At 44.2% G+C, this 72,089-nt stretch overlaps 1 protein-coding gene across 4 annotated transcripts; it reads left to right on the plus strand.

Annotated features, from left to right (window-relative positions):
• The first annotated feature begins 22,380 nt into the window (after nucleotides 1–22,380).
• Nucleotides 22,381–26,367, plus strand: LOC123097829 (uric acid degradation bifunctional protein TTL). 4 transcript variants are annotated; one of them, XM_044519664.1, is made up of 7 exons: nucleotides 22,381–22,707; nucleotides 23,661–23,826; nucleotides 23,932–24,005; nucleotides 24,083–24,140; nucleotides 24,219–24,320; nucleotides 24,748–24,868; nucleotides 25,733–26,367. In XM_044519664.1, exons 2-7 carry the CDS (start codon nucleotides 23,683–23,685, stop codon nucleotides 26,194–26,196), a joined length of 963 nt encoding a protein of 320 aa, XP_044375599.1. In that variant the 5' UTR covers nucleotides 22,381–22,707; nucleotides 23,661–23,682; the 3' UTR covers nucleotides 26,197–26,367. The 4 variants fall into 4 exon arrangements, with proteins under 4 accessions (XP_044375599.1, XP_044375601.1, XP_044375598.1 ...); XM_044519666.1 differs by having other exon boundaries at nucleotides 22,382–22,707; nucleotides 25,808–26,367; XM_044519663.1 differs by having other exon boundaries at nucleotides 22,385–22,707; nucleotides 24,748–24,904.
• The last annotated feature ends 45,722 nt before the right edge of the window (nucleotides 26,368–72,089 follow it).

The raw sequence follows: 72,089 nt of genomic DNA on the forward strand, positions 1-72,089 counted from the left end.
CGATCTCCACCTCCGCTGATTTCAGCATTGAATATATCTCAGGAATGGTCTTTTCCGTCCCCTGCATATTGAAGTTCATCACAAAGCTCTTGTAGCTTGGTGGAAGCGACTGGAGGATTCTGTCAATGACCGCGTCATCCGGGAGATTAACTCCCAGCTGAGTCAAGCGGTTGTGCAACCCAGACATTCTGAGTATGTTCTCACTAACAGAACTATTCTCCTCCATTTTACAGCTGAAGAACTTGTCGGAGACTTCATATCTCTCGACCCGGGCATGAGCTTTGGAAAACCAATTTCAGCTCCTCGAACATCTCATATGCTCCATGTTTCTCAAAACGCTTTTGGAGACCCGGTTCTAAGCTGTAAAGCATGCCGCACTGAACGAGGGAGTAATCATCAGCACGCTGCTGCCAAGCGTTCATAACGTCTTGGTTTTCTGGGATTGGTGCTTCACCTAGCGGTGCTTCTAAGACATAATCTTTCTTGGCTACTATGAGGATGATCCTCAGGTTCCGAACCCAGTTCGTATAGTTGCTGCCATCATCTTTCAGCTTGGTTTTCTCTAGGAACGCGTTGAAATTGAGGACAACGTTGGCCATTAGATCTACAAGACATAGTGTAAAGATTTTAGACTAAGTTCATGATAATTAAGTTCATCTAATCAAATTACAGAATGAACTCCCGCTCAGATAGACATCCCTCTAGTCATCTAAGTGAAACATGATCCGAGTTAACTAGGCCGTGTCCGATCATCACGTGAGATGGACTAGTCAAGATCGGTGAACATCTCCATGTTGATCGTATCTTCTATACGACTCATGCTCGACCTTTCGGTCCTCCGTGTTCCGAGGCCATGTCTGTACATGCTAGGCTCGTCAAGTCAACCTAAGTGTATTGCGTGTGTTCCGAGGCCATGTCTGTACATGCTAGGCTCGTCAACACCCGTTGTATTCGAACGTTAGAATCCATCACACCCAATCATCACGTGGTGCTTCGAAACAACGAACCTTCGCAACGGTGCACAGTTAGGGGGAACACTTTTCTTGAAATTATCATAAGGGGTCGTCTTACTTACTACCGTCGTTCTAAGCAAATAAGATGCAAAAACATGATAAACATCACATGCAATCAAATAGTGACATGATATGGCCAATATCATTATGCTCCTTTGATCTCCATCTTCGGGGCACCATGATCATCTTCGTCACCGGCATGACACCATGATCTCCATCATCATGATCTCCATCATTGTGTCTTCATGAAGTCGTCACGCCAACGACTACTTCTACTTCTACATGTAGCGACCCGACCCGAATGGATCAAGTCTCTGTGCTTAAGTGTCATCCCTGGATCGGTATGCTGACACACACAGTACTCGAGGATTTATTACAGAGGTAAATCACATGTATAAAGTAACGTAAATACTATTACCTCAATCCAAAAAGCGGAAGTAACAAGGTTGTGGATTCCCATCAACACCAACGGCAAAGTTGAGTGTAGAAATCGTAACCCTAACGTATCACTTACTCGTCGTAAGAATCCTGCAACATGAAACGTTGCAGCCCGAAAATGGGTCAGCACATGGAATATGCTGGCAAATTCACACCATAGGGAAATGATAAACAAAGGCTATCACTACATGCATATATGGCTGGTGGAAAAGCTCTATGGTTATAATGTTTTTGCGAAAAGCCAATTTTTCCCTACTGCAAAGGAATAAATTTTATTTAACTATCATGGTGGTTGTGAAACATTGAGATGGTTGACAGCATCTCAATCCCAATTAAGTATCATCATTAACCCAACAATATTAATTAAAGTAATATGATGAGATCAACGGGATAATCCAAGAACTAGATACTTAAGATGTCCATAACCGGGGACACGGCTAATCATGATTAGTTTGTACACTCTGCAGAGGTTTGCGCACTTTTCCCCACAAGACTCGATCTCCTCCGTTGGATTACTCGCACTACATGGTGTTTGAGTAACGAATGACCGAGACACAGTCTTTCAGAAGTGTTTGCACCTTACGTATGGGTAGACAGTTACACCTACTTTCCCCTACATCTCCTAGTCTACCACTGTAAGAGTTCACACAACCTAGTCAACTATGCTAGAGCCCATAATAGCTTGCGGCTGCACATGGAAGTTTCTAGCATGAATAATCTCATGATCCCTTTGAGCCTGGGTGGCGGTCCAAAAGAAAAACAGGCAATCCTGGAATACCCAGGTACCTCAATCCACCCAGATGTGAGTTTTAGTTGCCACCTTAAGTAAACCATTATTAACAATCTCACATCTGTCATGAATATCACTCAAATCCAATCCACGTCTACGAGCATAGCATGGCAATATAATAGCAACATAGAAGTAACTCCCAAGGTTTGAATGCAGGGCAATAGGTTCCTACCTCATCAACTACTTCCCAATACCCACATGTTATCAATCCTACTCATGCAATGTTTGAGGGTTGAAATCTAATGCATAAAAACTGGGTATAAAAGGGATATGATCAAAGTGTGAACTGCCTGCAATGTTGATGAAGATGATTCGCACTCAATACTCTGGATAGATCTACTCGCCACACTCCGGTCAATCTATCGTAAGCAAGCAATAGTAACCACACATAAGCAATCACTCAAAAGATCGAGAAGAACGAAGAAGACACTTCGGAAAACATCAAAACCAAGCAAATAACTCTTGCAACATAAAACAATTTCTAACAGTATCAAAATTATGTGAATTTGGCCTTATCAGAAAGTTTAGGTCAAGAGCTTCGCTTTGCAAAAAGAATCAACTCAAACGGAGTTACGGAACTTAAGTTATGAACAAAAGAAGTTTGAATATGAATTTGAACAAATTTCGAAATTTGAAAATTTAAAAAAGTTGACGTGACAGGTTAACTGGATAGGTGAAAACAAGACGAAACTATAGGCGCTGGTTTCATCTAATTTGGATGAACGAGTAAATAGTTATGGCTATTTGAAAAATCGGGGCCAAGCTGTTTTGCAGAAGAAAAAAATAGCTACAGATAAAAGAATTATAGATCTAACGTATAAATACAGAGAACGAATAAATATACCTTTATAAGGTATAGAAAAGAAGACTTCGGAGTGTGGAGACAACTTCCAAAAGTCCCGCCGGAGAGGAGAAATATATTTTTAGCTAGTCAAACCAAAATATTGATTTAACCCGCAATGGATAATTTTTGGAGGCTCTATGGGTCTATATTTATAGGTGGAAAAGAGGTTTAGGGGTTAAAGGCTAGGCAATGTGGGACTAAACGTAGACGAAAAGACAAAAAGGAGCGCGGCAGTTTTTTTTTAGCAATTGAAAAGAAAGAAAAGAAAGAAAAAAAAACTATAGAAAAGAAATATGGGGAGGAATATGGCCGGCTGGGCCTGGCCTATTTAACAGAAAAAAAAACAATGGGGCGCCAAAAGCTACTATACTGCGCATGGGGCGACATATAGTCACAGAGTACGCGCATGTAGTTTTTTTTTATAAATAGAGACAGGAAAGGAAAAACTGAATAAAGAAAATAAAAGTAAAACTTTATATAGGCATATTATATATCAAAATTTGCAGAAAAAGATTTCCTACAGCATGAACATTTTTGTAAAGTCCAATAAAATCCGCACAAAGTTTAGTAAATCAAACAGTGCTTCTGCCTTAATAAAATCCAATAAAAATCATTTTAAAAATACCAAAATGATTTCAAATTTATTTTCCTCCAATTTTCTGATGTAGGGAATCATGTTACCCTATTTTCTGTATATTTTTATTTTGGGGAAAAATAATTTGAATAAGACTCAAATAACTCCAAACTAAAATGATTTCCAAAAGGACTTTGAATTTGACCTTTGAAACTCCCAACTCATATTTCATATTTTTTTGAAGAAGTCATTTTATCTTCTCTCGTGAAAATCATTGAGTTTCATCAAGTTTCTGAAATGGGAAATATTTTCAAATGAAATTCAAATATTTTCAACACCCCTTGTCATTTAAATAAATGGAAGAAGTCATGTCATCTTCTCTCCAGGGTTTTGTGGTGAAAAGAATTTGAATTCATGGAGATCATAAAAGCAAAATGAAAGTTTGGGAAAGTCCTTTTATTCCCTCTCATTTAACTTTCAAAAGATTTCGAATTCCACTCACTTTCAGTCAATCAATCAAACAATCAATCCAATCTATCTGTTTATTATAACATTCCAAAATTTAGAATTTTGGGATGTTACAAACCTACCACCCTTAAAATGAATCTCGTCCTCGAGATTCAGAGAGGCTAGAAAGAAATAGGTTAGGTTTGGGGTCTCCTCAAAATCCATCGATCATCTCAGGGTCTGGGGTGCTACCACCCTTAGAATCATTGTTACGGTTTCATCAAAACTCGTATACTCCATCCTTGTTGTTGACAGTGTCAGTCTTCTCAGATTCTCGGAAAAATTCCTTCTCTGGCTCTTTGGGTAGCGGCATAACCTTTTCCTCAATTCTTCTGTCTTTCATCTCGGTAAGGTTATTCCGAGACTGGGTCTTCATAGCTGACGGGTCTGGCGCCAATACTAAACAACTATCGACATCTCCTGGTGGTCAACAATTTATGGTTTCTCTTGCAGGAAAATGGGTCTGGGTTGATCCTCACCGTATAACCTACGATTGGCATCAACTGCCGTGTACAAGGGAAACATTCTTATACCATTCTAAGGTTCAAGCAAGGTTTAATACCGTCGTCTCTCTACTATAGGTAGGTCACTCAGATTTACCATCCCGTATAGCAAAGCGAATAATAAGAGTAAGTCGGTATGGTGATCAATCCATCCCGCACCCAAATCATTACCTTGTATATGGTTTAGCGAATCTCGCATTCTAACACTCGGTCATCCTCACAAGCATTGCAGAATTTCTCTTGTCGACGAACCAAGTTCGGATAAATCCATGGATTCTGCAAGCCAAACAAACATCTATCGTTCCTTCACAACTCTCAGGTTTTTGCGTTACTCCTATAAAATCGTCTGTCGATAAAATCGTAACTTCTTCCAGGGTTTTCATTCAACAAGAGTGTACTTGCTTCTTGGCAGGTCCTGGGGCCTGTGGGTTATGGGCCCACCTCATCACTTGTAGTTCTTGAACTTATCATCGAGCAACTGATCATTAATCCAACATCCAACTTCCTGGTATTCTTAAATCCATCCAATTGTACTGTCTTCCTTCCTTCTATGGGCACCAAACTAGGACATGATTACTCAGACTCATCATGGAATTTCCATTGATACATATTTCCAACATCATACCTCTTTTATATCCAATAGTAATTTATCTCTTCATCCTCGGGGGATATCCCACATACCGAGATAAAACTTATACTTATGAAGTCCATACTCCACTTCGTGGAACATCATTATCCTTTCCAGGGTCAAGCGTCCTTACAGGGGAATATTGGCCATCTCTGCATGGCACTTCTTCAACTGGGAAAGGTGAAACACATCATGAACTCATGACAGTCCTTCGGGTGACTCCAGCTTGTTGGCTACTTCTCCCATACGCTCCAAAACTCGGTATGGTCCTACAAATCTCGGGGCTAACTTTCCCTTAACTCCAATAGTTTAACTCCTCGCAAAGGGAACACACGAAGACATGCTCCGTCTCCAATTTCATAGACTACCTCCTTTACATCCAATAATACTCCATACCCTCATATTCTTGGGGTATCCAACATATCAAGATAAAACTCATACTTATTTTGTTCGAAATCCACTTCGTGGAATATCATTACCTTTTTCCAAGGGTCAAGTTTCCTCACAGGGTACTACCACCTTTAAAATGCACAATCTTCCATAGACCATATTTCTCATATCCTCGAAAAATGGTCAGAATCTTTCTTCATAGAGTAACAACTCATAGAATCCAAATCAATACCAATGATGCTAACTTTATTGATTCCCAAATTATTACAATCTCCTGCATTCCATTACATGCCTCAATCCGACACCTCACTAATAAAAGAAATGTCCACACTACTACTACTATATTTCTCGTTGCACTCAACTATTTGTCACAAGTCTCCGTCTCCTTGGGGCATTCTCTGGCAAAGTGCCCTGCTTCATCACAACGGAAACATATTACTTCTGACATATCTCGGGGTTTCCTTGTGATTATATAGCCTCCTGGGGTCCTCATCTTCCCTTTTGGGCAATCATTGTGGTAGTGTCCTGAATTTTTGCACCTGTAACATGTGATATGACTCTGGTCTCTCTTTGTAGAAATTGGGTTGTTCCTGGGATCCAATCTACTTTTCTTCCTGGACTTTTCCGTTCCAATCAGGGCTTCTATTTCCTGTGGGTCATACTCTACTTCCTCTGTCGGAAATTCTACTAAATCCCCATTCAGACAATTTTGGGAGATGTGTCCTTCTTCTCCACATGAATAGCATGACTTAGTGCAGGGTTTATTTGGTTCTTCTTTGGGTGTGTCCTCCACCTCTTCCTTCATCACAGATTCCTCTAAACTTTCCATGAGGGCTCTTTTCGTTGCTTCTTTCTTCTGCTGGATAGTCCTTTGTACCATGGGGTAGATGTGACACTGAGCAGGGTAGTGGGTAGTCCCTTCACACAAGAAACAAGTGATCTGCCTAGTTGGGCATTCTTCAGCTGGGTGACTTCCCTCACAATTAGGGCATTCCTCCTTGTGTTCCTTATGGTTGTGGCCTATTTCTCCACAAGGCTTGTATGCACAAGGTTTCTTCATATCCTTTCCATAAGGCTTAAATTTCTGGGACACAAGACGAGATCTTTGTAGAGTCCACTTAAATTCCTTCCAAGTGGTTACTTCTTGCCATCCATTGATGGTTTGGTACATCCTCCACCAAGTAGCAGCACCTCTTTCAAAACATTGAAGAGCATGCCGGGTCATATCCTTTCCGACTATAGGGTTATTCTCCATGTGATCCTCCATGTTCTGAATCCATCGATCCGTCTCCAATTGACTTATCGGTCCAGAAAGTACAAGCTCATCTCCATTCATCCCCTAATGGGTCCAAGGGTTTGGGGTGAGATAAGAGAGATAGAGAGGGATACACACAATGCAAACAATAGTTTTTCAAGAGACAGGTTTTTATTGTGGCTGTCGGAAAACATCAAACAAATGACAGCTCACAAACGTCGCATCTAACGTAGGCATATAACAGGGGTTGGGTCTTCTAAAGGTCAAAAATCTTCAAAGTCGCCAAACTCTTGAAGTCTTGTTAATGTCTCCGATGGCTTCTTGCAATCATGCTTGTCCTTCTCAAGTTCTTTTGCCAAATCATCTCTGTTGACGCGAAGTCTCTCGTGACATCCTTTAATATTTCTGGAGTTGCGCTCCAACTTCTGGGTCTCAACATCCTTGACATGAACCATGATCCTACTGTCCTTCAGCTCCTGGTGAGTCTCCGTTATCTCGAGGTTTTGCTTTCCCTGCTTGGCTACTTTCAGTTTCTGGGTTCTGAGTTCTTCAAGAAACACTTCTTTGTCAAATACAGCTTCCTGCAGGTCCATCCTAAACTTCTTGATGTAATACTCCGGATCCTGGTGATACACCGGTCTAAAATTAAAACTTCATCTTGCTGATAGGTGCTCCATCAGCCTTCTACCATCCAATCCTTCCATGCATATGCATACTTAACTCAACACGGTGACAATATGATAAGTGGGCGATAACCTCATGGGTATCCGTGTTTCTGCTCTTGTCATTACCATGAGCTATCATTCCATAGTTGATATCTCCTGCCTTAGGGTTTCCTTGACAAAACTTTGAGTTTCTAACTCTCCATGTTTCGGTCTTTCTCCGATACACCTTGCTCTCGAGTATTGACAGCTTCCATAGTCTTCCAAGTTCCATAAGGGTAACCTTCCTAGGTCATACACATCTGGCAATTCTTCAGAGCCTTCAAATTCTCCCAGTCTTCGGAATCTTCAACCGTTGTAGTTTCCATTATCATAATGCATGGTAAAATCCTCTTCATTCCGAATGGTCTTAGTTGTTCGATATCCTGTACTTCTTGGAGTGGTCTCATCAGTCGAATCTTCGAGTGGTCAAAAGGGGAAAGGGGTATGGTCTCACTAAAAGGGAATATTTGAATAAGACTCAGAAAAGGAGAGAGGTAAAAGATCTTTTTGAAAAGGAAAGTTTTAGAAAAAATCCTTCCTATGGGATTGCCAGTTTCTAGGGTCACATCCTACAGTCAACATGTGCTCTGATACCATCTTGTAGCGACCCGACCCGAATGGATCAAGTCTCTGTGCTTAAATGTCATCCCTGGATCGGTATGCTGACACACACAGTACTCGAGGATTTATTACAGAGGTAAATCACATGTATAAAGTAACGTAAATACTATTACCTCAATCCAAAAAGCGGAAGTAACAAGGTTGTGGATTCCCATCAACACCAACGGCAAAGTTTAGTGTAGAAATCGTAACCCTAACGTATCACTTACTCGTCGTAAGAATCCTGCAACATGAAACGTTGCAGCCCGAAAATGGGTCAGCACATGGAATATGCTGGCAAATTCACACCATAGGGAAATGATAAACAAAGGCTATCACTACATGCATATATGGCTGGTGGAAAAGCTCTATGGTTATAATGTTTTTGCGAAAAGCCAATTTTTCCCTACTGCAAAGGAATAAATTTTATTTAACTGTCATGGTGGTTGTGAAACATTGAGATGGTTGACAGCATCTCAATCCCAATTAAGTATCATCATTAACCCAACAATATTAATTAAAGTAACATGATGAGATCAACGGGATAATCCAAGAACTAGATACTCAAGATGTCCATAACCGGGGACACGGCTAATCATGATTAGTTTGTACACTCTGAAGAGGTTTGCGCACTTTTCCCCACAAGACTCGATCTCCTCCGTTGGATTACTCGCACTACATGGTGTTTGAGTAACGGATGACCGAGACACAGTCTTTCAGAAGTGTTTGCACCTTACGTATGGGTAGACAGTTACACCTACTTTCCCCTACATCTGCTAGTCTACCACTGTAAGAGTTCACACAACCTAGTCAACTATGCTAGAGCCCATAATAGCTTGCGGCTGCACACGGAAGTTTCTAGCATGAATAATCTCATGATCCCTTTGAGCCTGGGTGGCGGTACAAAAGAAAAACAGGCAATCCTGGAATACCCAGGTACCTCAATCCACCCAGATGTGAGTTTTAGTTGCCACCTTAAGTAAACCATTATTAACAATCTCACATCTGTCATGAATATCACTCAAACCCAATCCACGTCTACGAGCATAGCATGGCAATATAATAGCAACGTAGAAGTAACTCCCAAGGTTTGAATGCAGGGCAATAGGTTCCTACCTCATCAACTACTTCCCAATACCCACATGTTATCAATCCTACTCATGCAATGTTTGAGGGTTGAAATCTAATGCATAAAAACTGGGTATAAAAGGGATATGATCAAAGTGTGAACTTGCCTGCAATGTTGATGAAGATGATTCGCACTCAATACTCTGGATAGATCTACTCGTCACACTCCGGTCAATCTATCGTAAGCAAGCAATAGTAACCACACATAAGCAATCACTCAAAAGATCGAGAAGAACGAAGAAGACACTTCGGAAAACATCAAAACCAAGCAAATAACTCTTGCAACATAAAACAATTTCTAACAGTATCAAAATTATGTGAATTTGGCCTTATCAGAAAGTTTAGGTCAAGAGCTTCGCTTTGCAAAAAGAATCAACTCAAACGGAGTTACGGAACTTAAGTTATGAACAAAAGAAGTTTGAATATGAATTTGAACAAATTTCGAAATTTGAAAATTTAAAAAAGTTGACGTGACAGGTTAACTGGATAGGTGAAAACAAGACGAAACTATAGGCGCTGGTTTCATCTAATTTGGATGAACGAGTATAAAGTTATGGCTATTTGAAAAATCGGGGCCAAGCTGTTTTGCAGAAGAAAAAAATAGCTACAGATAAAAGAATTATAGATCTAACGTATAAATACAGAGAACGAATAAATATACCTTTATAAGGTATAGAAAAGACGACTTCGGAGTGTGGAGACAACTTCCAAAACTCCCGCCGGAGAGGAGAAATATATTTTTAGCTAGTCAAACCAAAATATTGATTTAACCCGCAATGGATAATTTTTTGGAGGCTCTATGGGTCTATATTTATAGGTGGAAAACAGGTTTAGGGGTTAAAGGCTAGGCAATGTGGGACTAAACGTAGACAAAAAGACAAAAAGGGAGCGCCTCGCATGGGCCTAAAGGCCTTAGCGGTTCGGCCGGCCGCGTGGCAGTTTTTTTTTTAGCAATTGAAAAGAAAGAAAAGAAAGAAAAAACTATAGAAAAGAAATATGGGGAGGAATATGGCCGGCTGGGCCTGGCCTATTTAACAGAAAAAAAAACAATGGGGCGCCAAAAGCTACTATACTGCGCATGGGGGCGACATATAGTCACAGAGTACGCACATGTAGTTTTTTTTATAAATAGAGACAGGAAAGGAAAAACTGAATAAAGAAAATAAAAGTAAAACTTTATATAGGCATATTATATATCAAAATTTGCAGAAAAAGATTTTCTACAGCATAACATTTTTGTAAAGTCAAATAAAATCCACACAAAGTTTAATAAATCAAACAGTGCTTCTGCCTTAATAAAATCCAATAAAAATCATTTTAAAAATACCAAAATGATTTCAAATTTATTTTTCTCCAATTTTCTGATGTAGGGAATCATGTTACCCTATTTTCTGTATATTTTTATTTTGGAGAAAAATAATTTGAATAAGACTCAAATAACTCCAAACTAAAAGGATTTCCAAAAGGACTTTGAATTTGACCTTTGAAACTCCCAACTCATATTTCATATTTTTTTGAAGAAGTCATTTTATCTTCTCTCGTGAAAATCATTGAGTTTCATAAAGTTTCTTAAATGGGAAATATTTTCAACACCCCTTGTCATTTAAATAAATGGAAGAAGTCATGTCATCTTCTCTCCAGGGTTTTGTGGTGAAAAGAATTTGAATTCATGGAGATCATAAAAGCAAAATGAAAGTTTGGGAAAGTCCTTTTATTCCCTCTCATTTAACTTTCAAAAGATTTCGAATTCCACTCACTTTCAGTCAATCAATCAAACAATCAATCCAATATATCTGTTTATTATAACATTCCAAAATTTAGAATTTTGGGATGTTACAAACCTACCACCCTTAAAATGAATCTCGTCCTCGAGATTCAGAGAGGCTAGAAAGAAATAGGTTAGGTTTGGGGTCTCCTCAAAATCCATCGATCATCTCAGGGTCTGGGGTGCTACCACCCTTAGAATCATTGTTACGGTTTCATCAAAACTCGTATACTCCATCCTTGTTGTTGACAGTGTCAGTCTTCTCAGATTCTCGGAAAAATTCCTTCTCTGGCTCTTTGGGTAGCGGCATAACCTTTTCCTCAATTCTTCTGTCTTTCATCTCGGTAAGGTTATTCCGAGACTGGGTCTTCATAGCTGACGGGTCTGGCGCCAATACTAAACAACTATCGACATCTCCTGGTGGTCAACAATTTATGGTTTCTCTTGCAGGAAAATGGGTCTGGGTTGATCCAGGGTCAAGCGTCCTTACAGGGGAATATTGGCCATCTCTGCATGGCACTTCTTCAACTGGGAAAGGTGAAACACATCATGAACTCATGACAGTCCTTCGGGTGACTCCAGCTTGTTGGCTACTTCTCCCATACGCTCCAAAACTCGGTATGGTCCTACAAATCTCGGGGCTAACTTTCCCTTAACTCCAATAGTTTAACTCCTCGCAGAGGGAACACACGAAGACATGCTCCGTCTCCAATTTCATAGACTACCTCCTTTACATCCAATAATACTCCATACCCTCATATTCTTGGGGTATCCAACATATCAAGATAAAACTCATACTTATTTTGTTCGAAATCCACTTCGTGGAATATCATTACCTTTTTCCAAGGGTCAAGTTTCCTCACAGGGTACTACCACCTTTAAAATGCACAATCTTCCATAGACCATATTTCTCATATCCTCGAAGATGGTCAGAATCTTTCTTCATAGAGTAACAACTCATAGAATCCAAATCAATACCAATGATGCTAACTTTATTGATTCTCAAATTATTACAATCTCCTGCATTCCATTACATGCCTCAATCCGACACCTCACTAATAAAAGAAATGTCCACACTACTACTACTATATTTCTCGTTGCACTCAACTATTTGTCACAAGTCTCCGTCTCCTTGGGGCATTCTCTGGCAAAGTGCCCTGCTTCATCACAACGGAAACATATTACTTCTGACATATCTCGGGGTTTCCTTGTGATTATATAGCCTCCTGGGGTCCTCATCTTCCCTTTTGGGCAATCATTGTGGTAGTGTCCTGAATTTTTGCACCTGTAACATGTGATATGACTTAGGTCTCTCTTTGTAGAAATTGGGTTGTTCCTGGGATCCAATCTACTTTTCTTCCTGGACTTTTCCGTTCCAATCAGGGCTTCTATTTCCTGTGGGTCATACTCTACTTCCTCTGTCGGAAATTCTACTAAATCCCCATTCAGACAATTTTGGGAGATGTGTCCTTCTTCTCCACATGAATAGCATGACTTGGTGCAGGGTTTATTTGGTTCTTCTTTGGGTGTGTCCTCCACCTCTTCCTTCATCACATCATTCTCCTAATGATGTGATCCCGTTAATCAAATGACAACTCATGTCAATGGCTAGGAAACATAACCATCTTTGATCAACGAGCTAGTCAAGTAGAGGCATACTAGTGACACTCTGTTTGTCTTTGTATTCACACAAGTATTATGTTTCCGATTAATACAATTCTAGCATGAATAATAAACATTTATCAGGAAATAAGGAAATAAATAATAACTTTATGTTGGAAATATGCCCTAGAGGCAATAATAAATGGTTATTATTATATTTCTTTGTTCATGATAATTGTCTATTGTTCATGCTATAATTGTGTTATCCGGAAATCGTAATACATGTGTGAATACATAGGCCACAACATGTCCCTAGTGAGCCTCTAGTTGACTAGCTTGTTGATCAACAGATAGTCATGGTTTCCTGACTATGGACATTGGATGTCGTTGATAACGGGATCACATCATTAGGAGAATGATGTGATGGACAAGACCCAATCCTAAGCATAGCACAAAAGATCGTGTAGTTCGTTTGCTAGAGCTTTTCCAATATCAAGTATCATTTCCTTAGACCATGAGATCGTGCAACTCCCGGATACCGTAGGAGTGCTTTGGGTGCACCAAACGTCACAACGTAACTGGGTGACTATAAAGGTACACTACGGGTATCTCCGAAAGTGTCTGTTGGGTTGGCACGGATCGAGACTGGGATTTGTCACTCCGTGTGACGGAGAGGTATCTCTGGGCCCACTCGGTAGTGCATCATCATAATGAGCTCAATGTGACTAAGGAGTTAATCACGGGATCATGCATTACGGTACGAGTAAAGAGACTTGCCGGTAACGAGATTGAACAAGGTATTGGATACCGACGATCGAATCTCGGGCAAGTAACATACCGATTGACAAAGGGAATTGTATACGGGATTGATTGAATCCTCGACATCGTGGTTCATCCGATGAGATCATCCTGGAACATGTGGGAGCCAACATGGGTATCCATATCCCGCTGTTGGTTATTGACCGGAGAGGCGTCTCGGTCATGTCTGCATGTCTCCCGAACCCGTAGGGTCTACACACTTAAGGTTCGGTGACGCTAGGGTTGTAGAGATATTAGTATGCGGAAACCCTAAAGTTGTTCGGAGTCCCGGATGAGATCCCGGACGTCACGAGGAGTTCCGGAATGGTCCGAAGGTGAAGAATTATATATAGGAAGTCAAGTTTCGGCCACTGGGAAAGTTTCGGGGGTCACCGGTATTGTACCGGGACCACCGAAAGGGTCCCGGGGGTCCACCGGGTGGGGCCACCTATCCCGGAGGGCCCCATGGGCTGAAGTGGGAAGGGAACCAGCCCTTAGTGGGCTGGGGCGCCCCCCATGGGCCTACCCCCTGCGCCTAGGGTTGGAAACCCTGGGGTGGGGGGCGCCCCACTTGCCTTGGGGGGCAAGTTTCCCCTCTGGCCACCGCCCCCCCTTGTAGATGGGATCCAGGGCCGGCGCCCCCCTCCCAGGGGGCCTATATATAGTGGGGGGAGGGAGGGCAGCAATACCACAGCCCCTGGCGCCTTCCTCTCCCCCTGCAACACCTCTCCCTCTCGCAGAAGCTTGGCGAAGCCCTGCCGAGATCCCCGCTACATCCACCACCACACCGTCGTGCTGCTGGATCTCCATCAACCTCTCCTTTCCCCTTGCTGGATCAAGAAGGAGGAGACGTCGCTGCTCCGTACGTGTGGTGAACGCGGAGGTGCCGTCCGTTCGGCACTCGGTCATCGGTGATTTGGATCACGACGAGTACGACTCCATCAATCCCGTTCATTAGAACGCTTCCGCTCGCGATCTACAAGGGTATGTAGATGCACTCCTTTCCCCTCGTTGCTAGTATACTCCATAGATGGATCTTGGTGATGCGTTGGAAATTTTAAAATTCTGCTACGATCCCGAACAGTGGCATCATGAGCCAGGCCTATGCGTAGTTACTATGCACGAGTAGAACACAAAGCAGTTGTGGGCGTAGATGTTGTCAATTTTTCTTGCCACTACTAGTCCTATGTTGTTTTGGCGGTATTGTGGGATGAAGCGGCCCGGACCGACCTTACACGTACGCTTACGTGAGACAGGTTCCACCGACTGACATGCACTAGTTGCATAAGGTGGCTAGCGGGTGTCTGTCTCTCCCACTTTAGTCGGAACGGATTCGATGAAAAGGGTCCTTATGAAGGGTAAATAGAAATTGGCATATCACGTTGTGGTTTTACGTAGGTAAGAAACGTTCTTGCTAGAAACCTATAGAAGCCACGTAAAAACTTGCAACAACAATTAGAGGACGTCTAACTTGTTTTTGCAGCATGTGCCTTGTGATGTGATATGGCCAGAAGATGTGATGAATGATATATGTGATGTATGAGATTGATCATATTCTTGTAATTGGAATCACGACTTGCATGTCGATGAGTATGACAACCGGCAGGAGCCATAGGAGTTTTCTTTATTATTTTGCATGACCTGCGTGTCATTGAATAACGCCATGTAAATTACTTTACTTTATTGCTAAACGTGTTAGCCATAGAAGTAGAAGTAATCATTGGCGTGACAACTTCATGAAGACACGACGATGGAGATCATGGTGTCATGCCGGTGACGAAGATGATCATGGCGCCCCGAAGATGGAGATCAAAGGAGCGAAATGATATTGGCCATATCATGTCACTATTTGATTGCATGTGATGTTTATCATGTTTTGCATCTTATTTGCTTAGAACGACGGTAGTAAGTAAGATGATCCCTTATAATAATTTCAAGAAAGTGTTCCCCCTAACTGTGCACCGTTGCGAAGGTTCGTTGTTTCGAAGCACCACGTGATGATCGGGTGTGATAGATTCTAACGTTCGCATACAACGGGTGTTGACGAGCCTAGCATGTACAGACATGGCCTCGGAACACACGCAATACACTTAGGTTGACTTGACGAGCCTAGCATGTACAGACATGGCCTCGGAACACGGAAGACCGAAAGGTCGAGCATGAGTCGTATAGAAGATACGATCAACATGGAGATGTTCACCGATCTTGACTAGTCCATCTCACGTGATGATCGGACACGGCCTAGTTAACTCGGATCATGTTTCACTTAGATGACTAGAGGGATGTCTATCTGAGTGGGAGTTCATTGAATAATTTGATTAGATGAACTTAATTATCATGAACTTAGTCTAGAATCTTTACAATATGTCTTGTAGATCAAATGGCCCACGTTGTCCTCAACTTCAACGCGTTCCTAGAGAAAACCAAGCTGAAAGATGATGGCAGCAACTATACGGACTGGGTCCGGAACCTGAGGATCATCCTCATAGCTGCCAAGAAAGATTATGTCCTAGAAGCACCGCTAGGTGAAGCACCCATCCCAGAGAACCAAGACGTTATGAACGCTTGGCAATCACGTGCTGATGATTACTCCCTCGTTCAATGCGGCATGCTTTACAGCTTAGAACCGGGGCTCCAAAAGCGTTTTGAGAAGCATGGAGCATATGAGATGTTCGAAGAGCTGAAAATGGTTTTCCAAGCTCATGCCCGGGTCGAGAGATATGAAGTCTCCGACAAGTTCTTCAGCTGTAAAATGGAGGAAAATAGTTCTGTTAGTGAGCACATACTCAGAATGTCTGGTTTACACAACCGCTTGTCTCAGCTGGGAGTTAATCTCCCGGATGACGCGGTCATTGACAGAATCCTTCAGTCGCTTCCACCGAGCTACAAGAGCTTTGTGATGAAATTCAATATGCAAGGGATGGAAAAGACCATTCCTGAGGTATATTCAATGCTGAAATCAGCGGAGGTGGAGATCAGAAAGGAACATCAAGTGTTGATGGTGAATAAAACCACTAAGTTCAAGAAGGGCAAGGGTAAGAAGAACTTCAAGAAGGACGGCAAGGGAGTTGCCGCGCCCGGTAAGCCAGTTGCCGGGAAGAAGCCAAGGAATGGACCCAAGCCTGAGACTGAGTGCTTTTATTGCAAGGGAAGTGGTCACTGGAAGCGGAACTGCCCCAAATACTTAGCGGACAAGAAGGCCGGCAACACCAAAGGTATATGTGATATACATGTAATTGATGTGTACCTTACCAATACTCGTAGTAGCTCCTGGGTATTTGATACCGGTGCGGTTGCTCATATTTGTAACTCAAAACAAGAGCTGCGGAATAAGCGGAGACTAGCAAAGGACGAGGTGACGATGCGCGTCGGGAATGGTTCCAAGGTCGATGTGATCGCCGTCGGCACGCTACCTCTACATGTACCTACGGGATTAGTTTTAAACCTCAATAATTGTTATTTAGTGCCAGCTTTGAGCATGAACATTGTATCTGGATCTCGTTTAATTCGAGATGGCTACTCATTTAAATCCAAGAATAATGGTTGTTCTATTTATGAGAGATATGTTTTATGGTCATGCCCCGCTGGTCAATGGTTTATTCTTGATGAATCTCGAACGTGATGTTACACATATTCATAGTGTGAATACCAAAAGATGTAAAGTTGATAACGATAGTCCCACATACTTGTGGCACTGCCGCCTTGGTCACATTGGTGTCAAGCGCATGAAGAAGCTCCATGCAGATGGACTTTTGGAGTCTCTTGATTACGAATCATTTGACACGTGCGAACCATGCCTCATGGGCGAGATGACCAAGACTCCGTTCTCCGGAACAATGGAGCGAGCAACCAATTTATTGGAAATCATACATACCGATGTGTGCGGTCCAATGAGTGTTGAGGCTCGCGGAGGATATCGTTATGTTCTCACTCTCACTGATGACTTAAGTAGATATGGGTATGTCTACCTAATGAAACAGAAGTCTGAAACCTTTGAAAAGTTCAAGGAATTTCAGAGTGAGGTTGAGAATCAACGTGATGGGAAAATAAAGTTCTTACGATCAGATCGTGGTGGAGAATATTTAAGTCACGAATTTGGTACGCACTTAAGGAAATGTGGAATCGTTTCACAACTCACGCCGCCTGGAACAACTCAACGAAACGGTGTGTCCGAACGTCGTAATCGCACTCTATTGGATATGGTGCGATCTATGATGTCTCTTACCAATCTACCGCTCTCATTTGGGGCTATGCTTTAGAGATTGCCGCATTCACTTTAAATAGGGCTCCGTCGAAATCCGTTGAGACGACACCGTATGAATTATGGTTTGGGAAGAAACCTAAGCTGTCGTTTCTAAAAGTTTGGGGATGCGATGCTTATGTCAAGAAACTTCAACCTGAAAAGCTCGAACCCAAATCGGAAAAATGCGTCTTCATAGGATACCCTAAGGAAACTATCGGGTATACCTTCTACCTCAGATCCGAAGGCAAGATCTTCGTTGCCAAGAACGGGTCCTTTCTGGAGAAAGAGTTTCTCTCGAAAGAAATAAGTGGGAGGAAAGTGGAACTTGATGAGGTGATAGTCACCCCTTCCGAACCGGAAAGTAGCGCAGCGCGGGAAGATGTTCCTGTGGTGCCTACACCGACTGGGGAGGAAGTTAATGATGATGATCATGAAGCTTCGGATCAAGTTACTGCTGAACTTCGTAGGTCCACAAGGACACGTTCCGCACCAGAGTGGTACGGCAACCCTGTCCTGGAAATCATGTTGTTAGACAACGGTGAACCTTCGAACTATGAAGAAGCGATGGCGGGCCCGGATTCCGACAAATGGCTAGAAGCCATGAAATCCGAGATAGGATCCATGTATGAAAACGAAGTATGGACTTTGACTGACTTGCCCGATGATCGGCGAGCCATAGAAAATAAATGGATCTTTAAGAAGAAGACAGACGGGATGGTAATGTGACCATCTATAAGGCTCGACTTGTCGCTAAGGGTTATCGACAAGTTCAAGGGGTTGACTACGATGAGACTTTCTCACCCGTAGCGAAGTTGAAGTCCGTCCGAATCATGTTAGCAATTGCCGCATTCTATGATTATGAGATATGGCAAATGGACGTCAAAACGGCATTCCTTAACGGCTTCCTTAAGGAAGAATTGTATATGATGCAGCCGGAAGGTTTTGTCGATCCTAAGAATGCTAACAAAGTATGCAAGCTCCAGCGCTCAATCTATGGGCTGGTGCAAGCATCTCGGAGTTGGAACATTCGCTTTGATGAGATGATCAAAGCGTTTGGGTTTACACAGACTTATGGAGAAGCCTGTGTTTACAAGAAAGTGAGTGGGAGCTCTGTAGCATTTCTCATATTATATGTGGATGACATACTATTGATGGGAAATGATATAGAATTCTTGGAAAGTATAAAGGCCTATTTGAATAAGTGTTTTTCAATGAAGGACCTTGGAGAAGCTGCTTATATATTAGGCATCAAGATCTATAGAGATAGATCAAGACGCCTCATTGGTCTTTCACAGAGTACGTACCTTGACAAGATATTGAAGAAGTTCAATATGGATCAGTCCAAGAAGGGGTTCTTGCCTGTATTGCAAGGTGTGCAATTGAGCACGGCTCAATGCCCGACCACGGCAGAAGATAGAGAAAAGATGAGTGTCATCCCCTATGCCTCGGCCATAGGGTCTATTATGTATGCCATGCTGTGTACCAGACCTGATGTAAACCTTGCCGTAAGTTTGGTAGGAAGGTACCAAAGTAATCCCGGCATGGAACACTGGACAGCAGCCAAGAATATCCTGAAGTACCTGAAAAGGACTAAGGATATGTTTCTCGTATATGGAGGTGACGAAGAGCTCGTCGTAAATGGTTACGTCGACGCTAGCTTCGACACAGATCTGGATGACTCGAAGTCACAAACCGGATACGTGTATATTTTGAATGGAGGGGCAGTAAGCTGGTGCAGTTGCAAGCAAAGCGTCGTGGCGGGATCTACATGTGAAGCGGAGTACATGGCAGCCTCAGAGGCAGCACAGGAAGCAGTCTGGATAAAGGAGTTCATCACCGACCTAGGGGTGATTCCCAATGCGTCGGGCCCGATGACTCTCTTTTGTGACAACACTGGAGCTATTGCCCTTGCCAAGGAGCCCAGGTTTCACAGGAAGACCAGGCATATCAAGCGTCACTTCAACTCCATTCGTGAAAGTGTTCAGAATGGAGACATAGATATTTGTAAAGTACATACGGACCTGAATGTAGCAGATCCGTTGACTAAACCTCTCCCTAGAGCAAAACATGATCAACACCAGAACGCTATGGGTGTTCGATTCATCACAATGTAACTAGATTATTGACTCTAGTGCAAGTGGGAGACTGTTGGAAATATGCCCTAGAGGCAATAATAAATGGTTATTATTATATTTCTTTGTTCATGATAATTGTCTATTGTTCATGCTATAATTGTGTTATCCGGAAATCGTAATACATGTGTGAATACATAGGCCACAACATGTCCCTAGTGAGCCTCTAGTTGACTAGCTTGTTGATCAACAGATAGTCATGGTTTCCTAACTATGGACATTGGATGTCGTTGATAACGGGATCACATCATTAGGAGAATGATGTGATGGACAAGACCCAATCCTAAGCATAGCACAAAAGATCGTGTAGTTCGTTTGCTAGAGCTTTTCCAATGTCAAGTATCATTTCCTTAGACCATGAGATCGTGCAACTCCCGGATACCGTAGGAGTGCTTTGGGTGCACCAAACGTCACAACGTAACTGGGTGACTATAAAGGTACACTACGGGTATCTTCGAAAGTGTCTGTTGGGTTGGCACGGATCGAGACTGAGATTTGTCACTCCGTGTGACGGAGAGGTATCTCTGGGCCCACTCGGTAGTGCATCATCATAATGAGCTCAATGTGACTAAGGAGTTAGTCACGGGATCATGCATTACGGTACGAGTAAAGAGACTTGCCGGTAACGAGATTGAACAAGGTATTGGGATACCGACGATCGAATCTCGGGCAAGTAACATACCGATTGACAAAGGGAATTGTATACGGGATTGATTGAATCCTCGACATCGTGGTTCATCCGATGAGATCATCGTGGAACATGTGGGAGCCAACATGGGTATCCATATCCCGCTGTTGGTTATTGACCGGAGAGGCGTCTCGGTCATGTCTGCATGTCTCCCGAACCCGTAGGGTCTACACACTTAAGGTTCGGTGACGCTAGGGTTGTAGAGATATTAGTATGCGGAAACCCGAAAGTTGTTCGGAGTCCCGGATGAGATCCCGGACGTCACGAGGAGTTCCGAAATGGTCCGAAGGTGAAGAATTATATATAGGAAGTCAAGTTTCGGCCACCGAGAAAGTTTCAGGGGTCACCGGTATTGTACCGGGACCACCGAAAGGGTCCCGGGGGTCCACCGGGTGGGGCCACCTATCCCGGAGGGCCCCATGGGCTGAAGTGGGAAGGGAACCAGCCCTTAGTGGGCTGGGGCGCCCCCCATGGGCCTCCCCCCTGCGCCTAGGGTTGGAAACCCTGGGGTGGGGGGCGCCCCACTTGCCTTGGGGGGCAAGTTTCCCCCCTGGCCGCCGCCCCCCCTTGTAGATGGGATCCAGGGCCGGCGCCCCCCTCCCAGGGGGCCTATATATAGTGGGGGGGGGGAGGGAGGGCAGCAATACCACAGCCCCTGGCGCCTCCCTCTCCGCCTGCAACACCTCTCCCTCTCGCAGAAGCTTGGCGAAGCCCTGCCGAGATCCCCGCTACATCCACCACCACGCCGTCGTGCTGCTGGATCTCTATCAACCTCTCCGTTCCCCTTGCTGGATCAAGAAGGAGGAGACGTCGCTGCTCCGTACGTGTGTTGAACGCGGAGGTGCCGTCCGTTCGGCACTCGGTCATCGGTGATTTGGATCACGACGAGTACGACTCCATCAATCCCGTTCATTAGAACGCTTCCGCTCGCGATCTACAAGGGTATGTAGATGCACTCCTTTCCCCTCGTTGCTAGTATACTCTATAGATGGATCTTGGTGATGCGTAGGAAATTTTAAAATTCTGTCACGATCCCCAACACTTTATTATTGCCTCTAGGGCATATTTCCTTCAGTCGGAGTAGAGCAAGCAATAGCCTTCCAGTCGATGCCAGTTCTTCGCTTTCAACCGCCCCGGCGCCGGGCCACCTCGCCGCGGCTTTGCATTGCTCGCGAGCAGGCCGGCCAGGACGGCGAGGACCATGAGATGCTCTTCGTCCTGGACGTCGGCATCGGCTTCCTCCTCCAGCAACGCCGGGAGCGCCTCCTCGTCGTCCGAGTCCATCGCCGAGCAGACAAATCGCCGAACACCTGGCGGACGTGGTGGGTGCACAGCAGTCGGTATCCCGCCCTATGCGGCAGGAGTGCCGGAAAACTCATCCAGGAAGATGGTGGAGAGGGTGCCGCAGCGAAACCCTCTCTTTTTTCCGTCGGAGAATGGCCTATCTAGCTGTGGTGGGGGTGTGGGCGGCACCGGGTCGGCAAGGCGGTGGGAAGGCGTGCACGCGAGGGAGGGCGAATCTGGACGTGCAAGATGACTTTTCACCTGACAGTGTGGCCCAGACGTGGTTTTCCCTTCCGACGGAGCCCCCAAACGCCCCCCAATGCGCTGGGTTTGGCCTGGAATCGCCAGGCCCAAAAACGGATCGAGCCGGCGGATTTCCGCGTCTTGGAGACGCAACTGAGGTTTTTTTTTGTACCGGCATGAAAAAAGTCGGTCTGGGGCTGTCGGGGGCGCTTTTGGAGATGCTCTTACAGCACATCTGCTAGAGATGCTCTTATACGGCATGTGCTAGGCTCCTCGCCCTGTCGCCCGATCCCGACAGAACTCACTGGGGCTTGGTATCCTCTCGTCCCGCAGTTGCCTCCACCCGAGAGATCTCCGGCGGCCGGACTCCCTACGCTCCTCCGGCCGGTGGATCGGATCCAACCGCCCCCAAACCCCCCACCCCGAGCTTCCCTTTCTCCTCCACGCCCAACGCCCGAGGTCACCGACACCGCCGCCCCGTTCCTCTTAGACTCTGACGCCGCCCGCCGCCCTGCTCCGCCGTTCCTCGTCAACTCCTCTCCCGCCTCCGCGTTCGCCACCACGCACCGAGGCCCAAGGTAGCGCCCCTAAACTCCTTTCCCTCTCATCTCTGTGCGTGTGCTGTGCGTGTATACAGAGCAATGATCACAGCAACTGTAGGCTATTAAGAATAGGCTTTCTCTCCGTTTTTTCAGAGCTGTGCTAGTTAACTTATTTAGTCATCACAACATACATTTTCTAGAGTTTACTAATCGTGGGTGACACAACCCATTACAGGAAAATGCTTCTGAACCTAAATTCCAGTGTGCCTGACCTCATAAATTACCAGTAAAATACAGGTTGAGGATGCTCCTTGGCTTAGTCTTGCTTCTCACCTTTACTAGTCTTTCGAGTAACCAGGACAAGTGATTTTTTTCAAATCAAACGAAGCAGCAAATAAGATTCATGTGCTTGGCGTGTGCTCTGTGCGTGTGCTGTGCAGCTTGGGTGTGCTCTGCTAATAATGTGGATTGGTACTGCTGTTATCATATGTTTATAGAAATTTCCAAATTGATAATTGGCTATATAGATGGGATTGAGCGGCCACCATAACTTTTTGTGAGTGTGCCTCTGCACAAGAAAGCTTGGAAATAGGCCAACGAGGTCCTTAACTCCGCTGGCTATAAGGGCTTAATGGGTGAGTTTAAAGCAAAGACCTGGAGAAACTATGTAAAGAGGCAGTTTAAGAAATTGTTGGGATGATACGAAGGCTTTATATTCAGCATGAAAGCTCAGTGATATGAAGGCTATATATTCAAAAATCGTTCAGAAGGTTACATCATCCTCCAGCAGACATTTCTTTAAAATAATCACACAAGTCAACTTGACAATGTATCGTGTGTCCTGTTTGACATGAACATTCATTGTTAGGAAAACACTATCTTGTTGATTCTGGGTACCCCAAACAAACACAACCTTAAACTCCCATTTCCTCTAATCAATGAGTACACTTTTAAACATCTCTAATTCAATCAAACACTGTCTTGCGCAGTGGAGCAAATCAACCAGTTGAGATGGCGACATTGAGGCCGCTGACTGTGGAGGATGTGCTGCGTGTGAACGGCAGCCGCCGCTTTGCCGCCGCACTGGCCGCTACCTCCCCCTTCGATTCTCTCACCAACGCACTTATTGCCGCCCGCCGCATCTGGCTCAACGAGGTAGGTAGCTCTTGATCTCGGAATATCTCTTCTCCGCACCCATCCTCCAGTCTGAATCCCCCTCATTTCCCGTACTGATACATGCTTGGCGTGGAACAAATCAAGGTGGACGTGACTGGATGGCTGGAGGCCTTCGCCGCCCACCCGCCCATCGGAACGACCTCCTCCTCCGTCTCCAAGTCGGTTTCCTTGCTTCTACTTCTGCTGAGCTCAGTAATGTTCGCTTCTTCCTGTCATTGATCGTCAGTCACTGCAGGTGGAGCAAGGAAGAGCAATCAGCTGCGCTTTCCACAGCCACTGATTCGACCGCTCAGGTGCTACACTGTTCACTGTGTTTGTTGCATCTGTGATCTGATTTGTGGACTCAATTCGGTTTCTTGAAACTGTTGCAGGAGTTGTCCGAGTGGAATGCCAAATACAGGGAGAAGTTTGGGTTTGTGTTCATGATATGCGCGTCTGGGAGGACTGCCCCTGAGGTTTTAGCTGAGCTTAAGGTCGGCATATGCCTATCCTAAATTCTGTAATTGGCATGTATGCTTGTTCAGGTCATCTCAACAATTTGTGCAGCAGTAACGTGGTTTGTGTTTAAAAGTCTGCTATTAGCCCTCTCTCTTAGATGTTGTGGTATTGTGATCTGTGAAATACCAGTAAAATCAGAATCATGGAAGAACTACTGTTTTCTGAATGACAATAGTGGCCTTCCTCAATGGGCCAGATTTTTTAAATTGAAACTAAATTATGTTCCTTTGGCTTTTCACATCACCTTGGGTATTTAATTTTAAGTTTAGCCCTGATACAGTGTACTGCGCACGCTATGACTTGATCACAAAATCATATTACTATAAAGCCTTGATACAATGTTTTTCTTTCTATCTCTGTAATGATTTTGAAGTTATCTTATCATCCTGCTTCTCTTTCCAGAGGCGTTATGCAAATAGGCCAATTGTTGAGCTTGAGGCTGCGGCAGAGGAAGAACTGAAGATAACTGAGCTGCGTCTTGCAAAGCTTTTCTCGGCAGAAACTGCTGCTCCCCCTACTTCAGGTGAAAATCATATTAGCCAACCGGATAAAGCAGCAGGTATTGAATTATCCGTTGACACATTCTGTGGTAAAATAGACATCTGCTCTTTTTTATCCACTTGTTTGAGCCTTTTTTCTTATATATCCTATAGTTAAACTTGAATATTGACCTCGCATGCTCATGCTTTCCTAAGATTGGTGTCTTATTGGTCTATTTGCTCAATGCTACCAAGCCTGGAATTTCTGTCCTTTCATTTTCATAAGCCAGTTCAGTTGAGTGAGCAATTTCACTATGTGTTTTTGGTCTTTCCGTACATTCGTGCTACACTGCTACTTGCAAGGCACCAGTTGAATTGTTTTGATGTTATGTAATTTTTCACTTTGAGCTGAAGATATGGTTGCGCCCCATAGGTTGGTATATCTAATCTGCAAACAATAGAATACTGACTAGTGTTTGCAAATGGCTGATGCTAAATAAAGATCTACTGTTGCAATTATTACACACAATAACTTTGTTTGCCTGAAGCCAACTGAATTATCTCTTGACAAATAGAAAATATAGTCTACATGGAAGAGATAAAGTGCAAGATTCATTCTTCACACTGTATTGACATTGACTGTGTTTGCACCATGAAAATATTGTCATTGCTGATTGAACTCTGGAAAGACAACTCCTGGGCATGGATCTTTGTTTTTTTCTTCTATCTGGGGCTTGGATTGTTATCAATTTCTTGCACCAGAATTGTTCGTAGTCTGTACCTCCATGATTATCTGGACTGTTTCGTGTACTTTGCTTGTGCAGTTGATTATCTGCGGTAGTAGTTTTTATATCTGTGCAACTTTTGGTAATTTTGCTTTCTTAAGCTTCATTAAAAATTTCAAATAGATCGGATGCGGATTATTGGTGCACACCTTGGAGCTCTTTCCCAGCATTCTGCCAATAAAGCTCCTGAAATTACAGGTAGCTCCAACCGGACACGCCCTCCTATCACAACCCATGTGCTGGACACGGCTCTTGGATCGCCAGCAGCTGGAATTGAAGTTCACCTGGAGATGTGGAAGGACGCTACAAGTCCCCCGTCATTTGACAACAAAGAATTCAAGGGATGGACAACCCTAGGCACTTCGATAACAAACAATGATGGACGCAGCGGTCAGCTGATGGACAACGTTGACAATGTCGCTCCTGGTTTCTACCGCATAAGTTTCAATACCTCCAAGTATGCACCGTCAGGGTTCTTCCCTTACGTAAGCATCATATTTGAGATAAAAAGAAGCCAGACGACCGAGCATTTCCATGTCCCTCTCTTGCATTCTCCTTTTTCTTTTACCACTTACCGTGGCAGCTAAGCTGTCAATTTGTGTGTAAACCACATTGAGTGATGGTGGTGTTCTGGAACAAGCATAAATGGTCGTAAATCATGGTGTTTAGTTGGCACTGACATTGTTATACTTGAATAATGTTGTTCCGTGTAATGGGAAGCTTGAGTATGCAGTTGGCATTGGAGCAGTTTGTTTAAATACTTCTATCACTTGCTATTTATGATTGGTGACCTCGAGTGTGGTATTACATCTCCACTGCTAGATTTGACATGTCGCATACTTTACCATCGAGGTGGAGGCAGTACTACGAGTGACAGATAGCTCGCCACGTGCCGAGCCCCGAGTGCTCCATCTATGGTAACTAGATGATGACCCGCATGTTATTGCTGGATTTTCAGAAATTTTAGAGACATTGTAACAGATGGAACATGTAATACGATTTTATGTTACATATAGTTATAATAATTAAAGCAATGTTTTAATTTCTCAGAAGAAATTTGTTGGAGAACATAAAAAACAGATACTAACACGTAGATGTACTAATTTTGAGTGGTGTTCGTGTATTCCTTTACGAGCTGCATTCAGGTGATTTGCCCAAGTAAGTGTTGACAACTACGTAATCATATGTTTTGTTTAGACATAATATCATATGGTAATTGCTGCTTGGCGAGGTTCTAACATGAATTAGTTGTGCTAGACATACCTTTGGTTTTGCCAAAAGTTGTTTTAAAAATGTGTCTCAGAGATTCATCGAAGAATTATGCAGGATCCGAATTTAGCTTTGCACAAATCTGTTCGCAGATAACGAACAATCAAACTTCGACCATACACTGTGATACAAGTTACGTGCAATAAAATCTGTAGCCTGCATGTTCAGCAACCTAACGGAAGATCAAATTAGGTATTTTCTTTTTACGAGGATACGTCACAAACATAACGGAAGATCAAATTAGGTATTTTCTTTTCACCAAGACGACCACAACGACGTTCTAGGGCATCTCCAACTCCAATGCTGCCCCCCAAAACGGATATCCGCCCGCAATACAAACAAATTCAGACATAATTCATGCAAGCACGATAGAATTCATGCAAACAGACACAAGTTCGGACATAATTTACATAAACCGGACGATATTTCACCGTTCAACCAAAACTTAAAAAAAAACTCATTTGTAGCGGATGGTGACCTTGTATGCCTGGCCAGGCTGGCGGACGGCACCTTCGTCGTCGTCAGTGCTGCCATTGTCATTGTCCGACTGGTCCTTCCAGCGGCGGAAGGACGGGGGGGGGGGGGGGGGGGGGGGGGCAGCCGCCGCCTGGCACTTGCGGAGGAGCCGCTCGGCTTCCTCTTGTGTCGTGTGGAGGGCTGCCTCGGCCAACGCCAACCCTGGTCGGGGACCCTTGTCGGCGACGACGGATGTGTCGATGAGCGACCACTCCTCCATGATCTTGGCGAGCTTCCCATCAAGGAAGCATTCGTCATGCAGACCTCTCCGCGGTGGTCACTGGCCGGCGGACCCAGGCCTCCAGGAGGTCGGGGCTCATGAGGAACTAGGCCGGTGCCTCGTCAAACTTCACAAACGCCACCCGGGGCGCCGCGTTGCGCCGCTCCCTCCTTGGTCGCCCTCTCCTCCGCCGACATGATGCTTCACGGCGAGGAACCACGACCGTCGCCTCTGTAAGGATCGATATGGTTGACTAGAGGGGGGTGAATAGGCAACTACCAATTTTTAGCTTTTCTTAGCAAATTAGGTTTAGCAACAAATAGGTTGTCTAGATGTGCAACTAGGTGAGCAACCTATATGATGCAAACAACGACAACAACAAGTGCAAGCAAAGGATACAACACAACAATAGCTTACACAAAGTAAAGGGAAGAGATAACCACAAGTGGAGCCGGTGGAGACTGATGTGGCTTGAAGCTACGTCGGTATTTCCCCAAAGAGGAAGGGATGATGCAACACAGCGGCGGTAGGTATTTCCCTCAGATATGAAACCAAGGTTATCGAACCAGTAGGAGAACCAAGCAACACAACGTAAACAACCCCTGCACACAAATAACAACACCTCGCAACCCGACGTGTTAAAGGGGTTGTCAATCCCTTTCGGGGTACGGCGCCAGAAATTGCGTGGAGAAAGTTGCAATAGATTGAATAAATAGATCGCAAATAGAGTAAAGTACAGCAAAGTATTTTTGTATTTTTGGTTTAATAGATTTGAATAATAAGTGCAAATAAAATAGATCGCAAAGCAAATATATGAGAAAGAAGACCCGAGGGCCGTAGGTTTCACTAGTGGCTTCTCTCGAGAAAGATAGCAAACGGTGGGTAAATAAATTACTGTTGGGAAATTGATAGAACCTCAAATAATTATGACGATATCCAGACAAGGATCATTACATAGGCATCACGTCCAAGATTAGTAGACCGACTCCTGTCTGCATCTACTACTATTACTCCACACATCGACCGCTATCCAGCATGCATCTAGTGTATTAAGTTCATGGAAAAACGGAGTAATGCAATAAGAACGATGACATGATGTAGACAAGATCTATCTATGTAGAGATAGACCCCATCATTTTATCCTTAGTAGCAACGATACATACGTGTTGTTTCCCTTTCTGTCACTGGGATCAAGTACCATAAGATCGGACCCACTACCGGGCACCTCTTCCCATTGCAAGATAAATAGATCAAGTTGGCCAAACAAAACCCAAATATTGAAGAAGAAATACAAGGCTATAAGAGATCATGCATATAAGAGATCAAAGAAACTCAAATAACTTTCATGGATATAAAAAGATATAACTGATCATAAACTCAAAGTTCATCAGATTCGAACAAACACACCGCAAAAAGAGTTACATCATATGGATCTCCAAGAGACCATTGTATTGAGAATTCAGCGAGAGAGAGAAAGCCATCTAGCTACTAACTACGGACCTGAATGTCTACAAAGAACTACTCACGCATCATCGGAGAGGCACCAATGAAGGTGGTGAACCCCATCCGAGATGGTGTCTAGATTGGATCTGGTGGTTCTGGACTCTGCGGCGGCTGGATGAATATTTCGTCGATCGTGCTAGGGTTTCTGGAATATTGGGGTATTTATAGAGCAAAAAGGCGGTCTGGGGGGCATCCGAGGTGGGCACAACCCACCAGGGCGCGCCTGGGCCTCCTGGCGCACCCTCGTGGGTTATCCCCTCCTCGGGACGCCCCCCAGGTGCAACCAGGGCCCAATATCTTCCGTCTGGTCCATAAAAAATCTCCGCGAAGTTTCGTGGCATTTGGACTCCGTTTGATATTCATTTCTTGCGATGTAAAAAACATGAAAAAAACAGTGCTACCTCTTGAGCATGCGTTGGTTTTCCCTTAAAGAGGAAAGGGTGATGCGGCAAAGTAGCGTAGGTATTTCCCTCAGTTTTGAGAACCAAGGTATCAATCCAGTAGGAGACAACGCGCAAGTCACCTAGTACCTGCACAAACAATCAAGAACCTTGCAACCAACGCGATAAAGGGGTTTTCAATCCCTTCACGGTCACTCGCAAAAGTGAGATCTAATAAAGATAGTAAAGTAAGTATTTTTGGTATTTTTGTTGTATAGATTCGAAAGTAAAGATTTGCAAAATAGTAAACGAGATGCGATGTAAATAAAAGAGATGCAATATAATAAGAAAGAGACCCGGGGGACATAGGTTTCACTAGTGGCTTCTCTCAAGATAACATGAATTACGGTGGGTGAACAAATTACTGCCGAGCAATTGATAGAAAAGCACATAGTTATGAGAATATCTAAGGCAATGATCATGAATATAGGCATCACGTCCGTGTCAAGTAGATCGAAACGATTTTGCATCTACTACTATTACTCCACACATCAACCGCTATCCAGCATGTATCTAGAGTATTAAGTTCATAAGAACAGAGTAACGCATTAAGCAAGATGACATGATGTAGAGGGATAAACTCAAGCAATATGATATAAACCCCATCTTTTTATCCTCGATGGCAACAATACAATATGTGCCTTGCTGCCTCTACTGTCACTAGGAAAGGACACCGCAAGATTGAACCCAAAGCTAAGCACTTCTCCCATTGCAAGAAAGATCAATCTAGTAGGCCAAACTAAACCGCTCAAATCATGCATATAAGAATTCGGAGAAGAACCAAATAATATTCATAGATAATCAGGTTCATAAATCCACAATTCATCGGATCTCGGCAAACACACCGCAAAAGAGTATTACATCGAATAGATCTCCAAGAACATCGAGGAGAACTTTGTGTTGAGAATCAAAGAGAGAGAAGAAGTCATCTAGCTAATAACTATGGACCCGAAGGTTTGTGGTAAACTACTCACGCTTCATCAGAGAGGCAATTGTGTTGATGTAGAAGCCCTCCACGATCGATTCCCCCTCCGGCAGATCGCCGGAAAAGGCCCCAAGATGGGATCTCACGGGTACAGAAGGTTGCGGCGGTGGAAAAGTGGTTTCGTGGCTCTCTCTGATCGATCTAGGGTATAAGAGTATATATAGGCGAAAGAAGTACGTCGGTGGAGCTACGAGGGGCCCACGAGGGTGGGGGGCGCGCCTACCCCCTGGGCGCGCCCTCCTGCCTCGTGGCCTCCTCGAGGAGTTCCAGACTTCAACTCCAAGTCTTCTGGATTGCTTTCAGTCCAAGAAAGATCATCGCGAAGGTTTCATTCCGTTTGGACTCCGTTTGGTATTCCTTTTTTGCGAAACTCTGAAATAGGCAAAAAAAAACAGAAACTGGCACTGGGCCTCTAGTTAATAGGTTAGTCCCAAAAATAATATAAAAGAGCATATTAAAGCCCATTAAACATCCAAAACAGATAATATAATAGCATGGAATAATAAAAAATTATAGATACGTTGGAGACGTATCAAGCATCCCCAAGCTTAATTCCTGCTCGTCCTCGAGTAGGTAAATGATAAAAACAGAATTTTTGATGTGGAATGCTACCTATCATAATTATCAATGTAATTTTCTTTATTGTGGCATGAACGTTCAGATCCGAAAGATTCAAAACAAAAGTTTAATATTGAAATAAAAATAATACTTCAAGCATACTAATAAAGCAATCATGGCTTCTCAAAATAACATGGCAAAAGAAAGTTATCCCTACAAAATCATATAGTCTGGCTATGCTCTATCTTCATCACACAATATATTTAAATCATGCACAACCCCGATAACAAGCCAAGCAATTGTTTCATACTTTTAATGTTCTCAAACTTTTTCAATCTTCACGCAATACATGAGCGTGAGCCATGGACATAGCACTATAGGTGGAATAGAATGGTGGTTGTGGAGAAGACAAAAAGGAGAAGATAGTCTCACATCAACTAGGCGTATCGATAGCTATGGAGATGCTCATCAATAGATATCAATGTGAGTGAGTAGGGATTGCCATGCAACGGATGCACTAGAGCTATAAGTGTATGAAAGCTCAAAAAGAAACTAAGTGGGTGTGCATCCAACTCGCTTGCTCACGAAGACCTAGGGCATTTTGAGGAAGCCCATCATTGGAATATACAAGCCAAGTTCTATAATGAAAAATTCCCACTAGTATATGAAAGTGACAACATAGGAGACTCTCTATCATGAAGATCATGGTGCTACTTTGAAGCGCAAGTATGGTAAAAAGAATAGTAGCATTGCCCCTTCTCTCTTTTTCTCTCTTTTTTATTTTTATTTTGGGCCTTTCTCCTTTTTTTATGGCCTCCCTTTTTTTATTTCTCATCCGGAGTCTCATCCCGACTTGTGGGGGAATCATAGTCTCCATCCTCCTTTCCTCACATGGGACAATGCTCTAATAATGAAGATCATCACACTTTTATTTACTTACAACTCAAGAATTACAACTCAATACTTAGAACAAAATATGACTCTATGTGAATGCCTCCGGCGGTGTACCGAGATGTGCAATGAATCAAGAGTGACATGTATGACAAATTATGAACGGTGGCTTTGCCACAAATACGATGTCAACTACATGATCATGCAAGGCAATATGACAATGATGAAGCGTGTCATAATAAACGGAACGGTGGAAAGTTGCATGGCAATATATCTCGGAATGGCTATGGAAATGCCATAATAGGTAGGTATGGTGGCTGTTTTGAGGAAGGTAAATGGTGGGTTTATGGTACCGGCAAAAGTTGCGCGGTACTAGAGAGGCTAGCAACGGTGGAAGGGTGAGAGTGTGTATAGTCCATGGACTCAACATTAGTCATAAAGAACTCACATACTTATTGCAAAAATCTATTAGTTATCGATACAAAGTACTACGTGCATGCTCCTAGGGGGATATATTGGTAGGAAAAGATCATCGCTCGTCCCAGACCACCACTCATAAGGAAGACAATCAAAAAATAAATCATGCTCCGACTTCATCACATAACGGTTCACCATACGTGCATGCTACGGGAATCACAAACTTTAACACAAGTATCTCTCAAATTCACAAGTACTCAACTAGCATGAATCTAATATCACCATCTTCATATCTCAAAACAATCATAAGGAATCAAACTTCTCATAGTATTCAATGCACTTTATATAAAAGTTTTTAATATACCCATCTTGGATGCCCATCATATTAGGACTAATTTTATAGCCAAAGCAAATTACCATGCTGTTCTAAAAGACTCTCAAAATAATATAAGTGAATCATGAGATATCAATACTTTCTATAAAATAAAACCACCACCGTGCTCTAAAAAGAAAGTGAAGCACTAGAGCAAAATTATCTAGCTCAAAAGATATAAGTGAAGCACATAGAGCATTCTAATAAATTCCGATTCATGCGTGTCTCTCCCAAAAGGTGTGTACAGAAAGGATGATTGTGGTAAACTAAAAAGCAAAGACTCAAATCATACAATACGCTCCAAGCAAAACACATATCATGTGGTGAATAAAAATATAGCCTCAAGTAAAGTTACCGATAGACAAAGACGAAAGAGGGGATGCCTTCCGGGGCATCCCCAAGCTTAGGCTTTTGGTTGTCCTTGAATTTTACCTTGGGGTGCCTTGGGAATCCCCAAGCTTAGGCTCTTGCCACTCCTTATTCCAAAATCCATCAAATCTTTACCCAAAAACTTGAAAACTTCACAACACAAAACTTCAACAAAAAATCTCATGAGCTCCGTTAGTATAAGAAAATAAACCACCACTTTAAGGTACTGTAATGAACTCATTATTTATTTGTATTGGTGTTAAACCTACTGTATTCCAACTTCTCTATGGTTCATACCCCCCAATACTACTCATAGATTCATCAAAATAAGCAAACAACACACGAAAAACAGAATCTGTCAAAAACAGAACAGTCTGTAGCAATCTGATTTGTTCGAATACTTCTGTAAATCCAAAAATTCTGAAATAAATTGATGGACGTGAGGAATTTGTCTATTAATCATATTCAAAAAGAATCAAGCTAAAAGCACTCTCCAGTAAAAAATGGCAGCTAATCTCGTGAGCGCAAAAGTATCTGTTTTTTACAGCAAGATCGCAAAGACTTCACCCATGTCTTCCCAAAGGTTCTACTTGGCACAAACACTAATTAAAACATAAAACCACATCTAAGTAGAATATACATTAATTATTTATTACTAAACAGCAAGGAAAAATATTGGGTTGTCTCCCAACAAGCGCTTTTCTTTAAAGCCTTTTTAGCTAGGCATTGAGATTTCAATGATGCTCACAAGAAAGGCAAGATTGAAGCACAAAGAGAGCATCATAAAACATGTGACAAACACATCTAAGTCTGACATACTTCCTATGCATAGGCATTTTATAAGCAAACAAATTGTCAAGGCAAGCAAAAACTATCATATGCAAGGAAAAAGAAAGAAACAATAGCAATCTCAACATAACGAGAGGTAATTTAGTAATATGAAAATTTCTACAACCATATTTTCCTCTCTCATAATAATTACATGTGGGATCATAAGAAAATTCAACAACATAGCTTTCACATAACATATTTTCAACATGATCCACATGCATGTGAAGTTGACACTCTTCCAAAATAGTGGGATTAACATTAACTAAAGTCATGACCTCTCCAAACCCGCTTTTAGCAAAAAATTCATAAGATTGAACATTCTCCAAATATGTGGGATCTAAATTTGACACCCTTCCAAACCCACTTTTAATATTGTTGCAAACATTATTATCAATCTCATATTCATCATGGAGCTTAAATTAATTTTCAAGATCATAAGAAGTATCACCCCAATCATGACCATTGCAACAAGTAGTGGACATAGCAAAACTAGCATCCCCAAGCTTAGGGTTCTGCATATTATTAGCACAATTCACATTAATAGAATTTATAATAACATCATTGCAATCATGCTTTTTATTCAAAGATATATCGTGAATCACTTCATAAAGTACTTCATCACAATTTCCAAATTCACGTATTTCAAGCAAAACTTCACAAAGATAATCTAGTGCACAAAACTCACTAGCAATTGGTTCATCATAATTGGATCTCTTAAAAATATTAGCAAGCGGATGAGGATCCATAAACCTTAGGTTCTCTGATTTGCAATAAATACACAATTATTCCAACCAAACGAGCAAATGAGCCAAATAAGACATCAAGGCAAACGAAAAGACGAACGGAAGAAGGGCGAAGAAAAGGCAAAGGTTTTCAAAAATCGTTTTAGAAGTGGGGGAGAGGAAAACGAGAGGCGAATGGCAAATAATGTAATGCGAGGGAGAAGAGTTTATGATGGGTACTTGGTATGTCTTGACTTGGCATAGATCTCCCCGGCAACGGCGCCAAAAATCCTTCTTGCTACCTCTTGAGCATGCGTTGGTTTTCCCTTGAAGAGGAAAGGGTGATGCAGCAAAGTAGCGTAAGTATTTCCCTCAGTTTTGAGAACCAAGGTATCAATCCAGTAGGAGACAACGCGCAAGTCACCTAGTGCCTGCACAAACAATCAAGAACCTTGCAACCAACGCGATAAAGGGGTTGTCAATCCCTTCACGGTCACTCACAAATGTGAGATCTAATAAAGATAGTAAAGTAAATATTTTTGGTATTTTTGTTGTATAGATTGGAAAGTAAAGATTTGCAAAATAGTAAACGAGATGCGATGTAAATAAAAGAGATGCTATATAATAAGAAAGAGACCCAGGGGCCATAGGTTTCACTAGTGGCTTCTCTCAAGATAGCATGAATTACGGTGGGTGAACAAATTATTGCCGAGCAATTGATAGAAAAGCGCATAGTTATGAGAATATCTAAGGCAATGATCATGAATATAGGTGTAGGATTGAAAGTATGTCTAGAGGGGGGGGGGTGATTAGACTACTTGACCAAATAAAAATCTAGCCTTTTCCCAATTTTAGTTCTTGGCAGATTTTAGCAACATATCACAAGTCAAGCAATCAACCTACACATGCAATTCTAAGAGTATAGCAGCGGAATGTAAAACAATTGCACATGAAGGTAAAGGGATGAGATTGAGGGAGCAAACGCAATGTTGACACGGAGATTTTTTATCCGTGGTTCCGATAGGTGGTGCTATCGTACATCCACGTTGATGGAGACTTCAACCCACGAAGGGTAACGGTTGCGCGAGTCCACGGAGGGCTCCACCCACGAAGGGTCCACGAAGAAGCAACCTTGTCTATCCCACCATGGCCGTCGCCCACGAAGGACTTGCCTCACCAGGGTAGATCTTCACGAAGTAGGCGATCTCCTTGCCCTTACAAACTCCTTGGTTCAAGTCCACAATCTTTTCGGAGGCTCCCAAGTGACACCTAGCCAATCTAGGAGACACCACTCTCCAAGAAGTAACAAATGGTGTGTTGATGATGAACTCCTTGCTCTTGTGCTTCAAATGATAGTCTCCCCAACACTCAACTCTCTCTCATAGGATTGGATTTGGTAGAAAGAAGATTTGAGTGGAAAGCAACTTGGGGAAGGCTAGAGATCAAGATTTATGTGGTTGGAATGGAATATCTTGACCTCAACACAAGTGTAGGTGGTTCTCTCTCAGAAAATATGTATTGGAAGTGTAGGCATGTTCTGATGGCTCTCTCCACGAATGAAGAGTGGGTGGAGGGGTATATATAGCCTCCACACAAAATCTAACCGTTACACACAAATCACCAAACTCGGTGGGACCGATTCAGAGAACTCGGTCGGACCGATTTAGTTCAAAATGTGAACGTTAGGATTCTCGGTGGGACCGACATGTCAACTCGGTGGGACCGATGTCATTAGGGTTAGGGCATAACGTAATCTCGGTGAGACCGATTACACAAACTCGGTGAGACCGATTTTGGTAATAGCCAAACAGAGAGTTGGTCAGGCAAACTCGGTGGGACCGATTCGCTCATCTCGGTTGGACCGAAACGTTACGAAGGGGAAACAGAGAGTTTGCATTGCAATCTCGGTGGGACCGATCGCTCATCTCGGTTTGACCGAAACGTTACGAAGGGAAACAGAGAGTTTGCAATCCCATCTCGGTGAGACCGAGATCCCTATCGGTGAGACCGAATTGATTAGGGTTTCTGGCAGTGGCTATGTCAACTGAACTCGGTGGCTCCGGATGGAAAGAATCGGTGGGGCCGAGTTGGACTTTTTGGTTTAGGACATATGTGGATATGAGAAAGTAGTGGAGGGTTTTGGAGCATATCACTAAGCATTTTGAGCAAGATCCTCATTAAGCAACACCTCATCCCTTCTTAATAGTATTGGCTTTTCCTATAGACTCAATGTGATCTTGGATCACTAAAATAGAAAATGTAGAGTCTTGTGCTTTGAGCTTGAGCCAATCCTTTGTCCTTAGCATTTTGAAGGGTCCACTTTCTAATCCATGCCATGCCAAACATTGAGCTTTCCTGAAATATTTATCTTGGAATAGCATTAGCTCAATGAGCTATATGTTGTTAGGAATTACCAAAACCACCCAGGGATAGTTGCACTTTCAATCTCCCCTTTTTGGTAATTGATGATAACATATAGATCAAAGCTTCGACAAATGATAAATAAGATTGAAAAACATCGTTGCTTTGAGAAGTATGTGATAAGCAAGAGCTCCCCCTAAATTTGTGCATTATTTAAGATTTGCTTTTGAATGCAAATGCACAATCGATTAGGATCATGGGTTACTCTTCCATGTCACATACATCTTGGTGGAGCGCTCAAAATGATAGAGATTAAAAGCATGCACTCATCACCAAGCAAAGTGAATGATCATAATAGGATATGAAAGATAGCATTAACCAACAAGCATTAAGGGTAGCATATGATCAAACACTTGACCAAATAAGTATCTCACAAGGACATAAAGTAGTATCACACAAGCACACAATAAAGTTTCAAACCAACCAAAAAGAGTGCAAAGAGAGATAAAAACCAACAGTCTCTCTCTCGAAGCCTATGATCTATACATTTTTCTCCCCCTTTGGCAACAAGTTACCAAAAAGTTTGAAAATGCATAGTGCTAAACGACTCTCAGGCTTGATCTTCGGGAGGTGGTGTTGAGAGAACGCCAAGGACGAAAGCCTCTGATGAAGTGGCTGGAGCTGGTGGAGTAGCTGCTAGAGTTGGGACTGGAGCTGTAGCTGCTGGTGCTGATGCTGTAGCTCTAGTGTCTGTCACTGGCACTGCAGCAGATCTCTGTCCTCTGGGCACTCTAGCAAATGCATCTGATGTAGACTTGCCCTTCTTCTCCTCTGCTTCCTCCTGAAGTTGCTCAACTGTAGTTTGGATCTCTGTGATCTTGACATCAAGGTCATAGAATTTTGTCTCAATAATCCTTTCCAAGCTCTCCTGGTTCTTGGTCAGGGTGGCCAGGCCCTGCTCAATCCTCAGAGTGCATTGGATCAGATATCCAAGCTGGTCTTGCTTGCTCTTCAAGAAGACCTGAGATGCCTCTTCCACAGTTGGCATCTTTGCAGCCTTCTCAGCTTTAGCTTTGGCTTTCTTCTCTTGTGCTTGCACAGATGATGGTTCATTCTCAGTCATGACTACTGTGTTGTCCTCAAATTCAGGATAGATGGGAAGATGCTCTTTGTCCAAGATATACTTGCCCTTGCCCATCTTTGAGTTAATGAGCTCCTGGATGTGTGGGGCATATCCACAACTTCTCTTCTGATCAGCTGCAGTCCTCTTGATTGTTTCCACAATCAGGCTCATAACCTTGAACTTCTGTGGGACATCAAATATGTGCAGCAAGTTGATAGCATGTCCTCTGATCATCTTGTGATCACCTAACTTGGGAAGAAGTGTGTGCCTCAGAATCCAATTGATTGTAGGCAGACCAGACAACAAATAGTGTACAGATCCAAACTTATGTGTGTCCAAAGCATCATCAGGGATCTCTTTGTACATATTTTCCATAGAGTTGTGGTCTTTCTTCTTCTTGGCATAGACATCCAAGTCATCCTCATGTTCCTCAGGAGCATTTATGAGTTTTGCCCATTCTTCAACAGTAGACTGGTAGATAGTACCCTCAGACATCCACACAATCCTTCCATCTGGATAGAAGTGTGCAGTGGAGTAGAATTGCATAATGAGCTCATCATTCCACTTGGTGAACTTCTGAGCCACAAACTCATCAACTCCACATGCCTTGAGGCTGTCATATACACCAGGGAAGTGATCCTCATTCTCCTTGATGAATTTCCAATCAACCCATCTCATGTCACACACTATGGGCTTCTTGTCAAGTAAAACAATCTCATAGAAGTCCTGCTGTTCCTTAGTGTGGAATCTGTAGTCCACAGCAGTCCTTCTCCTAGTGGCATATGGATCAGATTCTCTCCATAACCTTAATCCCGAATCCTTCCTGATTTTCATGTTCTCTGCAACTGGGTGTGCATCATTGTGATCAGGGATCTTGGGCTTCAGCTTCCTCAAAATAACAGAATCATCATCTTCTTCTTCTTCAGCAGCCCGAGGCACTGGGGCCTTGTTTTTCTCCTCAGCGGGGATGTTCCAGGTGCTCCTCTTGGGTTTTGGCTTTGGAGCTGGAGCAGCAGTCTTAGGAGCAGTTTTGGGCTTAGATGGAGTAGCCCCTACCTTAATTTCATCTCCCATGAGCTTTTGAGCTTTGGGTGCTGGTGCTGCATCCTCTTCCTCTTCCTCTTCTTCAGAATCTCTCATCATTGAAGGTTTACCAATAACTCTGGCAATGGTCTTCTTGACCCTTTCTTTCCTCTTCTTACCATCTCCAGTTTCCTTGGGTTCAAGAGTGAACTCCATTGTTTCTCCTGTGGCAACTTTCCTTGGCTTAGACATGGGATGTCTTCTTGCTGGCATCTTAGTCTTCAGACCTGGCTTAGTTGTAGTAGCTAAGCCATATTCTTTCTTCAGCACTTTCTTCTTGGAAGTGGCTTCATCTTCAACAGCCACATAGTCTTCATCCTCTGAATTAGAAGTTCTCTTATTCCTTGTTCTGGTAGCAGCCTTTGGCAAGTTGCTTGGAGTGCTCCTGCTGCCTTCATCATAGCCGCTAGAGGGACTAGTGCCCTCACTCAACTGAACCTGTTCCTCTGACTTGTTCTGGCTGTCACTTTGGTCAGACATCTTGCAAGCAAACTGTCAGCAGACCCTGTGAATAGGTTATAGATGAATAGAGTAGATGAGCATCACAAAGTACAGGAGTTTTTGCAAAACAGATGACTTAAAAACTTAGTTTTAGTTCTTCACAGAAAGCATTTCGGATCTACCGATTTGTAACTCGGTGATACCGAAGCAGCTTCTGGAACCTGACCTAGTGAACTCGGTCAGACCGAGTCACAGTTTGGTGGTACCGAGACTGCTAGGGTTTCACAGAGAATCGAACTCGGTCACACCGATTTGCAATTTTCGGTAGGACCGAAAATGCGTGTGCTCTGGCCTAAGCAAAAATCGGTGAGACCGATTTCTACAACTCGGTCGGTCCGAGATGAATTCGGCGGAGACCTAACCCTAAATTTTCAAATCAAAGCTAATCTACGGGACTTTTTCGCTGGACAGGGTGATTTCAATTATGGCAAGAAACATGGCAAAGCAATGTGCTAGGAATCGGAGTTAAAGATTAGCACAATGATCAAGTCCGTACCCTAGAGCGGCGACGAACTTGCTACGGCGGCAACGGTGGAGAAGATTTCCGTTGACGGCGGCGGAGACCAGCGGCGGGAGGTCGCTGGCGACGAGAGGACGATCCGGAGACCAGAGGAGGCAGAGCAGGTTATGCGCGGGCGAAGGGGTTCGGAGAAATTTCCAAATTTTGACCCTGCGGTATATATAACCTGACCCTGTCGGTGTGACCGAGTGGAACGACTCGGTGGCACCGAGATGCAAAACTGCAAGCAGTTACTGCAACTCGGTGTGACCGAAAAGTTCTAACCGGTTGCACCGAGATTGAAAACCCTAGATCAACTTGGTGACTCGGTAGGACCGAAAAGGATGAAGCGATCAGACCGAGATGCACAAAGAGGTTTTGGAGGTTTAAGTCTATGACGAATCGGGATCTCCGAGTGCTCCTCACACAGAGTGGTTCGAATCTGACTTGATCAAACTTTGTGATGTAGCATGAATAGAGTTTGAGGTGAGAAAAGCATAGATAGCTAGAGGGTGTTCTTAGGCATTCTTGTCCATCCATTTGGCAAAAGAGAAAGAGCCAAACAATCATAGCAACAAATGGATGTCCTCGAATGAGTAAAATATGCATCCAACATGCTCACACAATAAAATGGCAAGTGAAATATGTGTCAAAGCATGCACAAACATCCTAGCATCTATCAAGCAATTGGCGATGACTAGGTCATCTATATATGAGTATATTGACTTAGGAGTCAAATGAGAACATTTGATCATAGGTCATACTCATCGTTTAAGAACAAGTGGGGTTAGCACTTTTACATAAAGCATTGTTGTGTTCACACCATTAGAGTTGCTTTAGCTCATTGACTTGAGTAAAGCTCCCCCTAGATGTGATATTCCCCCTAAAGGGAATGAACTAACCTTGGGTTTTGTCGTTGATGACTTCATGTAGGTGTTGAAGATGTAGATGCTCAATGTTGATGTAGATCATTTGGAGCAATCCTTTGGAGTGAGTTGCACTTTCAATACCTACACGGGTTAGTCCCACAAGGAACAAACAATGATATCCATAGACATAGAGTGATGCATGCACAAGATGATGTCCATGAAAGCATTAGGTTACCTTGTCCCTTGTCTTACCAACAAGAGGGTTTGTGACTCCTTGAACTAGTGCAAGATATGGAAGTTGTTTGCACTTGTCCTTGCCAAAATGATAGGAGTGAAGTATGTTGGCGGAGTCACCCTCAAGAACTCTCTAGTTCTTCTTCTTCTGGATCCACACCATCTTGATGGGAATCCTTGGAGTCGTAGTTGTACTTGATGAAGTGGAACTTGATGTAGTCTTGGGAACACACTTGACCAAGGCCTTAGGTGCTTCTTCAAATGCATCAATTCCCTCTTGAAGCTTATCCTTGCCTTTTTGCTTGTGGTCTTGTGGTGGAAGATCATCTTGAGCTTGTGTCCCTTTGAAATAAGTAGGATCATACTTCTCTTGTTGAGGAACAAACTTCGTCTTGGGGTATTGATCTTCTTCCCACTCAACTCCATTGGCATTGAACTTTCGTTCAAAACCAACACCTTGATTCTTCCGGTGTCTTCCTTGCTTGCGCACAATTTCCTCAAATTGCTTACTTCCGGCAAGACTCCTGTAAACACCTTTCTCTATGATTCCCTTTGGACCTTTGGCCATGAAGCATCTTCCAATTCCTTCATTTGGTGATTCAAATATGTCATAGGAATTGGTTGACACAAGTGCTAGACCGGCAACACCTTCATCTTGAGTATATTCGGAGTCGGAGTGATAACTTCTTTCAGAGTGATTGTCGGAGTCGGAGCCGGATACCCACTCACCAATATGAGCTTGATGTCTTCTTTTTGTGTAGCTCCTTGATGACTTTTCCTTTCTTGCCGAATCCTTGCTTCTCCGAGAGGGTCTTCGTTCATAACGATCATCTGTACTCCTTCTTTCTCTTGGTGGCGATTCTTCTCTTCTACTTCTTCTTTTGGGAGAATCTTCTCGTCTTTTGTAGGGGGCCGTACACTCATTGGAGTAGTGTCCGGGTCTTCCACAATTGTAGCAATTTTGCTCACGACTAGAAGATCTTTTGTCATTGTAGGACCTTGACTTGGAACTTCTTTCTTTGCTTCTATTCTTGTAAAACTTGTTGAAGTTCTTTACCATTAGGCTCAATTCTTCATTGAAGTTTTGTTTCTCACTTGAAGATGTGGGAGTATCACATGAGGCTTTGTAAGCACCACTTGACTTGTTGTGAAGCTCTTCCTTATCCTTGAGAGACATCTCATGAGCAACAATTCTTCCAATGACTTCCGTTGGCTTGAGATCTTTGTAATTGGGCATCATTTGGATCAATGTGCACACGGTATCATATTTTCCATCCAAGGCTCTTAGGATCTTCATGATGATGAATTTGTCGGTCATCTCTTCACTTCCTAAGCCGGCAATCTCATTTGTGATGAGAGCAAGCCTAGAGTACATTTCAGCGACACCTTCACCATCCTTCATTTTGAACTTGTCAAGTTGACTTTGAAGCACATCCAATTTGGATTCCTTGACGGAGTCGGTACCTTCATGCATATCAATCAAAGTATCCCAAATTTCCTTTGCATTCTCAAGACGGCTGATTTTGTTGAATTCTTCGGGGCACAATCCGTTGAAGAGAATATCACAAGCTTGAGCATTGTATTGTAGCATCTTCAACTCTTCCGCGGTAGCTTCACGGTTCGGTTCTCTCCCATCAAAGAATTCACCTTGCAAGCCAATACACACAATAGCCCAAACGGCGGGGTTATGTCCAAGAATATGCATTTTCATCTTATGCTTCCAACTAGCAAAATTAGTGCCATCAAAGTAAGAACCTCTACGGTGGTAATTTCCCTCGCTAGACGCCATACTCTCCTAGGTTGTGAAACCAAGGCTATGACCACCAAAAGCTATGGAAATCAAAGCAAATGGAGACCAAAGCTCTGATACCACTTGTAGGATCGAAAGTATGTCTAGAGGGGGGTGATTAGACTACTTGACCAAATAAAAATCTAGCCTTTTCCCAATTTTAGTTCTTGGCAGATTTTAGCAACATATCACAAGTCAAGCAATCAACCTACACATGCAATTCTAAGAGTATAGCAGCGGAATGTAAAACAATTGCACATGAAGGTAAAGGGATGAGATTGAGTGAGCAAACGCAATGTTGACACGGAGATTGTTTATCCGTGGTTTCGATAGGTGGTGCTATCGTCACTACAAAAAATACACTTCCGTGATGATACGTGTTTGTCACAGTAGGTCGCGTTTTTTGTCATGCATGTACATCCATGACGATTTTATGATAGAATCAAGATAGTCATACCTGTGCTGTCGTAGAAGTGTTCCATGACATTACCAAAATTATCATCACGGAAGTGTCCACTTCCATGACGATAAATCGCGCGTCACAGAAGTGCTTTCGTCAAGGGTGACCGACACGTGGCATCCACCGTAACGGAACGCCGTTAAGCTATCGGGTCGGGTTTTGGATCCGATAACCCGTTAACAACCCCGACCAATGGGGATTTTCCACGTGTAAAATCATCATTGGCTGGAGGAAACACGTGTCGGCTCACTGTTGGGACAGATGTCATCCGCTCATTGGACCGAAGGCGCCTATGATACGGCGACACGTGGCACGGCCCAATAGAGGCCCATTCCTGTGAAAAGGCCGGCCCATTTGACTTGGTCAAAAGGTGGCGGGCCGCCCATGGAAAGCCTGTTAACGGCCTGTTCGCATATAGCCCATTTACAGCCCGCTAACCCAGGGCCCGTTACGCCCTATCCGAATTAGGCCCAGTAGCGTCATCTGGGCCGTCCAATATGATTCAACCCGTTTTAACTTCCGGCCCATGTGTGGCCCATGAATTGTTTCGGCCCATATGAGGACCTTTGTAACTCTTGGCCCATTAACGGCCCGTGGTGAAACTGGCCTGTAATGAACAGTGTATCACTTTATACCCATTAACGGCCCGTTATTCCATTGGGCCGTTTCTATCCCAAGTTATCTTTCGGCCTTCTCAGGGCCCATTGATTCTTGGGCTCATTTGCAGCATTCGGTTACATACGGCCCGTTACTGTCATTTTCTGCTTGTGGGCCAAATTCATCCCGTCGTTACAGTCGGCATGTTTGCGGACCGTTAATACATTGGGCCGTTTTCATGTCAAAAAAACCCGTTGGGCTGTTTTCATAGAGTTATCAAATACGGCCTATTAACGGCCCGTTATGGTCCATGAATAGTACATCCCATGATTGGCGAAATGATGATACGCCCCATAGAAGGCCCATGGATCCTACGGCCCGTATGAAGCCCATGGATAGTACGGCCCGTAGAAGGCCCATCGATCGTATGGCCCGTAGAAGGCCCATCGACCCTACGGCCCGTAGAAGGCCCATGGACCCTAAGGCCCGTATAGAAGGCCGATGGATCCTACGGCCGGACGAAGGCCCATGGATCATACGGCCTGCAGGAGGCCCATGGTTACAACAGTCTGTGTGTTGCCATGATTATTTTGGCCTAGTTACCAAAAATAGGCTATTGTGGCCACTAGAAAAAAAAACAAAAAAAGAACTGCAGTGACTACAAGCAAACAAATAAACAAGACAATAAGGAAATAAATAAGCAAGCAATTAACGCTAGCCTATTACCGCTATTACACATATTACATCCACTGGGCATCAAAGATCGCCAGCAGTGCAAATATAGGGAACAAAGCAGCACATTACATACACTGGCCGTCAAAATTGGCCACCAGTGCAAATAAACGCGGCAGCAAAACAAGAGCATAACTGAAAAAACTTCAGAAGAGCTCAAGAAACGTTATCCTGGGTATCCACCATGCTAGCAATAAGCTTAGCAAGCTGATTAGCTTTGTCCTGTTTGGCGCTAAAATCCTCCAACGCTTGCTGTTGCACCAGAAAGTATGCATCTGAATGCTCCAGGGACTTCCGCAGTCCTTCCGCTTCTTGTCGCAGCACAGCTGATCGATGTCTTTCAGCTTGTAGTTGAGACTCAAGAAACCGAACTGATTCAGACAGTGAGTTTGAATAGCTTGTGCAAGCGGTAGTGGCCAGTAACTCGAACACTAAACCAAGACAGGACTTTGGGGTTGTCTCGCTGTCTTCAAGATAGTCTTCCTTAGCTGTTTTATCAGCTTTGTTGGAGACCAACAAGGATGTGTCACTATCCTGAACCTTATCTGCATTACTTCCTTTACCATTGCTTAATAAGGCACTCTTCCCCAATATTCTGTCAGCATTCTAAAAGAAGAAACAAGCAGACACATAACAAGTTTAGCATGTACTAGTATATGAAACTCATTTCGGTGAACCAGTTCATTAGTAAGGTGGACAGGATTAAACTACCAAGTCTTCTATTGCCAAGTACTAGTACATAATAAAAGCATCAAACAAACATATATCTATGTCCTATGGTCACTGCATTGTCTTGCCAAATCAAAATAGAGACACGGTTCAAATCATATCAGTTCAAGACAAAGCAGCAGTGAAAGAATACAAAGTGTGGGAAACTACACGGCACAACAAGATTTCAGATGGGTACCATGGGTCTACATGTACAACAACACTATTGGCTCTGTTGTGATGCTAGTAATGTGCATGATATGAAAGTCAACTGTATACACAATTGAAATTGAAATCAACAGAGCTATTGATAAGAGCAAACCTGTTAAAGAAACATGCGTGAACATACCTGCTGTGCCATTGGAGTTTCGATTGGATCCTTCAATTTAAAAATAAGTTTGTATGATTAAATACAGTGATACAAGAGCAAAGCAATCATAGTTAAAAAAGGGGCGCCTAAGCGAGCGCTTAAGCGCGCCTAGGCTCTAGGCGTTGGCAAAACGCATTGCGCATAACTACGCATAATCTGTGCATAACTGCGCATAAGCATGCGCTTTGGTCAGTAAAGCGCAAGGCGGTGGCAAAACGCACAATTAACGCCTAGCGCTTTTTTGAACTATGATAGCAATGGAATCTTAAATTAGAACAGTTATTCTTCAGGTTTAGGCACTTGTTCTACATGAACTGAGTACAGTAAGACGCAAGAATATAATACTTAAAAATAGAAAATGAGCTCATAGACCTTACCACATTCTTGGTTTGGGACCAGTACAGAACAAGGCGTTCCCAGTCATCCTCCAGTAAATGTGTCTCAGGAGAACGTAAGGGAATTTGATGAGTTTCTTTGCCGGTGAAGTACGTTTTCTTCAGGTAATTCCGATACTGCCACCAAGCATTCTTGAAGATAGCAGAGGTATTAGCACAGGTTACCTCATCCTGAGTTTCCAAATCGGTCCTTCTCTATAGAGAAAAATGGGAAAATTTGCTGTATTATAACCATCATGGAGGTAGGATGTATGGGACGAATCAAAGTAATTGCCATGAATAACATTACTTACACATAACTCCTGGACAAACACCTACAACTGGCATTTTCCTTCATCTTCAGTATAATATTTCCAAGATGGGAAGATACGCACATACGATTTAACAACATCAAATGCGATAGATGCTAAACTACGACTAGCTGGTTGTGCTTCCTCCACAGGAATAGGTGTACTAACTGGTGGAGTTGGGGTTCGCCGTGATAGTACTGGCCCTTTGGGCACTGGAGCTGCCTTACTAACTGCTCTTGTTTGGGAGCGCTGTGGTGGAGATGGTGCTGTGTCAACAGGAACTGGGTTACTATCGGCTGGGGTTTGGGTTAGATTGGGTGAAGCTGGTTCTCTGTCCATCGCAGTAGGGGTACAATCTGTGAGAGTTTGGGTTATGTGTGGCAGGGCTGGTTCTTGTGCATGTACAACCGGGGTGCTATCTCCACCAAGAGGTAGCACTGTTTTATTTGAAGACCGTGTTTTTAGTCTGCTAGATACTGGCATCGCCCGCTCCAATTCAAATGGCTGATAAACAGGAAACATAGTTGAATGTACAGACATTGTATGAGAGACAGATGCAATAGATAGTGTGGAAAAAAGAGGGCATGAAATAGTTGGCATGTATATTGTTTAACTAAAATGGATAGCATGACATAATTTCACATATATGATGTCTATCTAAGCTGGATAGCACAGCATAACATAATTCAAAGATATGATGAATAACTAAACAGGATCGCATGACATAATTCACCTACATGTTATCTAAGTAATCAGGATCGCATCATTTAATTCACATATGTGATTTATATGCTAAACAGAGGGCATTCGATATGATGTCTGAACTAAGAACATGGTGTTGAATATTGTGTATATGATGTCTGAACAATGCAATGCAAGACACCGTATGCATGATATGAGCAGTATAACCGTGCCAAGTTAGAGCATACACCTCAGTGGGGGAATAGGACTGGTCATCTGTCTCTGAATCCATCTCTGAGGAGCTATCGGGACCCAACAAGAGATCTGCTTCGACAGGTAGCACTGTCTGCTCTGAAGGCCTTGTTTTCACTCCAGATTTTTCCATCTCCCACCCAAATGGCTGATTCACAGGAAGAGTAGTTTAATGTACAAACATTGTCGACAAATGGAAATGTAATGAAGAAAAGGATGGGCAAGATATCATTCAAATATATGATGCCTGGTTAAACAGGATGGCATTGCACATTTCACATATATTATGGCTGGCTAAAAGACATGAGACTGCATAATTCCCATATATGATATAGAAACTAAACAGGTGGCATTACAGAACATGTCTAAACTAAGCAGATGACATATATGATGTCAAAAGTAGGCACTGCAAGGCAACATATGCATGATATGACTAACATCATCATGCCAAGGTAGAGCAAACACCTTGGGGGGTAAATAGGAGTGGTCAGCGGCGTCTGAATCCGCCTTAGAACAGATATCTTCCTCTGGATTACAATCTGGAGAGGGGTGGGAGGGTTTGCCATTGAACCCACCATGGAGCGATGTCTGCATGACATTGTATTGCCGCGCAAAACTCTTCTCTTTTTCTCTACATGTTCAGCATGACCGTGTACAATATCTGACATGCATACGAAAAAAATATGGTGAGATTATGTAAGGAGAGCATGCAGAAATTTAGAGTGATGGTAACAACCAGTGGATCGACGTTTTTCCGTTGAACCAAAATAGCCCTAATGGATCGATGTGAATGTATAGTAATAAGTGATGCAACAAGTGTACAACCTCTTTGCCGTAGCCGTGTCGACCTCAGCATCATTGGGTTGGTCGCTGAAGCAGTTGAGGCAGAGGTGGCTGTCAGAGGTGTGGAGGAAGATCTGAGGAATCTGTAGACGGCGTCCAGGGCACTGCTCTGTTGTGATGGATCGTTCTGTCGTTGGAGCAGCTCCGGTGAGCCGTAAGACGTCAAGGTTGAAGCAGCACAAGACAGACATCGTCAATCTCAAGTGGGATTCTAATAGCATCTCCAATAGATGATGTAAAATGGATGTAAAATTAACATCACCAAAAACCACCTGACTGCAACAGATGAGGTAAAAACTGTTGACTCTGAACTTAACTGTCGAAACTGAAATTTACTGTGGAATCTGAATGCTACTGTCGAAACTGAATGCAATGGTAGCAGAGAGGCACTTGACATGTAGTTTAGGGAGGGCCTGCAGTTCATCTTCAACCTGCACCCCCCTGAGCCGCCAGCCACCACCGGCCCCAGCGCCGCCTCGCCGCCCCGAAACAACTCGCCACCGCCGCCCCGGCCAGCCCTCTAGGCCCCCCGCCCCCACCCTGAATCCTAAGATAGATAGTGGGGTACCTCTCCGGCGAGCCCCCGTCCCCGCTGCGGGTGGTTCTTCCTTAACTCCGGCGAGCCCCCCAACCCCTGAAAATCGACTGACCCAAAAGTCGATTCAGTCGACTGAAGTGTGGCTTAATTGGAGCAGAGCAGCAACACGAGCGGGGGGGAGAGCAGCAGCAGCTGGGCGAGCGAGCGATCGAGCGAGAGCCGGAGCAGCAGCAGCAGCGCGAGCGAGAGCCGGAGCAGCAGCAGCAGATCCGGCTGGTATGGACACCGTTGCCGAAGGGGCCTCGCACGGGGGGAGAGCCGCCGTGGAGATGTCGCCCGCGGCGCCGGCTTCAAGGTAGCCGCTCCATGGGGGTGCGGGATGGAGCACCGTCGGCGCCAGGAGGTCGAGTTAAGGAGAAGGTGCGATGCGATGAGTGTACTGAAGGAAATATGCCCTAGAGGCAATAATAAAGTATTATTTATTTCCTTATATCATGATAAATGTTTATTATTCATGCTAGAATTGTATTAACCGGAAACATAATACATGTGTGAATATATAAACAAACAGAGTGTCACTAGTATGCCTCTACTTGACTAGCTCGTTAATCAAAGATGGTTATGTTTCCTAGCCAGAGACATGAGTTGTCATTTGGTTAACGGGATCACCTCATTAGGAGAATGACGTGATTGACTTGACCCATTCCGTTAGCTTAGCACTCGATCGTTTAGTATGTTGCTATTGCTTTCTTCATGACTTATACATGTTCCTATGACTATGAGATTATGCAACTCCCGTTTACCGGAGGAACACTTTGTGTGCTACCAAACGTCACAACGTAACTGGGTGATTATAAAGGTGCTCTACAGGTGTCTCCAAAGGTACTTGTTGGGTTGGCGTATTTCGAGATTAGGATTTGTCACTCCGATTGTCGGAGAGGTATCTCTGGGCCCACTCGGTAATGCACATCACTATAAGCCTTGCAAGCATTGTGACTAATGAGTTAGTTGCGGGATGATGTATTACGGAACGAGTAAAGAGACTTTCCGATAACGAGATTGAACTAGGTATCGAGATACCGATGATCGAATCTCGGGCAAGTAGCATACCGATGACAAAGGGAACAACGTATGTTGTTATGCGGTCTGACCGATAAAGATCTTCGTAGAATATGGAGGAACCAATATGAGCATCCAGGTTCCGCTATTGGTTATTGACCGGAGAGGTGTCTCGGTCATGTCTACATAGTTCTCAAACCCGTAGGGTCCGCACGCTTAAAGTTACGATGACAGTTATATTATGAGTTTATATGTTTTGATGTACCGAAGGTTGTTCGGAGTCCCGGATGTGATCACGGACATGACGAGGAGTCTCGAAATGGTCGAGACATAAAGATTGATATATTGGACGACTATATTCGGACACCGGAAGTGTTCCGGAGAACTTTCGGATAAAACCGGAGTGCCGGAGGGGTTACCGGAACCCCCCAGGGAAGTATTGGGCCTTAGTGGGCTTGAGGGGAGAGAGAGGGCAGCAGCCCAGGAGGTGGCGCGCCCCCTCCCATGAGGAGTCTGAATTGGACTAGGGGAGGGGGCGCATCCCCTCTTTCCCTCTCCCTCTCCCTCTCTTTCCTTCCCCCTTCTCTCTTCCTAGTTGGACTAGGAAAGGGGAGTCCTACTCCTACTAGGAGGAGGACTCCCCCCTCTTTGGCGCGCCCCAAGGGCCAGCCGGCCTCCCCCTTGCTCCTTTATATACGGGGGCAGGGGGGCACCTCTGGACACACAATTGATCTACGATCTTTTAGCCGTGTGCGGTGCCCCCCTCACCATATTACACCTCGATAATATCGTTGCGGAGCTTAGGAGAAGCCCTGCGTCGGTAGAACATCATCATCGTCACCACGCCGTCGTGCTGACGAAACTTGCCCTCAACACTCGGCTGGATCGGAGTTCGAGGGACGTCATCGAGCTGAACGTGTGCTGAACTCGGAGGTGCCGTGCGTTCGGTACTTGATCGGTCGGATCGTGAAGACGTACGACTACATCAACTGCGTTGTGATAACGCTTCCGCTTTTGGTCTACGAGGGTACGTGGACAACACTCTCCCCTCTCGTTGCTATGCATCACCATGATCTTGCGTGTGCGTAGGAAATTTTTTGAAATTACTACGTTTCCTAACAGTGGTATCAGAGCCAGGTTTTATGCGTTGATGCTATGCACGAGTAGAACACAAGTGAGTTGTGGGCGATATAAGTCATACTGCTTACCAGCATGTCATACTTTGGTTCAGCGGTATTGTGAGATGAAGCGGCCCGGACCGACATTACGCGTACGCTTACGCGAGACTGGTTTCACCGTTGCGAGCACTCGTTGCTTAAAGGTGACCGGCGGGTGTCTGTCTCTCTCACTTTAGTTGAACCGAGTGTGGCTACGCCCAGTCCTTGTGAAGGTTAAAACAGCACCAACTTGACAAACTATCGTTGTGGTTTTGATGCGTAGGTAAGAACGGTTCTTGCTAAGCCCGTAGCAGCCACGTAAAACTTGCAACAACAAAGTAGAGGACGTCTAACTTGTTTTTGCAGGGCATGTTGTGATGTGATATGGTCAAGACATGGTGCTATATTTTATTGTATGAGATGATCATGTTTTGTAACCGAGTTATCGGCAACTGGCAGGAGCCATATGGTTGTCGCTTTATTGTATGCAATGCAATCGCATGTAATTGTTTTACTTTATCACTAAGCGGTAGTGATAGTCGTAAAAGCAATAAGTTGGCGAGACGACAACGATACTACGATGGAGATCAAGGTGTCGCGCCGGTGACGATGGTGATCATGATGGTGCTTCGGAGATGGAGATCACAAGCACAAGATGATGATGGCCATATCATATCACTTATATTGATTGCATGTGATGTTAATCTTTTATGCATCTTATCTTGCTTTGATTGACGGTAGCATTATAAGATGATCTCTCACTAAAATTTCAAGATAAAAGTGTTCTCCCTGAGTATGCACCCTTGTGAAAGTTCTTCGTGCTGAGACACCACGTGATGATCGGGTGTGATAGGCTCCACGTTCAAATACAACGGGTGCAAAACAGTTGCACACGCGGAATACTCAGGTTAAACTTGACGAGCCTAGCATATGCAGATATGGCCTCGGAACACGGAGACCGAAAGGTCGAGCGTGAATCATATAGTAGATATGATCAACATAGTGATGTTCACCATTGAAACTACTCCATCTCACGTGATGATCGGACATGGTTTAGTTGATTTGGATCACGTAATCACTTAGATGATTAGAGGGATGTCTATCTAAGTGGGAGTTCTTAAGTAATATGATTAATTGAACTTAAATTTATCATGAACTTAGTACCTGATAGTATCTTGCTTGTCTATGTTAATTGTAGATAAATGGCCCGTGCTATTGTTTCATTGAATTTTAATGCGTTCCTTGAGAAAGCAAAGTTGAAAGATGATGGTAGCAATTACACGGACTGGGTCCGTAACTTGAGGATTATCCTCATTGCTGCACAGAGGAATTACGTCCTGGAAGCACCGCTAGGTGCCAGGCCTCCTGCAAGAGCAACACCAGAAGTTATGAATGTCTGGCAGAGCAAAGCTGATGACTACTCGATAGTTCAGTGTGCCATGCTTTACGGCTTAGAACCGGGTCTTCAACGACGTTTTGAACGTCATGGAGCATATGAGATGTTCCAGGAGTTGAAGTTAATATTTCAAGCAAATGCCTGGATTGAGAGATATGAAGTCTCCAATAAGTTCTACAGCTGCAAAATGGAAGAGAATAGTTCTGTCAGTGAGCATATACTCAAAATGTCTGGGTATAATAATCACTTGATTTAACTGGGAGTTAATCTTCCGGATGATAGCGTCATTGACAGAATTCTTCAATCACTGCCACCAAGTTACAAGAGCTTCGTGATGAACTATAACATGCAAGGGATGGATAAGACAATTCCCGAGCTCTTCGCAATGCTAAAGGCAGCAGAGGTAGAAATCAAAAAGGAGCATCAAGTGTTGATGGTCAGTAAAACCACTAGTTTCAAGAAAAAGGGCAAAGGGAAGAAGAAGGGGAACTTCAAGAAGAACAACAAGCAAGTTGCTGTTCAGGAGAAGAAATCCAAGTCTGGACCTAAGCCTGAAACTGAGTGCTTCTACTGCAAGCAGACTGATCACTGGAAGCGGAACTGCCCCAAGTATTTGGTGGATAAGAAGGATGGCAAGGTTAACAAAGGTATATGTGATATACATGTTATTGATGTGTACCTTACTAATGCTCGCAGTAGCACCTAGGTATTTGATACTGGTTCTGTTGCTAATATTTGCAACTCGAAACAGGGGCTACGGATTAAGCGAAGATTGGCTAAGGACGAGGTGACGATGCGCGTGGGAAATGGTTCCAAAGTCGATGTGATCGCCGTCGGCACGCTACCTCTACATCTACCTTCGGGATTAGTATTAGACCTAAATAATTGTTATTTGGTGCCAGCGTTGAGCATGAACATTATATCTGGATCTTGTTTGATGCGAGACGGTTATTCATTTAAATCAGAGAATAATGGTTGTTCTATTTATATGAATAATATCTTTTATGGTCATGCACCCTTGAAGAGTGGTCTATTTTTAATGAATCTCGATAGTAGTGACACACATATTCATAAAGTCGAAGCCAAAAGATAAAGAGTTGATAATGACAGTGCAACTTATTTGTGGCACTGCCGTTTAGGTCATATCGGTGTAAAGCGCATGAAGAAACTCCATACTGATGGACTTTTGGAATCACTTGGTACTTGCGAACCGTGCCTCATGGGCAAGATGACTAAAACACCGTTCTCCGGAACTATGGAGAGAGCAACAGATTTATTGGAAATCACACATACAGATGTATGTGGTCCGATGAATATTGAGGCTCGTGGCGGATATCGTTATTTTCTCACCTTCACAGATGATTTGAGCAGATATGGGTATATCTACTTAATGAAACATAAGTCTGAAACATTTGAAAAGTTCAAAGAATTTCAGAGTGAAGTTGAAAATCATCGTAACAAGAAAATAAAGTTTCTACGATCAGATCGTGGAGGAGAATATTTGAGTTACGAGTTTGGCCTACATTTGAAACAATGCGGAATAGTTTCGCAACTCACGCCACCCGGAACACCACAGCGTAATGGTGTGTCCGAACGTCGTAATCGTACTTTATTAGATATGGTGCGATCTATGATGTCTCTTACTGATTTACCGCTATCGTTTTGGGGTTATGCTTTAGAGACGGCTGCATTCACTCTAAATAGGACACCATCGAAATCCGTTGAGACGACGCCTTATGAACTATGGTTTGGCAAGAAACCAAAGTTGTCGTATCTTAAAGTTTGGGGTTGCGATGCTTATGTGAAGAAACTTCAACCTGATAAGCTCGAACCTAAATCGGAGAAATGTGTCTTCATAGGATACCCAAAGGAGACTGTTGTGTACACCTTCTATCACAGATCCGAAGGCAAGATATTCGTTGCTAAGAATGGATCCTTTCTAGAGAAGGAGTTTCTCTCGAAAGAAGTGAGTGGGAGGAAAGTAGAACTTGATGAGGTAACTGTACCTGCTCCCTTATTGGAAAGTAGATCATCACAGAAATCAGTTTCTGCGACACCTACACCAATTAGTGAGGAAGTTAATGATAATGATCATGAAACTTCAGATCAAGTTATTACTGAACCTCGTAGGTCAACTAGATCAAGATCCGCACCAGAGTGGTACGGTAATCCTGTTCTGGAAGTTATGTTACTAGACCATGATGAACCTACGAACTATGAAGAAGCGATGGTGAGCCCAGATTCCGCAAAATGGCTTGAAGCCATGAAATCCGAGATGGGATCCATGTATGAGAACAAAGTATGGACTTTGGTTGACTTGCCCGATGGTCGGCAAGCCATTGAAAATAAATGGATCTTCAAGAAGAAGACTGACGCTGATGGTAATGTTACTGTCTATAAAGCTCGACTTGTTGCGAAAGGTTTTCGACAAGTTCAAGGGATTGACTACGATGAGACCTTCTCACCCGTAGCGATGCTTAAGTCTGTCCGAATCATGTTAGCAATTGCCGCATTTTATGATTATGAAATTTGGCGAATGGATGTCAAAACTGCATTCCTGAATGGATTTCTGGAAGAAGAGTTGTATATGATGCAACCTGAAGGTTTTGTCGATCCAAAGGGAGCTAACAAAGTGTGCAAGCTCTAGCGATCCATTTATTGACTGGTGCAAGCCTCTCGGAGTTGGAATAAACGCTTTGATAGTGTGATCAAAGCATTTGGTTTTATACAAACTTTTGGAGAAGCATGTATTTACAAGAAAGTGAGTGGGAGCTCAGTAGCATTTCTGATATTATATGTGGATGACATATTGCTGATTGGAAATGATATAGAATTTCTAGATAGCATAAAGGGATACTTGAAAAAGAGTTTTTCAATGAAAGACCTCGGTGAAGCTGCATATATATTAGGCATTAAGATCTATAGAGATAGATCAAGACGCTTAATTGGACTTTCACAAAGCACATACCTTGACAAAGCTTTGAAGAAGTTCAAAATGGATGAAGCAAAGAAAGGGTTCTTGCCTATACTACAAGGTGTGAGATTGAGTAAGACTCAATGCCCGGCCACTGCAGAAGATAGAGAGAAGATGAAAGATGTTCCCTATGCTTCAGCCATAGGCCCTATCATGTATGCAATGCTGTGTACCAGACCTGATGTATGCCTTGCTATAAGTTTAGCAGGGAGGTACCAAAGTAATCCAGGAGTGGATCACTGGACAGCGGTCAAGAACATCCTGAAATACCTAAAAAGGACTAAGGATATGTTTCTCGTTTATGGAGGTGACAAAGAGCTCATCGTAAATGGTTACGTTGATGCAAGCTTTCACTGATCCGGACGATTCTAAATCGCAAACCGGATACGTATTTACATTGAACGGTGGAGCTGTCAGTTGGTGCAGTTCTAAACAAAGTGTCGTGGCGGGATCTACGTGTGAAGCGGAGTACATAGCTGCTTCGGAAGCAGCAAATGAAGGAGTCTGGATGAAGGAGTTCATATCCGATCTAGGTGTCATACCTAGTGCATCGGGACCAATGAAAATCTTTTGTGACAATACTGGTGCAATTGCCTTAGCAAAGGAATCCAGATTTCACAAGAGAACCAAGCACATCAAAAGACGCTTCAATTCCATCCGGGATTTAGTCCAGGTGGGAGACATAGAAATTTGCAAGATACATACGGATCTGAATGTTGCAGACCCGTTGACTAAGCCTCTTCCACGAGCAAAACATGATCAGCACCAAGACTCCATGGGTGTAAGGATCATTACTGTGTAATCTAGATTATTGACTCTAGTGCAAGTGGGAGACTGAAGGAAATATGCCCTAGAGGCAATAATAAAGTATTATTTATTTCCTTATATCATGATAAATGTTTATTATTCATGCTAGAATTGTATTAACCGGAAACATAATACATGTGTGAATATATAAACAAACAGAGTGTCACTAGTATGCCTCTACTTGACTAGCTCATTAATCAAAGATGGTTATGTTTCCTAGCCATAGACATGAGTTGTCATTTGGTTAACGGGATCACCTCATTAGGAGAATGATGTGATTGACTTGACCCATTCCGTTAGCTTAGCACTCGATCGTTTAGTATGTTGCTATTGCTTTCTTCATGACTTATACATGTTCCTATGACTATGAGATTATACAACTCCCGTTTACCGGAGGAACACTTTGTGTGCTACCAAACATCACAACTTAACTGGGTGATTATAAAGGTACTCTACAGGTGTCTCCAAAGGTACTTGTTGGGTTGGTGTATTTCGAGATTAGGATTTGTCACTCCGATTGTCGGAGAGGTATCTCTGGGCCCACTCGGTAATGCACATCACTATAAGCCTTGCAAACATTGTGACTAATGAGTTAGTTGCGGGATGATGTATTACGGAATGAGTAAAGAGACTTGCCGGTAACGAGATTGAACTAGGTATCGAGATACCGACGATCGAATCTCGGGCAAGTAACATACCGATGACAAAGGGAACAACGTATGTTGTTATGCGGTCTGACCGATAAAGATCTTCGTAGAATATGTAGGAACCAATATGAGCATCCAGTTTCCGCTATTGGTTATTGATCGGAGAGGTGTCTCGGTCATGTCTACATAGTTCTCGAACCCGTAGGGTCCGCACGCTTAAAGTTACGATGACAGTTATATTATGAGTTTATATGTTTTGATGTACCAAAGGTTGTTCGGAGTCCCGGATGTGATCACGGACATGACGAGGAGTCTCGAAATGGTCGAGACATAAAGATTGATATATTGGACGACTATATTCGGACACCGGAAGTGTTCCGGAGAACTTTCGGATAAAACCGGAGTGCCGGAGGGGTTACCGGAACCCCCCGGGGAAGTATTGGGCCTTAGTGTGCTTGAGGGGAGAGAGAGGGCAGCAGCCCAGGAGATGGCGCGCCCCCTCCCATGAGGAGTCTGAATTGGACTAGGGGAGGGGGGCGCAGCCCCTCTTTCCCTCTCCCTCTCCCTCTCTTTCCTTCCCCCTTCTCTCTTCCTAGTTGGACTAGGAAAGGGGAGTCCTACTCCTACTAGGAGGAGGACTCCCCCCCTCTTTGGCGCGCCCCAAGGGCCAGCCGGCCTCCCCCTTGCTCCTTTATATACGGGGGCAGGGGGGCACCTCTGGACACACAATTGATCTACGATCTTTTAGCCGTGTGCGGTGCCCCCCTCCACCATATTACACCTCGATAATATCGTTGCGGAGCTTAGGCGAAGCCCTGCGTCGGTAGAACATCATCATCGTCACCACGCCGTCGTGCTGACGAAACTCTCCCTCAACACTCGGCTGGATCGGAGGTCGAGGGACGTCATCGAGCTGAACGTGTGCTGAACTCGGAGGTGCCGTGCGTTCGGTACTTGATCGGTCGGATCGTGAAGACGTACGACTACATCAACCGCGTTGTGATAACGCTTCCAATTTTGGTCTACGAGGGTACGTGGACAACACTCTCCCCTCTCGTTGCTATGCATCACCATGATCTTGTGTGTGCGTAGGAATTTTTTTGAAATTACTACGTTTCCTAACATGTACAACCTCTTTGGTGGCGCCGAGTAGGCCTCGGCTTCGTCCGAGGAGTCGGTGTGGATGCTGTGGTTCCGGTGGAGCAGGTTAAGGCGGCGCTGTGGGGATGGAGCAACCGCGATAGATGAGGCGATAGTCGGAGCAGCTCCTTGGAGGTGGAGGATGGGGCGGCTGAATCGGCGGGACGGCGAGATGGACGACGGATCCTCATCCGGGGAGGTGGACGAGGGACGTCGAGCTGTTGCGGTGGACGACGTCATCGGGGAAGAGGCTCCGACTGGGCAGCGGTGATGTGGCAGACGGAGGAGGGTGGGGTTTCGCGGCTGGAGCAGAGAGGTTATTGCGGCCTGGGATTTCGAATGGCGAAAAGGGGGCGATGGGAGGGGGTGAAGCAGGACTTAGGGACGCGCTTGTCCAAAATGTAGGGCGTGTTACAAAAGTACCCCCCACCGATTTGAACTAGCGGCCCTTTCGACTCAGGGTTAGAAGGGGGATTTCGTGTGTCGGGATCTGGCAACTGGAGGGAGTTTTCGCGCGCGTTGTAATTTTGGGATAGCAAGGCGCGGGTTGTGAAGGCGCCAGTTTGGGAGCACGATATCTGAATTTTCGGGATATAACAAGACGCGGGTTGAATTTTAGGGACAAGCCTAATGTGTAGTAATATTGTACTTGTACGTACCAAATCAATTCGCACTTCCCTCAACCAAAAAGAAAACAAAAAAAATAAAATATTCACACCACACAAAGAGAGAGTCTTGCCCCGTTTTACTATACAAATGCTATTCAAAGCTACTCCCTCCTTCCATCTATATAGGGCCTAATGCGTTTTTCGATGCTAACTTTGACCAAATATTAGAGCAATGATATATGACATGCAACTTACACAAAGCACACCGTTAAATTCGTCTGTGAAAGGTTCTTTCAATGATATAATTTTCACATTGTGCATGTCATGTACTATTAATCTTGTCAATAGTCAAAGGCGGTCTTAAAAATCTCATTACGCCCTATATAGATGGAAGGAGGGAGTATGAATCCATGTTATGTCCGATTAAATTTTTTCGCTTGCTGTACAATGCATGTAACCTACTCATACCAACATTTTAGTGCATTCCAAATGTCTATACTACCGCTGCAATTCGAACTAAATTTGAATTCGTTTCTCTATTTCAATAAGAATCTACAATCATGATTGTTGCCAACTTCAACCATCATAGTTTCCTTGCTATCTGCCAGATATAAACCGGACGGCCTATAATGCAGGATGGCAGGCACACCATCATCAACAACTCCGTTTTTTATAAGAGTAGAGATAAAATATATTAAATGTAGTATAACATGTTCATAACCACACCATGTGTATCACCGTTATATATATTCACACATGCGTCGGTTTGAAACACTATGATAAATTCTTCAAATATCCGAATTCGGTTTTTATAATGAAGTATATATGATCTCTATTCATCTTTTACACCCACACAACCCTCTTATCTTTGTAGCTAGCACTAAGTTTCTCTTGTGCATGCACACGCCCGCATCCCTCTCACCCTCCCTCAGCATTCTCTAGCTCCATCGCGCAAATTCGTCTTTTCACTTTAGGTCGTTCACCCACGGTGTGTGTAGGCCCCCCAGCTCCTTCTTTACGGCACACATCGATCGATATGCCTCTCTAGCCAGGTGTGTCTAGCACAAACACAAGCTTCCCCTCTTCTCTTGTCACCGTCCATGCCTCACTCCCACCACTCTTTTCATCGTTCTCGTACTCGCACACTCCTCCCCCCTCGATATAGTATGCCTCTCGTACCACCTCCTACATGCATCCCCCTCTCTCTATCCTTCTCCTCGTGCCTCATTTGCTTCTAACACACACATGCATGTATATCGATCGATCTCCCAACATATACCTAGATCGACTTTAACTACCCCCCCATCGATCGACGTACCTCACAAGTTATGTCTCTCCTTTCTCTAACAAAGGACGATTGATCTTCCTATGTAGTTACGTCTGCTTACCAGAGCCACATCGTCCCCCTCATCATTCGTGCATGCCTCCTGACCCGTCTCTCACACGCACGTGCATAGACAACAAGCAGCCATCTCCTCTCTTATTGATATTGCGGGCGTGCCCTCCGTTTGTCTAGCAAGCCTATCCCACCATTTGTTAGAAGCAACTCCACTACCACCCCCTCCAACACTCTAGCTCTGTCTCTCTCCCAACCTTATTCCTCTCCTACACATATGCATGGATGCCGATCGATCTCCCTTAATACATGAGGCAGATCGATCTCCTTAATACACGAGGTAGGCCTCTCTCCTCCTCCACACATATACCAGCCATTGTACCTCTATAGTTAATTGGGCCTCCCTCTTCCCCCACCACACACCGATAGTCGAGCGCTGCAGGTAGGTATCCATGCCACAGAGACAAACTGCACATGTCCCATCTCACGTTCCAGTAGGCCAGCCACTCTATATCTTTGACGTGGGCACACACAAATTCGATGGCACTCTTTATCGATCGCGCGCGCACACACACACACATCATCCCTCTCTTCGATTCTATGGACACCTCAAGCCGATGATACCTCCACTCTCTTCTCGTGGATTGCCCCCTCTATATATATGTTATATCCAGGACTCTATTTCACACACATTGCATATGTTACATTTTTGATTGACCCCCCCAAAAACTCTCAAGAACCCACACACTATATCTCTCTAGGTTTGTATCTCTCTCACACAACCCCACGTAGGTGGTGTACGTATACAAGAAGAGAATAGGTGCACCGTGCACGTACTCACGCTTCGTGCCCAGCCACACCCCCGCGGGTACACGGTGGAGCTCATTTCTTTACGAAATGGCAGCACACGTGCTAATTTGAACGCCTGTAGCGGTTGTTTACCTAGGGAGGTCGTGTACCACGCGTGCACGAAACAAAGTTCGACTTGACGCGTTGCCGTGTTATTTTTAAATAAAGTTATAGCGCTCAATGGCACGTGCACAGAATATAAAACAATTTTTATGGAGAAAAAGGTAGTCCACTCACTATATACAAAGGAGCCTGCCTGCCTGGTTTGTCGCTCTTCAGAGTATCTCACACAAAGCTGCGGTGGCCTCTCTCTCTCTCACCGTTGGTCACTGATCCGGCCGCATCCCGTCCGCTGGGGGAAAGGGAGTGCGGTGGCCTCTCTCTCTCTCACCGTTGGTCACTGATCCGGCCGCATCCCGTCCGCCGGGGGAAAGGGAGGAAGTGCATCGTTTCTCCGTTTGACGGCACCGAGGCAGCACGTCCCGATCTGCGGTACACGCCATTCTCTCTGACCAAGCTCCGGCGCGGCAGGGCCTATGCCACCTGCTCGCAGATTCCGCCCGCCGCCGCTCACCTAGTTACATCCCGACGACCTCCAGGTATCCCCTCCGGCCTTGCTCCACTGCCCGTCTTCCCACGTCGCTGTATGTGGATCTTCAATAGTTCTTTGCCCAAAACGTAGCTCGTCCGGCATACTTTCCATATTGCATTCTCGTCCTCACACCGTTTTAGACAAACACAACCGTGTTGTTATCTTCCCTTAGGACAAGGAATATGCTTCTTTTTTGTCGTCGCATGTGTCATCAACTGTTATTGGCCAGTAATTGTTTCCTTTCTACTCGTTGCTATTGCGACCTTTTGGTGAACTGCACAAATCACTTTTTTCTTAAGAGTGTTTTGTGCAGTTGTACTAAAATGTCACACGGGCAACGTCTCTACATTTCAGTGCGACTGCACAAATGGAGATTGGTTTTGCTCTATCCTCCTCATCCAACTCCGAGCCTAATCTTCTCCAACTAGTTAGTCTTAAGAGAGACTGCAAAGGTGACCGGCTTCTATTTGTGTGTTTATTGTTTCACCAGCAGTCCTCTATTATTGTAATCACACTTAATATCTTTGGAACAAGGACGCTCAGCTCTATTTTAGTGGAACTGCACAAAATGATCAGAATGTTGCATGCTCCAGACAACTACTTTTTTTCCCAACATGCCTTGTTGATTTAGACAGAGCTGGGGGGACGTTGCTGCCAATGAAAGCATGGATCAATTTTAATTTAACACCTTCTCACAACTCTGTCTTCAGTTGTGATGTAATTATTAGCTCTGATATGCTAATAATTGACATGCATTAGCAAGGAAGTTAGTTTTTTATTGTTTCCGAAAGAGCATCGATGGCAAGACACGCGAAACAAAAGCTGAAAGCTCACACCATTGTACAATTTCATGTCGCTGGAAAATTATCTGTATAGTACGTCAATTATGTAAACAAATGATGGAAGCTTGATAGCATTGCCAGAAGCCTCTTCATCATCCGGGTCCATGCATGTGCCATGCACAGAATTATACTCCTTCGTTCCTAAATATTTGTCTTTTTACAAATTTCAAACGGGCATATTTTAGAGTGTAGATTCACTCATTTTGCTTCGTATGTGTACTCCCTCCGTTCCTAAATATTCTATTCGTCTTTCTAGAGATTTCAACAAGTGACTACATACGGAGCAAAATGAGTGAATCTACACTCTAAAATATGTCTATATACATCCGTATGTGCCAGTCCATTTGAAATATCTAAAAAGACAAATATTTGAGTAGTCACTCGTTGAAATCTCTAGAAAGACAAATACTCCGGAGTATATTTAAGAACCGAGGGGGTAGTGCACAATCGCATGGGAGACTCAGCCCGGTCGTTGCGCCGCATTAATAGTGAGTAATGAGCAGTCAAATCATAAGCCCCACCTTTCCCACTGTAAGTTGCTCTGAAGAAGCAACCATCAATACGCTCTTCTTTGAATCCGCTCATACTACTCCATCCGTCACTGTTTATACAGCGCGCTTCAGAAAAAAGAAAAAAAATCTGTGGGACCAAGGCGACTAGCGATCGGCCTGAAAAATAGCATTGGTAGTTATAGCACGGCGTCTATTACTAGAGGGAATAATGCGTACACACATGCATGCAGTGCTTCCACCCCGGGTACACACATGCATGCACTTACTCCACTCTGTAATAGTACAGTACATGGAGAGAAAATTGTGGACTTGATTGCAGTTACCACGCCCTAATTAATTGAGCATTAAACCAAACGCGTCTAAAGTCTCTCTGGTGGTGGAAATGCATTGAGAGAAATGCATCATAATGAAGCGGCACATGTAAACTGTGACGGAGGGAGGAGTAGTATGAAGGTGCAAAACCAAGTACGCGCATGGCCAGTTGGTCAACGCACCTCTTCTTGGCATATCACTGACATGTGGGACAGGAGTGTGAGCAAAGCGATCTCAATTGATGGCAAAGAGCCAACCTGCCGTTCCTTGAGAGAGACGAGGAGCGAGAACACACAGACGGGCTCGCACGGAGGCCAAGATATATTCGAGCATGGTTGGTTGATCGATATCATTCATTACATGTTGGGCTACCGTTTTCCGCCCTTCTCCGGAATAAACGTGTACTTTATGAGAGATAAAAAAAAGAGTATAGACGCTCCACCATGCGGTTCTAGTAGTAGTACTACTTGTACTACTGCGCTTGGCTCTTAGCCTCTTCGTGAAGTCGAACAACGATGGTACTCCGCATGTTGGGTACTACAGTGTATGCCTCTGGCAATCTGACACCGAATGGACTGATGCATGTCCACCGAGGGTAGGTTGCATTAGTCAAAAGGCGTAAGCGAGCTTCACCTTGTCCTGCAAGCTTCTCCTCGTTCTGCGAGTTGACGGGACACACCAAAAAGTAGTGCTAGTCCATACTCCCTCCTTTCCGGTTAATATGGCTTAATATTTTTTGCGAGTAAATGAGAGAGCTTTATTCATATATAAGCATTCTTAGGACGATCAGCCAAGACACTGGTCACTAGGAAGCGAGGTACCCCACAAAAAAAGAAGTAGGAAGCGAGGTGTTTCATCAAGCCAGCTCTCGGCCACATTAAAAGTGCAGCAAGCACGGTTCGCACGAAGATGCGCCGCAAGGTTTGCTGACCTGTTTACATGCTGAATAACAAAAAAAGAGGAAATATTACCGAGCGCTACTATTTGTAACAGGATATGAGCCAGAATTAAGCGAGAATTGTGGCGAGTGTTCCATGCAATCAACTTCCATTATCACATGCGAGAACCCTCAAAGAGAACCAAATGTGTTGAAGATTGCTTTATCACATTTTAAAATTATAATAAGAGTGCAGACGCTCCTCCATCCGGTTCCTAGTACTAGTATAGTACGTACCTTTATAGACTATAGTAGTAGTACTAGTAAACTTTGCGCTTGGCTGTTCGCCTATTCGGGAAGTCGAACAATAATAGCACTAGTAGTATAGTGTATGCTTCTGGCAATCTGACACCAAATTAACTGTTGCACGTCCACCGCCTCAGCGAGGGAGAGCTTGCATTAGTCAAAAGTTTCTCCTTGTCCTGCGAGCCACCACGCGCAAGCTTCTCCCGTCCTGCAACCTTCTCCTCGTTCAGCAAGTTGACGGGACACAACAAAGTAATGCTAGTCCATACTGCCTCCTCTCCGGTTAATATGGCTTAATTTCAAACGAGATAAATACACTGTCTGTCACTGTATATTTGTAAAAATACGGTCAGTGGACTTTATAATACGCTCATTGTGCTCAATATATATATTTTCCGGTGTTTATACGGTCACTAGCTCACCCTGACTGAGTATGTGTGTGCATGCACGTGTAGATTGAGCACTTGAGCGTGACCGTGTGTGTTCCAGTGCTCGGACATGCATGCATTAGGGCGTCGCGCGTGTTTTTGCATCCATGTGTACGTGTGACTGTTGCATACACGTAGGGGGAGTACGTGTAGGGGCCACTGAGGAGCAGTCAAATCACACAGTAAGTTAGTTGGAAGAAGCAACCATCATTTCACTCTTGAATGACACGTACGCAATATAAAATGGTTGATATGGAGAGAAAAATAAAACCACTATATATACACTAGCAGGAGCCTAAGCTACAAGCCTGCTTGCTTAGGTTGCTCTCTTCACAAGCATAGAACGACGGGCCTGATCCCGCAGCTGGGGGAAGGGAACAATGTTCTACGTAGACGCGGTCAACATCGGCGAGGGAGAAAACCCACAGTCGGTGCGTCCCAATCGGGGGTCACCGCGGTATGCGCCGATGCCGCGTCCCAACCGCCCTTCTAGCTACAGCCCGACGTCCCAGGTAGTCCATCTTCCTTTTGGAGCCGGCTTGCTCCACTGCCGTAGCTCCATCTCCATGTCGATCTTTCTCTACTTCTACCGGCTTCTACTTGTGATGAGTTTATGTCTCATGAACTAGTGCCAGTACTATTATTCTAATCACACTTCTTCAATATCTTTGCCATCAGGGATGCTCAGGTCGATTTTAGTGGAACTGCACAAAAGTATCGTTTGATCCGAGGGTGCCAGCCGTCTTTCCTTCGACAGGTTCTACCTGGCCAGGAAATTAAATCATGTTTAGGGTTTAGGGTTTAAGTCGTAGTGACCCATCAGTAGTTTTTCTTTCGTACACGCTCTCACAACTTTTTTCTTTAGTTGTGAAGTAAATATTGGCTATGATCTGTTAATCATTGAGATGCATCAGCATGAGTGTTAGTTTTCCTTTGTATTTGATGGAATGTTGTAACGGGGCAACCTTGGAATAGGAATGAAAATGGAGTGGAAAGTTTCCGTTTTTCCGGAGAAAAAATGGAAACGGAGAGAAACCAACATTTTGTTTCGTTGGATCGCGCCATCGAGCAAAACCAACGTTTAAATGACGTCTGTCGTGTTCGTGTCTGACCCTCCTCCACGGCTCGACCCCACACGGTCGCTCTGTTGGGGATCGTAGCAGAATTTTAAAATTTCCTACGCATCACCAAGATCCATCTATGGAGTATACTAGCAACGAGGGGAAAGGAGTGCATCTACATACCCTTGTAGATAGCGAGCGGAAGCGTTCTAATGAACGGGGTTGATGGAGTCGTACTCGCCGTGATCCAAATCACCGATGACCGAGTGTCGAACGGACGGCACCTCCGCGTTCAACACACGTACGAAGCAGCAACGTCTCCTCCTTGATCCAGCAACGGGGAAGGAGAGGTTGATGGAGATCCAGCAACACGACGGCGTGGTGGCCGAGGCATAGGGGATGACACTCATCTTTTCTCTATCTTCTGCCGTGGTCGGGCATTGAGCCGTGCTCAATTGCACACCTTGCAATACAGGCAAGAACCCCTTCTTGGACTGATCCATATTGAACTTCTTCAATATCTTGTCAAGGTACGTACTCTGCGAAACACCAATGAGGCGTCTTGATCTATCTCTATAGATCTTGATGCCTAATATATAAGCAGCTTCTCCAAGGTCCTTCATTGAAAAACACTTATTCAAATAGGCCTTTATACTTTCCAAGAATTCTATATCATTGCCCATCAATAGTATGTCATCCACATATAATATGAGAAATGCTACAGAGCTCCCACTCACTTTCTTGTAAACACATGCTTCTCCATAAGTCTGTGTAAACCCAAACTCTTTGATCATCTCATCAAAGTGAATGTTCCAACTCCGAGATGCTTGCACCAGCCCATAGATTGAGCGCTGGAGCTTGCATACTTTGTTAGCATTCTTAGGATCGACAAAACCTTCCGGCTGCATCATATACAATTCTTCCTTAAGAAAGCCGTTAAGGAATGCCGTTTTGACGTCCATCTGCCATATCTCATAATCATACTATGCGGCAATTGCTAACATGATTCGGACGGACTTCAGCTTCGCTACGGGTGAGAAAGGCTCATCGTAGTCAACCCCTTGAACTTGTCGATAACCCTTAGCGACAAGTCGAGCCTTGTAGATGGTTACATTACCATCCGCGTCTGTCTTCTTCTTAAAGATCCATTTATTTTCTGTGGCTCGCCGATCATCGGGCAAGTCAGTCAAAGTCCATACTTCGTTTTCATACATGGATCCTATCTCGGATTTCATGGCTTCTAGCCATTTGTCGGAATCCGGGCCCGCCATCGCTTCTTCATAGTTCGAAGGTTCACCGTTGTCTAACAACATGATTTCCAGGACAGGGTTGCCGTACCACTCTGGTGCGGAATGTGTCCTTGTGGACCTTCGAAGTTCAGCAGTAACTTGATCCGAAGCTTCATGATCATCATCATTAACTTCCTCCCCAGTCGGTGTAGGCACCACAGGAACATCTTCCCGCGCTGCGCTACTTTCCGGTTCGGAAGGGGTGACTATCACCTCATCAAGTTCCACTTTCCTCCCACTTAATTCTTTCGAGAGAAACTCTTTCTCCAGAAAGGACCCATTCTTGGCAACAAAGATCTTGCCTTCGGATCTGAGGTAGAAGGTATACCCAATGGATTCCTTAGGGTATCCTATGAAGACGCATTTTTCCGATTTGGGTTCGAGCTTTTCAGGTTGAAGTTTCTTGACATAAGCATCGCATCCCCAAACTTTTAGAAACGACAACTTAGGTTTCTTCCCAAACCATAATTCATACGGTGTCGTCTCAACGGATTTCGACGGAGCCCTATTTAAAGTGAATGCGGCAGTCTCTAAAGCATAGCCCCAAATGAGAGCAGTAGATCGGTAAGAGACATCATAGATCATACCATATCCAATAGAGTGCGATTACGACGTTCGGACACACCATTTCGCTGAGGTGTTCCAGGCGGCGTGAGTTGTGAAACTATTCCACATTTCCTTAAGTGTGTGCCAAGCTCGTGACTTAAATATTCCTCTCCACGATCTGATCGTAGGAACTTTATTTTCCTGTCACCTTGATTCTCAACCTCACTCTGAAATTCCTTGAACTTTTCAAAGGTCTCAGACTTGTGTTTCATTAGTTAGACATACCCATATCTATTTAAGTCATCAGTGAGAGTGAGAACATAACGATATCCTCCGCAAGCCTCAACACTCATTGGACCGCACACATCGGTATGTATGATTTCCAATAAATTGGTTTCTCGCTCCATTGTTCCGGAGAACGGAGTCTTGGTCATCTTACCCATGAGGCATGGTTCGCACGTGTCAAATGATTCGTAATCAAGAGACTCCAAAAGTCCATCTGCATGGAGCTTCTTCATGCGCTTGACACCAATGTGACCAAGGCGGCAGTGCCACAAGTATGTGGGACTATCGTTATCAACTTTACATCTTTTGGTATTCACACTACGAATATGTGTAACATCACGTTCGAGATTCATCAAGAATAAACCATTGACCAGCGGGGCATGACCATAAAACATATCTCTCATATAAATAGAACAACCATTATTCTCGGATTTAAATGAGTAGCCATCTCAAATTAAACGAGATCCAGATACAATGTTCATGCTTAAAGCTGGCACTAAATAACAATTATTGAGGTTTAAAACTAATCCCGTAGGTAAATGCAGAGGCAGCGTGCCGACGGCGATCACATCGACCTTGGAACCATTCCCGACGCGCATCGTCACCTCGTCCTTCGCCAGTCTCCGCTTATTCCGCAGCTCCTGTTTTGAGTTACAAATATGAGCAACCGCACCGGTATCAAATACCCAGGAGCTACTACGAGTACTGGTAAGGTACACATCAATTACTTGTGTATCACATATACCTTTGGTGTTGCCGGCCTTCTTGTCCACTAAATATTTGGGGCAGTTCCGCTTCCAGTGACCACTTCCCTTGCAATAAAAGCACTCAGTCTCAGGCTTGGGTCCATTCTTTGACTTCTTCCCGACAACTGGCTTACCGGGCGCGGCAACTCCCTTGCCGTCCTTCTTGAAGTTTTTCTTAGCCTTGCCCTTCTTGAACTTAGTTATTTTATTCACCATCAACACTTGATGTTCCTTTCTGATCTCCACCTGCGCTGATTTCAGCATTGAATATACCTCAGGAATGGTCTTTTCCATCCCTTGCATATTGAAGTTCATCACAAAGCTCTTGTAGCTCGGTGGAAGCGACTGAAGGATTCTGTCAATGACCGCGTCATCCGGGAGATTAACTCCCAGCTGAGACAAGCGGTTGTGTAACCCAGACATTCTGAGTATGTGCTCACTGACAGAACTATTTCCCTCCATTTTACAGCTGAAGAACTTGTCGGAGACTTCATATCTCTTGACCCGGGCATGAGCTTGGAAAACCATTTTCAGCTCTTCGAACATCTCATATGCTCCATGCTTCTCAAAACACTTTTGGAGCCCCGGTTCTAAGCTGTAAAGCATGCCGCACTGAACGAGGGAGTAATCATCGGCACGTGATTGCCAAGCGTTCATAACGTCTTGGTTCTCTGGGATTGGTGCTTCACCTAGCGGTGCTTCTAGGACATAATCTTTCTTGGCAGCTATGAGGATGATCCTCAGGTTCCGGACCCAGTCCGTATAGTTACTGCCATCATCTTTCAGCTTGGTTTTCTCTAGGAACACGTTGAAGTTGAGGACAACGTGGGCCATTTGATCTACAAGACATATTGTAAAGATTTTAGACTAAGTTCATGATAATTAAGTTCATCTAATCAAATTATTCAATGAACTCCCACTCAGATAGACATCCCTCTAGTCATCTAAGTGAAACATGATCCGAGTTAACTAGGCCATGTCCGATCATCACGTGAGACGGACTAGTCAAGATCGGTGAACATCTCCATGTTGATCGTATCTTCTATACGACTCATGCTCGACCTTTCGGTCTTCCGTGTTCCGAGGCCATGTCTGTACATGCTAGGCTCGTCAAGTCAACCTAAGTGTATTGCGTGTGTTCCAAGGCCATGTCTGTACATGCTAGGCTCGTCAACACCCGTTGTATGCGAACGTTAGAATCTATCACACCCGATCATCACGTGGTGCTTCGAAACAACGAACCTTCACAACGGTGCACAGTTAGGGGGAACACTTTCTTGAAATTATTATAAGGGATCATCTTACTTACTACCGTCGTTCTAAGCAAATAAGATGCAAAAACATGATAAACATCACATGCAATCAAATAGTGACATGATATGGCCAATATCATTTTGCTCCTTTGATCTCCATCTTCGGGGCTCCATGATCATCTTCGTCACCGGCGTGACACCATGATCTCCATCATCATGATCTCCATCATTGTGTCTTCATGAAGTTGTCACGCCAACGATTACTTCTACTTCTATGGCTAACGTGTTTAGCATTAAAGTAAAGTAATTTACATGGCGTTATTCAATGACACGCAGGTCATACAAAATAATAAAGACAACTCCTATGGCTCCTGCCGGTTGTCATACTCATCGACATGCAAGTCGTGATTCCTATTACAAGAATATGATCAATCTCATACATCACATATATCATTCATCACATCTTCTGGCCATATCACATCACAAGGCACATGCTGCAAAAACAAGTTAGACGTCCTCTAATTGTTGTTGCAAGTTTTTACGTGGCTTCTATAGGTTTCTAGCAAGAACGTTTCTTACCTACGTAAGACCACAACGTGATATGCCAATTTCTATTTACCCTTCATAAGGACCCTTTTCATCGAATCCGTTCCGACTAAAGTGGGAGAGACAGACACCCGCTAGCCACCTTATGCAACTAGTGCATGTCAGTCGGTGGAACCTGTCTCACGTAAGCGTACGTGTACGGTCGGTCCGGGCCGCTTCATCCCACAATACCGCCGAAACAAGATAAGACTAGTAGTGGCAAGAAAAATTGACAACATCTACGCCCACAACTGCTTTGTGTTCTACTCGTGCATAGTAACTACGCATAGGCCTGGCTCATGATGCCACTGTTGGGGATCGTAGCAGAATTTTAAAATTTCCTACGCATCACCAAGATCCATCTATGGAGTATACTAGCAACGAGGGGAAAGGAGTGCATCTACATACCCTTGTAGATCACGAGCGGAAGCGTTCTAATGAACGGGGTTGATGGAGTCGTACTCGCCGTGATCCAAATCACCGATGACCGAGTGCCGAACGGACGGCACCTCCGCGTTCAACACACGTACGGAGCAGCGATGTCTCCTCCTTCTTGATCCAGCAAGGGGGAAGGAGAGGTTTATGGAGATCCAGCAGCACGACGGCGTGGTGGTGGAAGTAGCGGGATCCCGGCAGGGCTTCGCCAAGCACTAGCGGGAGGGAGAGGTGTTGCAGGGGGAGAGGGAGGCGCCAGGGGCTGTGGTGTTGCTTCCCTCCCTCCCCCCACTATATATAGGCCCCCTGGGGGGGGCACCGGCCCTGGGGATCCCATCTATGGGGGGGCGGCGGCCAAGGGGGGGAACTTCCCCCCCAAGTCAGGTGGGGCGCCCCCACCCCCAGGGTTTCCAACCCTAGGCGCAGGGGGAGGCCCATGGGGCCCTCCAGGATAGGTGGCCCCACCCGGTGGACCCCCGGGACCCTTCCGGTGGTCCCGGTACAATACCGGTGACCCCCGAAACTTTCCCGGTGGCCGAAACTTGACTTCATATATATAATTCTTCACCTCCGGACCATTCCGGAACTCCTCGTGACTTCCGGGATCTCATCCGGGACTCCGAACAACTTTCGGATTTCCGCATACTCATATCTCTACAACCCTAGCGTCACCGAACCTTAAGTGTGTAGACCCTACGGGTTCGGGAGACATGCAGACATGACCGAGACACCTCTCCGGTCAATAACCAACAGCGGGATCTGGATACCCATGTTGGCTCCCACATGTTCCACGATGATCTCATCGGATGAACCACGATGTCGAGGATTCGATCAATCCCGTATACTATTCCCTTTGTCAATCAGTATGTTACTTGCCCGAGATTCGATCGTCGGTATCCCAATACCTTGTTCAATATCGTTATCGGCAAGTCTCTTTACTCGTACCGCAATGCATGATCCCGTGACTAACTCCTTAGTCACATTGAGCTCATTATGATGATGCATTACCGAGTGGGCCC

The sequence above is a fragment of the Triticum aestivum genome, chromosome 4D (assembly GCF_018294505.1).
Source record: "Triticum aestivum cultivar Chinese Spring chromosome 4D, IWGSC CS RefSeq v2.1, whole genome shotgun sequence".
In the NCBI taxonomy this organism is placed as follows: domain Eukaryota; kingdom Viridiplantae; phylum Streptophyta; class Magnoliopsida; order Poales; family Poaceae; genus Triticum; species Triticum aestivum.

Coding starts and splice junctions, on each gene's coding strand:
- LOC123097829 (XM_044519663.1), top strand. CDS start 23,683: ATGGCGACATTGAGGCCGCTGACTGTGGAGGATGTGCTGCGTGTGAAC. Junction 23,827..23,931: donor GCCGCATCTGGCTCAACGAG/GTAGGTAGCTCT, acceptor GAACAAATCAAG/GTGGACGTGACTGGATGGCT. Junction 24,905..25,732: donor CCAACCGGATAAAGCAGCAG/GTATTGAATTAT, acceptor AATTTCAAATAG/ATCGGATGCGGATTATTGGT.